Source organism: Rhodamnia argentea, chromosome 2 (assembly GCF_020921035.1).
Source record: "Rhodamnia argentea isolate NSW1041297 chromosome 2, ASM2092103v1, whole genome shotgun sequence".
Lineage (NCBI taxonomy): Eukaryota > Viridiplantae > Streptophyta > Magnoliopsida > Myrtales > Myrtaceae > Rhodamnia > Rhodamnia argentea.
This window is the reverse complement of record NC_063151.1, coordinates 25,812,983-25,884,123: the sequence shown is the minus strand read 5'-3', so window position 1 is coordinate 25,884,123 and position 71,141 is coordinate 25,812,983. Positions and strand designations below refer to the sequence as shown.

The window sequence follows — 71,141 nt, the reverse complement described above, 5'->3', positions numbered from 1 at the left end:
CGAAAGCGGCGGAATCCCGGAAGGAACTGTACTGTGCGCGAAGATGAGGTTCGCGTTGGGGAAGAAGACGACGTGCAGGTTTTTTTTAAAAGGAGAGCTGCCAACGGGCAGCGGGCAAAGTGGGTAGTTGCCCAGGAGCCCACGTAGGAGAGTCTACTTTTATTATTTAAAAAAAACGAAAAAAAAGTTGCGAAAAAGAAAAAGACAAATGTCAAACGTGGGTCCAAAAAAAAAAAGAAAAAAAAGGAAAGCTGCCAACTGGCAGCGGGCAACGGGGGTAGTTGCCCGGGAGCCCACGTGGGAGAGTCTTCTTTTATTATTATTTTTTTAAAAAAAGCAAAAAAAAAATAAAAAATAGTGAAAAATAAAAAGGCAACTATTAGATGTGGGTTTTGAACTCAAAACCTCTTTCAAAGCCTTAGATCACTCGACAATCTTAACTTCAATTGTTTTAAAGTCAGGACATAAATATTCTTATTGAAGAAGAGGCTAATTTCGACCAAAAATAAAATAAAATAAAAATAAAGATCTTGCAAATTGGGGCACGTGAGTGGCACACGCTTGATGGTGAAACACCCGTTTTGCCCCTCCATTCTAGAAATTCTGTCTTTTGGCCCCTTCTGCACGGTGATTTGCCAATTTTTCCCTTGGAAGTGTGCATTACCCTTTTGGCCCCTGATTTGCTCCAGAATTTGCTGTTTTACCCGTATATGCAATATTATGAATATTTTGCGTGAAATTAAATGTGCTTGCTATTTATATCTTGTATTCTGCAACTTGCAGAAATTCTAAGTTTTGAGCAGTTTGTTTTCACGCCTATCTCTATCTCAGATGATGATGTTTACAAAGTTCTTTATGGCAATCCAACTCTCTCCAAAGCAAATAAGCCCCACATTGAACACAGTCATTTCTCTCTAAAATGTATTGTCCTGCATAAAGTAGTCATAAACTGCTTTAGACCCAAAGGCTCTTTAAAAACTAATGTATCTAGATTCGAAGCCAAAATCATTTGGGCCATATTGAATGGCAAATCTCTCTCTCTCTCTTCCTCATATCATATTCTTTCCTATGTTCAGAATAGTAAGGAATAATAAGGGTCTACTATCTTATGGCTCCCTGATCACCAAAATCTTCGAATACCTGAAGATAGACATACTTGAGAGGCTCACAACTTTGCAACTCCCTCAAGGTATTACTAGTGAATCAATGATGACCAAGATGGGTCTTAAGTTTGTAGATGGAAAATGGAGAGACATAAAGAAGAATGTGGTGTTAGTTGATTTCCCTCGATAGCAACAGAAACATAAAAGCCTTCATCTGTAGAGGTACTACCTATAAAAGCGTCATCTGCTGCAGAGTTTGCTGAACCTTCACCAGCTCAATCTTCTGTATCCATAAGGAAAAGGAGGATGAAGATGCTTACTCACAAGTCCACAAGACCTAGACTGAGCAGAAGACTTGCTCAGAGGTTGCTTGATAGGATCCTCAATGAGTCTGAAATGGATATTTCTGAGGGATACTTAGCAGGAAGTTCAGATGAAGAGCAAAACAACTATGGTGAGTTCAAATGGAATATCATGAGTAGAAGGTGGCTGTTGCAACAGCTGAATTAGAAAAACTGGCGATGGAGCATCAAGAAATAGAGGACGTCATACAGACTATTGTGAAAACAGCTGTTGAGGATGATATTGTGGCTCAAATGGAGCAGCAAGAGAAAGAAAGAGAGGAGATAGAAAAAGAAGAAGAAGAAAGTACACAGGACGTGAAAATTGAGATAGTGGATATTCAAGCTGTCAAAGGTGAAGACAAGGAAACAAGAGAACAATCTCAGTTCCTAGAGCCTACTCAGATGGAAGCTCAGATAGAGGAACATACTGTAAATATTGATATTGTTGTTACTAGAGGGGGGTGAATGGGTGTTTTCAAAAGATTTTGAAAATTAATGCAGAAATATAAACGAGTATGCTCAAGGACTTAACCCTCAGATGATGAACACAAGTAAGATATGAGATATTCCCTAAAAGAGCAGTGTGCACAATTCTACTATCACAAAATATAAATAGAGAGATTGAGGGATAGAAAAATTGCATAAAGGGTTTATAGTGGTTTGGTTTTGTTCAAGCGTACACTCACTTCTTCATGCTGGCAGTCAGTCGGTTGGATTCCACTAGTAAATAACTTAAAGGTTACAACTCAGTGATAGCTCATGAGTCGAAAGACTTCCCACCTAGCACTCACACTAGAATGCTCTCATCTAAATATTACAATATTTGGATCATGGGTGTATAAAGAATGTGAAGCTCTCTTGATTTTAGAATTTAGAATTTTGCTCTCTTGTGCGCCCTTTTTTTTTTTTTTTTTTTAAATCTTGAGATGTCCTTTTAGACTTCTCTACCTCAAACTACCCATTGCAAGGCGTCTAAGGATCCCTTTTCAAACTTCTCATTTGAACGAGATTGTATCAAAGAAAGATCTCATAGCCGTTGAGGTTGACAAATGAAAAAATCTCCCGTTGGATCAAATCGCCCATACAATCATAATCATAGGTATCTATAGATAGATTACTTCATATGTGAGTCATACTCGTCTCCCCCAATCTACGTCCTTGATCAATCTTCAAGATTGAGAATCTCTAAGAATGATCCAGCTTGATTTGTTGGCCATTGTGATGATTGAATCTTTTTCAATGAATCTCTTGATATTCTGATCATTGCACATAAAATATTTCTCTCAAAGCTTGAGCTTCATTCCAACATCTAAGCTCTCCGCTCAACGTCTTAGCTTATACAATGTCTAAGTCCCTTAGAACATTTGTTGAGGACCTCAAAAAATCTGGTCACCACATATTTGATATCGAAGCTTGAAAGATTAGGTCAAACGGGGAGTATAAAGTCCATATTGCCAATATTTTCGAAAGATCAGCTGAAGTTGGCCACATTTGATGGAAAAAGGCTAACGGGAGGATTTCTCTCTTATCGAGAACAGTACACTGCTGTGTCAATGTAAAGTAGAAAGTTGTCGGCGCGGAATAGCAGGTCAGCACCTACTTTGGGAAAATCGTGTTTTACATTGAGAAAGCTGCTTCAGCGTAAGGACAAGCTATCCTATTGAACTCTAATGGCTCTTTTGCTTCTCCATGGATGCTTAAATGGCTATTTTGCTGAGGCCTATTAAAGGAAGAGGTCGCGAAGGCCAAAAGACAAAGAAGACAAGAAAAACTAATTGTTCTTCCAAGTGTTGCTGTAGAATTTATTCTAGTTGAGAAGCTTAAGTGTAAAAGATTTTGTGATCATCTGATGGCATTGTAATCATGCAAAACAAGTGTACATTCCCGAGTAGTGAGGTTGTATCAAGACGGTGTGATCTATTGTGTGAAAGATCAGCTCAAGCATTGCTTATAACTTATGAGGTAGTTTACTAATGCATTCCAGCTTGTGTTGTGGTTGTTAGTTGTGTGGAGTGGACTTAGGCTTATTATATAAGCTGCACCACTATATATCCGGTGTGTCAATCTTTTCTATTACATATATCTGCCTGCACATACTCGATATCTGTTTAGCGAAATATTTGCTCACCCGATCTTTTTCATATCACCTTTAGTTTTTCGCTTTGAACGAAAAAGTTTCAAAACAACCTATTCACCTCCCTCTAGATTGCATTGTTAGCCCTAATACTAATTCCTCATCATCTTTATCTTCAAAATCTGAAACATCAGAATCAGTATTATATTTCAAAGAAATAGATTTTTTTACCTTTCGAATGAGCTTCTTCATTGATCATTTTGTGCTAATAAGATTGGAGTTTTCCAATGAGTTCATCCATGGATAGTGGTATGATCCTCTGAGTCTCTCGAATGGATGTCTTAATATTGTCCCCGTGACATCCTGTAATCCGGCTCATTTTGAAGCCTTGAATAAGTGAAAAGTCTCATCGAGGTATTTCAGTCTAATCTCACTCGGAATTGATCCCTCTCGAGCAGACTAACCAAATGGATATTGCTAGCTAGGAAAATTAAATACGTGGACCGAAGAACTTGATCCTGGACCGACTCTTTGGTCATGGAAATTGTCGAGGGAATATTTTGGACCAATCTAGGCCGATTATAGAATAATTAAGGAACGATTTGGGTAATACCCTACGCTTGGATCACGGGTGATTCCGTTGGACCTCGTGTGGGTTCCAAACGTCCCTAAATTATTTTCTAACGATCGTGACCATTGGGACTAGTGATTGACCCTCGCAATTGAATGACAACCAAGGTCGCCATGGCTCGAGAAATTCTTAAACGTGATTTTAATCACGGGTCGATACGCGCAACTCCTAAAAGCCGCCCGTTAGTTTGAGATACGCTGAAAATTCTATTGATCGAAATTGATCGCGAATCAAGCTTCGGAATTTGACGTCAAACCTTCAAGGGTTTCAATAAATAAATTTTGGACGTTTCCTCATCCAGTGTACAATTCCTTCGCGGTTTGCCCCAAAAAGGTTCAGGAAAAATAGATTTGGACCGGATATGAGAAAAAACCCATTTGCCCTTGAATAATACCCCATTTTTCACTTGGATCGAAGGGTATTTTGGTCATTTTTCCCTTTGGCCGAGATTGACTAGTCTTGGTGGGGGGAAAATTGTTTTTTTTATCCCTCTTGACTTTGTGGACCCAAATAATTATTTTAACCTATATTAATTATTATTTTGGCCCTCTTCTTCTTCATTATCCAAGAACACACACTCTCTCTAGCTCACTTTTCTCTCTCTCTCCCTCACTTGGCTGAATTCACTCTCTCTCACCCTCCATTGCCAAAAATTCTTCAAGCTTCCACCGGAGTCGCTTTGGGTTGCTTGGAGTTGTTAGATCTTCGTCGAGTCGCCGGCCGTGCAAGGACCGTCGGAATCGCCGCTTGATTCATGCTTTTCTCAACCGTTCAACGGAGGTTTTTGCTAGTTTTTGAGGTATGATTATTTCTAAACCTAAATTAGGCGGTTAGGTTGCTAATAGACCTTGTATTTGCAAAATTTTGATGAAGAAATATTTGGAATTGAGCTTGGAAGGGTGCTGGTCGAAAATTTGCAGAATGGAGGAGAGAGAAACATGTTCTTGAGGTGAATAGTGAAGTCAAGAGGATAATTGTTTGGTCAAAGTTTGACCATGGTTACTTTATGTCTAACTATAGTTACTTTATGTTATTAATTAATCATGGTTATGTTAGTATTTGACTCTAGTTAATTTTTAAACCACGGTTAGATTATATTTTAACTATAGTTAATTTTATGTGACACAATGTTGTTATGCCATGGTGCTAATTAAATATGGCATTACTATAGCTTAATACTATAGTTGTAAATTAATTATACGTTAGAAAATTATTATTGTTCGGCCTTGATAAATTCCCACGTTAGTATAATTTTAATTGCACGTTATTCATATATTGCTACGTTAGCATAAAATGGTCGCATGGCGTGGATTGGATACTATGGTAATATTAATTAATCGGGTGATCCCGAATTATTAATTCTCTAACGTGAGTGAATCATGTGATCCCGAACTATTCTGAGAAAATGTGAAGGCCGTATTCAATCAAGTTGTCTAAGGCCAAAGTGAGCCGTATTCGTCTGATTGTCCGAGATCGAGAAAGTATGAAAGTCATGTTCAATTAAGTCGTCCGAGACCAAATTGAGTCGTGTTCGACTAATTGTCCGAGACTTGATCCGGTCGTGTTCCTATGTGTCCGAGACCGAGATTTGTGGATTGTATTCCTTTGTGTTTGAGACCCTGAAATATATAAGTAGAGCCGTGTTCTATAAAGGTCCGAGGCTCATTGTTATGGATTTGTATGATGTCCGTGGAGTAACGTGGAATATTCTGGAGTAACGTGGAATATTTTTGGGGTAACGTGGAATATTCTGGAGTAACTTGGAATATTTCTAGAGTAATGAGAAATATTTTGGAGTAACGTGAAATATTTTGGAGTAACGTGGAATATTCTGGAGTAGCGTGGCATATTTTTGGAGTAATGTGGATATTTATATTATGGTCTCGAAGCGTTAAACACGGGCCCCGAGCACGTAGAATATTTTATTGTCGGACGGGAGTAACGTAGAATATTGGAGAAGGTGTGAGAATTTTCGGAGAAAGAATGGAATTAGTCTGGATTTTAATTGTGAATTTTTGGGTAAGAAAGAGGGATTGTCAGAAATTTTTCAATGAAAATGTGTCCGGAGGCACTAACGACCTAATCTAGAGTTAGAGATTTTCCTACTGAGATTTTATCTCACCCCGTCGTGGGCTTGTTGTTTATTTCAGACCCTCCGCCTCAGCCATGAGTGTTCCGACCCCGAAGTTCGGTATTCCCCAGGACATGTGTTGACGCCTAAATTTTGACTAATCTATTTTTTGCATAAAAATTATAAAAAATCATCTCATATATTTATTTTTAGCGTACATTGCATTGGCATATAATTGGGCAAGCAGAACACTTAATTTAGCATGCGTCTAGACTAGGCACGGGATGGAAAAATATACCGAGAAGATTTGAAACTTCAGGGACTGTATTGCAAATACTTAAAACTTCGGGGACTGTATTGCAAATACTTGAAACTTCAGGGACTGCATTGCAAATACCAAGAGAAGATGAAGAAGGGAAGATGATGAAGGGAAGATGATGAAGGGAAGGTGATGAAGAGAAGATAAAGAAGAGAAGATAATGAAAGGAAGATGGTGAAGGGAAGATGAAGAAGAGAAGATGAATATGATGAAGGGAAGGTGATGAAGAGAAGATGATGAAGAGAAGATGAAGAAGGGAAGATGATGGAGAAATTTGGCTATAAAAGGGGGGAGAGTTCTTGAGAATTGAAGAGGGGAGTGAAAGAGAATTGAGAGAGTTTTAGAGTGGAAGAGAATTGAGAGAATTTGTGAGAGAAATTCTTTAGAGAGGAAAAAGAGAGTTCTTGAGAAAAGTTGGAAGAGAAAATTTGAGAGTGAAGAAAAGAGTTTTAGTCGAGCATCATCTTTGACGAGTCCCGACACGTACTTCGCCTCTCGCCATCCAACAACGCCGCTGCTTGCCTTTTTCGACGATAGCCACGTTCTTCCAACTCCGAGATCTTGAAGGAAGCCATAACGTGTACGTGAGTAAGATTTTGTGTAATAGAAGGTAACCCTTTCCATCTCGATCTACAAAAATGTAATCGTTTGGTGTGAACATTTGTTTGTTTATTTTAGACATGTTACGTGTCTCAAAATTTAGCATCATTACATGTTAATTTATTTTTATAAATACTCGTGATTGGCTGTGTTTTCTTTCTTTCTAAATCACCCATGGTGTATATCGTACAAAGTTCAATGTTTTACATCCCCATAAAAAAGAAGAAAAAACCAAAAAAATTGCATCTTTGAATTTCAAGTAAAATCCATCAAAATTGCCAAATCAAATATTTTTTCATGAAAATGGTACCGAAAGGGCGTTAGAGTAATCTAGCGTAACCAAATCCCCGAATTCAAAATCTCTGGTTCACGGAAATAAGATAGTTTTCTCCCGCTATTTTATTTAGGTTTCTAATCAACCTACCGAAAATGATTAGTGGCGACTCCAAATTCAAAATATATTGCATGTTAATCATTTGAACCTTAAGTTGCGATTTGGTATGGACTTGGGAGAGTCCGAGTTAGGTTAGTTAATTAATTAACCTGATAATCCATTAGCCCGAAAATTAACTTGTTTATTTTTTAGGTCGTGACAGCTTGGCGACTCCGCTGGGGACTAAAGAGGACTTAGGCCAGAATAATTTCATGAAAAATAAAATCACTTGATCCGGCAATCTTTTTTGAATTTTAATCCTTAGGTGTTAAATGGTTTTGCAGGAAAGGGAGTTATAAGGGGAGGAGTCTCGGGCTAATCTTTGTTTTGTAGGCTTGGTGATGAGAATTTTAATTTTTGAACTATCGGAGTGCTGATTGCTTTTAAAATGTCGTGCATGCCTCTATATAATTGCACTACACCACCTTGACTTGTGACCGAACCCGGGTCACCCGATAGTTTCGGGATGGTATTTATGTGGTTCTTTAACCTTGGCGGTAAGGCTTCGCTAAAGGTTATCCCGCTTGGATCCCGAATTCTTCAAAAAAATGGCTCGAGAGTTATTCTCATGCACGTAAGGCTATGATGCATGAGAGTTGCTCTTGTCGACCGAACCAAGCCGAGATGATTGGACCCGACTAGTCGTGACTATGTATACGAGGCAGCAACTAGTCATGATGAACGTACGCGAGGCTGCGACATGTCGTTCTGTCTTTCATTTCATTTTGCTAAAAGAACTAAAATCTGAATCCACACTTCATGTGCATGTCTTTGTGATTGACATTTTCTTCCTACGAGCGGTAATTTCTTGTCTCTTATGCCTTGTTATCTCATTTTTATTCTGGGCTGGTCCATGGTTTAGGTTGATTTAATTGGCACGTGATCTATATACGAATGGGTCGCAACGATATCCGTTTCGTGCCTACTCCGAAGCTAGAGCTCAAGAAGCTATGGGGTAAGTTGAAGTCGGATGGCCAGCAGTACGTGCTCAAGCGTATCGGGTTCATGTTGCCAATTCTTGAGATTGATGTTCAAAGCGGGATCATGCAAGCACTTGCTCATTTTTGGTGCCCCGAGACGACCACGTTTGTGTTCGGAGGTAAGTTTGAGCTCACACCTACTCTGGAAGAATACAGTATTGCCATTGGAAAATCAATTGAGTTGGATGTGGTTGAACCACCTATTCGGGTAGATCCGGTGGTAGTGCTTGCTGAATTTTTGGGTTCGACTAAAAAGAAATTGAAAAAGTGCTTTGAAGGGTAACTGCACGGGCATGCCCTTTATCTTTCCTCATTGAATGTTTTGAAAATAACTCCGACCTCATGAGATCTAAGATTTTTATCTTAACCTTTTTCGGACTTATCATTTTTCCATTCCGTCAGAACGCTATAGATCCCGTGATAGCATGGACGGTAAAACAAGTTTGTGGTGGGGTCAATTTCGTAAACACCATCCTTGCTGAAACTTTCATTTCACTAACATGTTTCGCTCATTCCAAAAAAGAAAACGAGAAAGAAAAAGATAAGATTTTTCGAGCCCCAATTGAGCTTTTACAAATCTGGTTTTTCTCACACCTTTCTCAATTCGGGGAAAACATGATCGTATTTGAAATGGGTATGACTAACAACCCTATTTTAAGATTTAAACAAATACAGGATCGAACTAAGAACTTGCACTATACGCAGTGGGTCCATTTATTCGAGAATCCAAATCCTAAGATTTTCCTTTGGCAAGCTGTATGGTTTCGAGTGGTAGAAGCTCGATTGTGCCATGGCGACCAGAAACCCGTGCCTTTGATGGGCATTTATGGAGCAACCAGCTATCAGCCTCTTCGGGTTACACGACAATTTCGGGTTCCGCAGGATATCCCGCCTTCACTTGGGCCCAACGAATTCCAAGTTCAATTTGAGAAGGACGAGAACTACAGAGCGTAACCGAGACGTCATTCCGAGGCTTGGCAGGAGTGTTCTAATCGGAAGCTGATTTGGCCCATAGAGGAGCTCACCGGAAAAATGAGGAGTCACTTTGCCACAACTCAAGATATTCAGTTTCATGCCATCCCCGCTGAGATACTCCCGAAGATCCCGATCGTGACAATGCAGCATACCCGTCAAGCTCAACTCAAAGCCAGCGAAGAGAAGGCGATGAAGGCCCAAGAAAAGGCAGATGCTTTGGCAAAGGAGAATGCACGATTGCGGCGCGCCTTGAAGGCCCATTCGTCTATAGATCACGTGGCCTCTAAAAAAGAAAAAAACCGTTTGATTTCTTGGTTTGCTTAAATTGAGTCATGTATTTACTTTCATAGGTTGATTGTTTAGGAATCTCATCGTCCTATTTCCAATTTCACACTTTGCTTATGTAGTTTTTACAATTTCATCAGTTGTCCTCAATTCTGATTTGGCTTGTTCCTGTTGTACGATTTTTACTAAATTCTATGATCGAGTTTTGAGTAAGTGCCAAACACGAAAGTTGTAGACCTATGTTTCAACTAATGTCTTACAAAATTTCAGAATTAAATTCATAATTTAAGATGGCCCTTCGTTTTTTCAACAACATGCGGTTATAACAGTTTTCTGAACGTGATTTTTTGGAAAGACACATTAAACTGCTTTGATCCGTGCATTTCTAGTCCGATTGGCCAACATAAAAGTTGTTCATCATCTTCTCAACTATGAGCTCGTAAAATTTGGACATGTTTTGATCAACGTGCAAATTGATACGGATTTTTTCGTAAAAGCGGACAAACTGAAAATTACATGTTTCAATCCTTTGGTTATAATCACTTTGTTCGTTTGAGTCTAGAGGGATGCCATGGACCGGCTCGATATTCTTGCTCTCTGTACTCATTTTGCGTTTGTTACTACGTACAGGTAATTTATCACGGATCCTCCACATATTACTCGATCGATCGCGAGGAAGATGGCCGACATCAACGCCACCGTCGGTGCTGCCCTAGACGAGAAACTTGGCTCCTTGACCGAGCGCTTCGAAGGGATGATGTCCCGAAAGATGGAAGAAATGATGGCTGCCTTCGCCGCCAAACTTCAATCATCCACCACCAGCCCACCGCTAACCATTCCTGCTCCAATTCCTCCTATGGACAACTCCGGTAAAGCCCCGGAAACCGCTCCCTATCAGACAATGCCGCTAGAAGACGTGATCTTCACAGGCGTGAGCTCGAGCACGCCGCCCGTAGTCCCAATCCCCCAAGCCAGCCCCGTGGCCCCCGGGTTGAATGGTGATACGGCCAAGCGGTTGGCCCAAATGGAACAGAGGATCCGAGAGGTCGAGGGGACTCACAACATACCCCGATTGACTTGTCTCGTCTTTTCAAAGGTCACAAGTGCGAGAAGTTCAAAATGCCCGACTTCGAGAAGTATGATGGGACTTCTAACCCGGTTCAAGACGTCCGGATGTACCAGGCAAGAATGAATAAGCACGCGACCAACGGCCCCCCGATGGTCCGGGACTTTCCAGGCTAGTTTAAAAGAAGCTGCCATGAGGTGGTATACGGACTACGAGATCTATCGGATGGATGATTGGGAGAAGGCAGCTAATGCCTTCATCAAACATTTCAGCTTTAACTTGGACGTGCTCACCACCGTAGAAGATCTTGAACAGCCTTGAGATGAAGAAAGGAGAAACAATCAAGCGTATGCCACCAGGTGGAGGAATGTGGCATCTCGGCTAAAACCGGGTCCCTCCGGAAAGGGAGCTCATGAAGTTGTTTGTTTCCACTCGCCGCGAATTATGAAAACCCGACTGCGGGATCCGTCATACGTCATTCAGCCATCTCATTGCAATGGCTGAAGAAATCGAGAACGGTATGAAGAAAGGTTGGTACGATGATGTCACCACAACGACTAAGAGGTTTGCGGTAAGGAAAGACAAGGAGCCGGCCCCACAGGTCAACATGACCTACAGCCAAAAACCCACGACCCGGACGCCAGCCGTACAGATTCCAAATCAGCAGCAGGCCAATTTCGGCGTGCAACGACAAAGAGGGAATCAACGGCCCCCTCGGCGGTTTACCCCTCTACCAGGAACCCCGTCGCAAGTACTCGCGGTTCTCCGTAAGAGAGGTTTACCGACTTCCGAGCCTCTACGACTCGGTAACACGAGCTCGCCAAGATATGATCCATCAAAGAAATGTGATTACCACTGCGGGGAGCTTGGACATGACACCGACAACTGTTTCGTGTTAAAGCATCGGATCCAAGATCTTCTTGATTCTAAGGCATTCTCGTTCCAAGGCAACAAACCGCCGAATGTCCAGAATAATCCTTTGCCGGATCATTCAAGTAAAGTTAATGCTGTATTCGGGCTGGGAATTAGACAGGTTGGTGCTATTAAGGTGGAAGTAGCTGATATTCTCAATGCTCTGATCAGGGCAGGATATTATGAGGTCGGTGAACCGATATCACTCGATCGCTTGAAGGAAAAGGTCTCCACTCTCACGAAGAATGGATTCATAGTCCGGGCAAGTCAAACCGGGACAGTGGCCACTATATCCCGATTGTCATTGATCGGGATCGGGAGCTTGCAGCTTTGACCCAACCCGGACTTTTCAAGAGTCTCAGGTGGAAGATGCTAAAGTGACTAACTTGATCAAGAATGACCCGCAGTTAGCAGACATGCCCGCCTTGGAAGATGTAGTGGATGATGAATTTGGAATAGTCATTGCCTCGCCTCAGCCTTTTCCGTACGCTAATGACAAGGCGGTTCCTTGGTCCTACGATCTTGCCCCGATAACAAGATCGGGACGCGCTTATAGTGATGACCAACCGACTAAACAAGTCACCGAGAAAGATGCTAAGGAATTCTTGGCTGTAATCAAGGCAAGTGAGTACAGCGTTGTCGACCGACCGCATGGAAGTCACCGGCTCGGTATCCCTACTCGAACTTCTACAATCATCCGAGAAGCATCGGGAGTCCTTGATGAAGGTACTCGGCGAAATTCACGTACCCGAGAATGTTGAACAGGACAAACTAGAGAACTTTGTGGGGACGATCCTTCTAAAGGATCAGGTTGCATTCGCTGACGATGAGATTCCTCTTGAAGGGCGAGGTCATAACAAAGCTTTGCACATAACAATCAAACATAAGCAAACTCACGTAGCTCGGGTACTTATTGACAACGGGTCGGCACTAAATATTTGCCCATTAGCCACATTGAATCGTCTTGGAATCGACCTGGCCAGGTTGCAGACGGCCAAGACTTCCGTCCGCTCATTCGATGGCGTAAAGAAGGATGTGCTGGCGCAGATCAACTTGGAGATTCAGATCGGGCCTTCTTTGTTTGACATTCTCTTCCAGGTATTAGACATTCCTTCGGCCTTTAACCTTCTCTTAGGCCGACCTTGGATTCATAATGCCGGAGCTGTCCCATCAAGCCTTCATCAGAAAATTAAGTTCGTGGTCGAACGTGGTTGGTATTGTCCATGGGGAGGAAGATCACCAGATTTTCAATGAGACGGCCATCCCTTACATCGAGCCGACTCATGTTGAAGAAGATTCCTACCACGCTTTTGAGATAGTACACACCATCCATGCATCACCGGAAAGTCCTTTACCAGTTCCCGAAATATCAGCCACTTCTCTTATGGTGGCTACGATAATGGTTGGCAACGACTTCAAACCCGGTATGGGTTTAGGTCGGCATGGCCAAGGGATTCGCGCCCAATTGAACCCAAAGGCCAATCTCATACAGCTGGTGCGGGGATGTCGAGGACGTGGACATAAAAGAGGCGTAATGGGTCGCGGTAAGCGTGCATGCGATCCTTTACCCCCACCTCTATATACCACTTTCCGATCACTGGAGTGGTTGGAGGTTACGATAATTTGACCCAATTCGAAGAAGACTTGGGGATTGTGTTCCCGACACACCGAAGGACCGAGATATTCCAGCTTGAGCCAATAGGGTCTCAAGAGGATGAAGGGGTCTTCGATATCGCTGGTTGTTTTGACGATGTAACCATTGCTGCTATATCCGAAGACGGAGCGCATGAAGAGGAACCTTACCCAGCACCTAAACCTTCCAAATCATTCGTCAATGCCATATGTGATGATCCACTGGAGGGTTTAGATTCGAGTAACATCTTTATGTTTATGCAATCCCTAGCGTGGGACCTTTTCTGTTTCCTTTAGGTTTTGGATCACATTGGGATTTCTATTACGTGTTGCACTCTTGAATTTTTTCCTAGAAGATGTAATTTCATATCAATAAAATTGCACTATTTTTCGAATCTTGTTGAAGTATCCCAAACCAACCCGATGACGATAACCAACGACCAACAAGTTTGTCATCATGGTAAGAACCGAGGGTTGGGCTTCTTCAAGAATTCATGTCCCACGGTTTTGAAAAAAAAAAAATAATAACAAAAAATAAATAAATAAAGTTCTTCAAAAAAAAAAAAAAAAAAACACCGCAATTAAACCTTGTTTGTTTTTCCGATTTTGTTACTTTATGTTTCGGGGGATACATGAGGAGGGAAATCTAGTGGATTCGAAGTATACGACCTAGATGAGTGCAATCCGATTATGAGGAAATTCGTCGGGATTTCGAACGACATGAGGAGATCAAGCCCTTGACCGGTGAACAAACCGTCTCGGTCAACCTAGGCGATGCAGAAAACCCTAAAGAAGTTAAGATCGGGGCAAACCTTTCCAAAGAGATAACCGATCGCTTGACTAAGCTCCCGAAGGATTACCAGGATATTTTCGCCTGGTCCTATGCAGATATGCCCGGTCTTGATCGTTCCATTGTCGAACATTGTTTGCCGATAGATCCTTCGGCTAAGCCAGTGGTGCAAAAGTCAAGGAGGGCCGGACTGCACTGGTCCGAAGATCAAAGAGGAGGTCATGAAGTCGCTTGACGTCGGATTCCTTGAGACTACGTAATATTCCGATTGGGTTGCCAATATAGTCCCAGTCATGAAGAAGGATGGGCGTATTCGGGTCTGTGTCGATTATCGAGATTTGAATAAGGCCAGTCCCAAAGATGATTTTCCCCTCCCGCATATCGACGTACTTGTTGACGATCGCAGGATTTGAATTGTTTTCATTCATGGATGGTTTCTCCGGTACAATCGATTCCGATGAATGTCAATGACAAGTTGAAAACCACTTTCACCACACCATGGGGAATGTTTCATTACCGGGTGATGCCGTTCGGTCTCGTAAATGCTGGAGCTACTTACCAACGAGCCATGGTTGCCCTTTTCCACGACATGATGCATAATGAGATTGAGGTTTACGTTGATGACATGATAGCAAAAACAAGGCATGGAGAAGATCATGTCGAAACGCTCAAGAAATTGTTTGATAGACTCCGAAAGTACAAGTTACGCCTCAACCCCGCCAAGTGTGTCTTTGGGACCAGCTCGGGCAAGCTGCTCGGATTCGTGGTAAGCAATAAGGGTATTGAAGTCGACCCTTCTAAAGTCAAGGCTATTCGTGAGCTTAAGCCGCCGACGACGGTTAAAGAAGTTCGAAGTCCGATGGGCAAAGCTAAACTATATTGCTCGATTCATCTCTCGCTTATCGAAACCGCTAAGCCATTCCTCAAGCTGTTAAAGAAGAATGCGCTAATCCAATGGGATAGCGAATGTGAAGAAGCTTTTGGGAAACTCGAAGCAAGATCTCATGAGTCCACCCGTGCTTATTCCTCCAACACCGGGCAACCTTTAATCCTCTACCTCACAATCCTTAGTGAGTCTTTGGGTGCTATGTTAGCACAAGAGAGGTAGGAGGATGGAAAAGAACGAGCCATTTATTATCCGAGCAAGAAATTCACCGCTTCGTAAATGAAGTACACCGAAGCGAGAAAACATGTGCGGCGTTAGTCCGGGTACTTGCACAAGCTTCGGCAATATACCTTGCATTACCAGGTACTTCGGTGACAGAGTGCGATCCTATCAAATACTTGCTTAATCAACCCGCCTTGATTGGTAGACTTGCCAAATGGCGCATCCTCATCTCCGAATTTGATGTTCAATATTTGTCCCAAAAGTCAATCAAGGGACGGGGTATAGCGGATGTCCTAGCTGAAAATCCGGGGCGAGATGATGATGCCTATTATTCCGAGGATCGGATCATGTCGGTGGAAGATTACATCTGACTATGTATTTTGACGGAGCTGTCAATTTATCGGGATCGTGCACGGGCGCGGTTCTGATATCTCCAGGTGGTCAGCATTATCCTGTGGCCGCAAAATTGGTATTCCCTTGCACAAATAATATAGCGGAATATGAGGCATGCATCCTCGGTCTGCAGGCTGCGATTGAAATGGGGATAGCCCGACTCAAGGTGTTTGGAGATTCCGCTCCGATTATCCTTCGATCGTTGGAAAGTGGAAGACGAGAGATGCTAAATTGCTACCCTACCATGAGTATTTGGATAAACCGGTGGAGGAATTTGAGGATATCTCATTTGAGTATCCGTCCAGGACTCATAATCGATTCGCTGATGCATTGGCTACCTTGTCTTCAATGTTACAAATCACCAATGGACTTGAGGTTGACCCACCGAAAATCGAGGTATTAAAAAAGCCGGCATATTGTATAGCCGTGATCGATGAACCCGATAGTAAGCCGTGGTACCATGACATCAAAACTTATATTCGAAGCGAGCGTTCCCCTCAAGAAAGTACCGTATCTCGACCAAAAGTACATAAGGAAGATGGCTTCAAGTTCTTCTTAAACGGAGAAAATTTATACAAGCGATCATTTGATTCCGTCCCCGCTAAGATGCGTTGATTCAACCGGCGCGATTCGTCGATGATGGAAGTGCATGAAGGGATCTCGTGGTCCACACATGAATGGCCACATGTTAGCTAAGAAGGTCATGAGGTTGGGTTATTATTGGCTCACGCTCGAAAGAGATTGTATTCAAGCATGTCCGGAGTTGTCACAAATGTCGATTCATGGTGACAAGATTAATGTCCCTCCGAATGAGTTGCATCGATTATCCGAACCATGGCCGTTTTCTATGTGGGGCATTGATGTTATTGGCCCTATCAATCCTAAAGCATCCAATGGGCATCGATTCATCTTGGTAGCAATTGACTATTTCTCTAAATGGATCGAAGCCGCATCCTATTTAGCGGTCACAAAGACGAAATATCGTGAAATTTATCCGTCGAGATATCATCGCTCGATATGGTTCACCCGAAGCCATAATCACCGACAATGGCTCAAACTTGAACAACAAGCTAATGGACGAATTGTTCAAGGAATTCAAGATCAAGCATCTGAACTCTTCCCCATATCGTCCTCGATGAATGGAGCAAGAGAAGCCGCCAATAAGAATATTAAGAAAATCTTAGCAAAGACGGCTGAAAATTATCGCGATTGGCATGAGAGGTTGCCATTTGCGCTTATGGCATATCGGACCTCGATCCGGACATCTACGGGAGCAACCCCGTATTCTCTAGTATATGGAATGGAGGCTGTTCTACCAATTGAAGTGGAAATTCCTTCGTTACGTATATTGTCTCAAGCTAAGTTGATCGAAGCCGAATGGATCCAGCAGAGGACGGCCCAATTGAATCTAATCGACGAAAAGAGACTTAAGGCTGTATGTCATGGCCGGTGTTATCAGCAGAGGGTTGCTAAATCATTCAACAAAAAAGTTCGGCCTCGATATTTTCGGATCAATGACCTGGTCTTGCGAAAATTGTTGCCAATAGTCCCACTCCCGGAAGGGAAGTTTGCTCCAAACTATGGTGGTCCATATATAGTAAAGAAGGTGCTCCCTGGTGGTGCTTTGATTCCGGCCGAGATGGATGGTCGTGTATTTACCAACCCGGTGAATTCTGACTCAGTAAAGAAATATTATACTTGATTTACTCTGATGTTTTCATAATCGAGTTATAATATTTATACGGATTCACAAGTTGTTCACATTTGGGCATTCGTTTGTTTCATCGCTACCAATTTTTGCTGAGAGATCGTTTCGAATGGGGGTCTCTCTGGCCCAATTGAATCAGCCATCAGTAGCGTGAGATTTACATATTCACGAGTAAAAGGGGTTATCTTGCGAAAAAATATGATGACCAAGATGAAATCAGTAAAAACTTGCATTCGTTTCATCCATCAGAAAGCCTTACAAATAGATCATCGGGGTGGGAACGTAAAGCCAAACCGAGCCCTAATGAGCATCACAAAGGAGCTTAACCGGTCCTCCATACAATTGATGCTCCGCCTACACCGATCGCTTCGAGAATCAAGATCTCGCCACTTAAAAAGGAGGAGCTCACATTTCTCTTTAAGCTCGGCTACCTTGTCCTCGTGATACTCGACAGCAGATTCCAAGTCATGGATCGACATTCTCCCGCGGGCTATATCCAGGGTCGATCGTCCATCCTTTCTTCCAGCCATGTGCATTGGAATTTCAAAACAATATTGAGCGGATCACGCTCAAAGATGGTCCGAGACATGGCCAAACGTTCCACCAAGTTTCTCCTCTCACGAACCAGCAAGGAGACTTGATCATTACCGTAGTCAAGGGCCTTCTTATAATTGTCGGCTACAAGACCGGCCAACACCAAGTTATCTGTCCGATCCTGATAGCGTGCCCTCACAAGATAGGCCAAAGTAACATCTTGATGAGCGTGATTGTAAGCCTCCAGGAAGTTAGTGAAGAGGGTAGGGAAGATCCTATATTCCTCTTCTAACTTGGTACCTTGAATAGAAGTAATGTCCATATCCCTAAACATAAGACGAATTTCGGTTTCGACCTCCGGATGGTTGGCTATATAAGAGTAGCCCTGGCCTAGGAGATTATAAAGTTTCTCCCATTTGGCCAAAACCTCAGCCGAGAAGACGTGTGCAGGGAGGGAGGCCATTGTTGTTGAAGCAACCGAAAAAGAATGGATGCGAAAGAGTGCTTAGAAGGTTGGAGATGAAGATATGAAAGCGATAATCGTCTCGGCGTTAAATCCTAATTTAAAGGGCAGGAAAAGTCATAGCAATAATTATTGTGGGGGCCGAGTTAATTATCCGGGTGAAACTACAGACGTTTCGTCCGTGAATCACGGATCTACCATCTCGAGGCTCACGAATTCGAAAAAGTTGCGAAACGACTTAAAGGTTCCGCCATATTAAAAGAGGGACAAGCATACTGCAGAAAAGATTTGAGGGTCCCACCATGTTAGAAGGAAATGAAGAAGACAGAGAGCGGGAAACACGAAATCTTGGGAGAAGCACTCGGCTTAGTGGTTTTCATCCACGTTAAAAGGGAGGCTACGGAACATGCATGTTTACTCGAAGAATTTGGAGAGAGTAAGCATACAACGGAGAGTAGAGTGAACAAAAGGCAAGTAAGAAGTATTTCAATCCAACATGTTTGGAGGCTACCAAGCACTTACTTGGAGGCAACCAACCTAGACATCCCCGAGAATGAACTCGCTGAATTTCGAGGCCGGATCCAGCGCAAAAGCCGTAAAACCCAACTCCCTTGGCGGTGAAGTTCAAGATCTCGATAACAGCACCAACAATAGCAGCAGCAGCAGCCGTAGTCAACCCCAGAAAAGAAAACATCAAATCAAAGAGCTCGAAGCTGCCTTTAAGGAGTGCCCTTACGTGAACGGGAAACGAAAAAATGAGTTGAGCCGGAAGCTAGGAATGGAGCCCTTGAAGGTCAGGTTTTGGTTTCAAAACAAGCGGGCCCGAGTGAAGGTTCGAAGTGAAAGTCATGAACTTGCGTCTCTAAAGGAAGAAAATGAAGAGCTTCGAGCAGAGATCAAGAGGTATAGGGATGCTCTTAACATCGCTATTTGCCATGTCTGCAGCAACCCCATCACCTTTGGTGGCATGTTCCTTGATGAGCCACATCCGAGCATTGAAAATGCTCATTTATCGATTCATCCTCCCGAGCAAGTTCTCGCACAATCGGATTTCGTTGGGGATACATCCCAGAAAGTCGGCCTTGCGGAGGCGTAACCGATGCCCTTCGAGGGAAGTGACATGCATCACTACAATTGGAGTTTCCCTGATGTCACGATCGGCCAATTCAACACCGATGAAACTCCGAATCAGTAGCCTACATAAAGCTTGAGTTTTTATTATGGGCTTTCAAAATATCACTCTTTTGAGCATTACTAGCTAGCCCTTATGAATTCTCAAGAGAAGTAGAGACATGCGTGAATGAATGTACTGTTTGTTACAAAGTCCCCATGTGAGACATTCTTCCTTTTACGCCTAGAGTTAATCAAGGGGCAAAGAACACGTTACTATCCGCAAATATCTTCATGCTTAAATGCGTGAATTCTTTGTCGATTTGACGAACGCCGAAAGGAAAAGCATTAAAAGCCTTCACATAGATAGATGCAAAAAGATTTGAGAAAAAAAAATAGCTGCCTCGTTATTAGAGAAAGCAAAAAGATTCGAGGAAATAAGCGCCTCGGGAGGAAGTGAAAAGATTTGAGGAGGGAAATAACCGCTTCGTTCGTAGGGGGAACCGAAAAGATCCGAGGAAGGAAATAACCGCCTCGTTCATAGAGAAAGCGAAAAGATTTGATGGCTCCTACATATCAGAAAAGGAAAAAGATGACAGATTGAGTGAGAGGCAAGAGTTATTACGAAATAGATCCAAGGCACTAAGACCGGAAAGGAGAGAAAAAGTTGTCCTCTTTCGTAGAAAAAGCGAGAACCTATATGCGAGACTAACAGATCAGAAAAAATTTATAAATGACCACCAGAACTCGTCACGAAAGACCACCATCACTTTTGTGATTTTCGGACGGATTGTTTTGCAAGTCTCGAGAACATCTAAAGCTCGGCTCTCCGGTCGAAACAGACCATTTTTGATCTACATATGGAAGGTTTTAAAAGAAAAACACGTTCATTCCAAAGCGGAAGTATGGGAACCTTCCTATCCCGAAGATCTCGCGAGTCATGGTCATTGATGGCAACCCCGTTTCCCTCTCAATCCTCGTTGCTATGCTTTGAGAAGTTGCATGTACGGGGTTTTTGCTAATGCGAAAGCAACGGATGCCTTACAAGTACCGAGGCAAGACAAATATGATTTTGACATCGTCGTCACAGCCGTCGTAGGGATCGACATGGACGGTTTCAGTCTCTTAAAGATCATTGATTCCGAGTTGGACATACAGGTCATCGTAGTATCAGCAAGTAATGATCAGCAGTTCATAACGAGGGCCATATCGCATGGTGCTCGAGACGTCCTGCCGAAGCCGGTCTGCGTTCAAGTGCTCCAAAACATTTGGCAGCATGCTGTAAGGAAGCAATTACTTGTACAAAAAAACCACGACCAAGCTGACGACGACGATTTTGTCCAAAAGAAAAGGCCCCTTTGGTCCGCCAAGCTTCATTCTATATTCATTGAGGCGGTTCGACAGCTAGGAATCAATTCAGCACGACCACTGGCTGTACATAAAATGATGAATATAGACGGACTCACCATGCAAAGTGTCACAAATCACCTTCAAAGGGTTAGAGATAAGGCGAGGAAGCACGATGCAGCTTGGGACCAAGGCGACCGGACCAGAGTTGGCTGGAAGATCAATTCCGGGAAAATCTACAGAGCAAAAGGTACCCGGCCACTTCCCAATCAAGAATACAGGTCATACCAACCTTCCGCTGGTGGTTCTAGTAGCGGACTAGTTGATCATCCCTACAAGTTCCCGAGCAACGACGGAGGCTCAAGCTTAAGGAGTCAGACCGCTCACAAGAATCTGTCACCGGTGTTAGCAAGTAACAATGCCCAATTCGAGTATCAATTGCTCGAAAAATCAGAAGATTACTTTGATGATGAGCTTGCTACCTTGATGAGCCTGTTTGGAAATGAAGGACCTCCGAGTTGTGATCCGAAGCAAGTTATTATGGGTCTTCAAACAACGACTGTTGGTGTTTAGTCCAAGACGAGAATCGCTTGATCGTTGAAGTGGCCAGCAAGAGAGGTGGAACTAATCTCGCATGAATATTCCTTTAATTCCATGTATAGTTCCCCTACGTGGGATATTTTTTACTTTCTAACTGTCTAGAATTTGCCTAGAGTTAAAGGACGAATTTTCTCCTCTCTTGTCAAATGCGTAAGTTCCTTACTAAGCTAGGCCTATAGCAAATCAATTTGTGGACGACGCCTCCGAACGCCCGTAAAGAGAGATTCCGAATAGCCTTACTTGGGAGAATACGAGTAAAAGGCCAAGCGGGCTCAAAGATGGGTAACTCCGTATCGTCCCAATTGGCTCTCGATCATTTCAAACTCTAAATTATGCTTATTTTATTCTCGACGGGGGATTGCCAACTGTTTTGAGAACAATATAGCAAAAAGCGAACCAACCGTGGACGCCAACATCACCACAGCCTAGTGGTTGGGGGAATGACAGTGGTCCGAGGCGTTCCGGGTTCGATCCCGGGATTTGGCATCAATGTACAAAGACTAATAAAAAAACTTTTTTTTGCTTGGCGGTCTAGTATCGGTTGAAGTTTTGGCCCGGATGGTTACGTAACCTGGAGAAATAACATCCCGGACATACAATCCGATCCGGATGAGTTGATCTTTTCAATTCAAAGTTCACAAGAAATTCGTACAAGGGTAAAGCGGTATCGTTTCAACTCGTTTAGAACATGAGAACGTACATTGACGCTTTCCCTTTTGATTTTTACGGGGGTCACCGCCTTTCCGGATAGGGAAGTATCCATTCTCCCTGAAAAATTAATAAGAAATTCCTGGAGCCTTTGACAATCTCATGTCTCGAACCAGATAATGAAGTTTTGCAACTCATTTGCATGAGCAAGGGCAACTCCTAATCCACGCCCCTAAGAAGTTTCTTATGTGCTTGCGAATTCTGTCCACCAAGATAAAAAGTTGCTGCATTTTTTATGCTAAAAAACACTCATACATTGCATAGTTTGCGCATGACTGTTCCTCATGTTTAATTTACCAACTCTGAATAAGGAACATGAACTACATAAGATACATCGAATGTATGGAATGGGGCAGGGCGGGATGATGAAAGGCAATCCTTTCCCAAACACGTCCTATTTTTTCAGGAGAGTTGAACAGTGGCTAAGTTCCGCATTTCACAAGGTAAAAGGTTTTCTCGCAAAAGGTACGATAGCCGAAATGACAGAGGCATTCGGTTCTCTATCCCAAACACTACAGGTGATCCATTGATTACCCCTTTTGAGCGGTGGTTTCATTTCTTTACCTCTGTCAAGAACCACCCCACATCGGGGTCCAGACGAGTTAATTCCAGCAGCAACACGAGGTAAATGGTTAGAAATTTTCTTGCTCGGACTAACATTAATCTTCGGGTGTTTCTTTGCATTTATACTCGAATTTTAATTCAAGTGCCTTAGGATGATGAAGAGCATTCATTTCTCTATCCTATACACTTCATTCTTTGCATAGCCCACTTGAGCCTGCAAATTCATTTTTTAAACCCCCGTTGGTGATTATTTGCTCATTCCAAAGACGAAGATAGCATTTTCCCAAGGATTAGAATTGGAGATGGTCGGGTCAACAGAGAATTCCCGAATGGACTCATTTCTTGTATGCTAGATTTTTTATGTTTACATAATTTTTCTTTGTAAATGTTTATGTTTGTTGTAATTCCTGGTTCAAAATCATGGGATTGTAAAAAAAAAGGAGAGGCAAACTCAACTTAAAGGAGAAGGGCCCGCTCTCGAAAAAAAAAAAAAAAAAAAAAAAAAAAGCAAAATAAAGAGATGTCGAAGAGCTCTCAAAGAAAAAGGAAAAGAAATCTCTTCTCGAAAAAAAGAAGAAAAAAAAAAAAAATGAGAGTCGGGAGTAAGAAAAGCAAAGGCCGATCTCATATGAAAATTTCGAGCATAGGAAAAGCAAAGTCCCTACCAAAAGTAAGGCCAATGCACATTCATTTGTAAAGTACTTCTGAATTTTGAATGTACATTTTTGCATGTTAAGTTGTAAATTCCATGTATATGTTTGCATTGTGTCTCTTGCAAATCCTTGACAGACACTTGTTGTGAAGAAGACTCCCCAAGAAATCGGTTTGTAAAGTGCAATTTTCAATAGAAAATTACCATCCCTCATTCAATGATGGAATTCTTTCAAGACATTTCCGGAAGACCATGATCGGTGACTAGTCGGCGACGATCACCAACGTCAAGCCCCTTCTCATTTAATTTATGAGCCAAAACGAGCCTTTTCGTTCCTCGGTCCCCAATCCTAGCCTACGTTATAACCATCCAAAGTCTCTTCCGATTAGGGCACTTGAGTTAACGTAGAGTTAAATAATTTTAAGCATCACTCGAAGAAGTTCGAGCAAGATTATTTCTCTCTCATTTTTGCAGGATTCTTGACTTGTAAATCCGGAGCAAATGATGAAGAAATTCATTTCAAAGCAACCTTGACTCAACTAGAGTCCCCTTTGTAAACCTTTGACCTAGCCCTCATTACGGTCCTAATCAAGACCTCCCGGATCGGCTCGGTCGTATCAATTGCGAGATTACTTGGATCCTTATCGAATGCGATGATGGAAAGATTGAGTGATTTCTCTTGAATCCTGCAGACAGGATAAATAGCTTTTCTCGAGAGTGAGAGAAAGCCCTTTCGGACCGAAGTCCCCCATTCAACTCACATTCGAGGTATTCGTCATGTGAGAACCTCCCTGGACAAAATTGGTAATGCAAACTTGACGGAATGGTTATGCATGAACCATAGTATGAGTGATTGCATTATACTCATTGTTGAATATGTTTGTGTGTGTTACCTCGACATTCTATGATACGTAATACATTCCCGATGTTCGAGTTCCCTCCCAAGGTCTCGAAATTCATCCAAGGATTATTGAATGAGCAAGTTTTGCTGGCAAATGCCTACCGTGTACGATACGACAATCTGTTTCGTTCCTTGATTAATCGTTTGGAGAACCCGGGTAAGTTTTCCGAACCCCTTTTCAAATTAACAACTCTTCGATGATAGTTGTTATGATTCAATTCGGCAATATGCCCCTTTTGTACTTATCGATTCCATTCAATGGTGCTCCTATCAAACATTGTTCAATTCGGGCAGTATGCCTCTTCCGTCGAGTCGTGAAGACATATGCATTGGCGATCTTGACATCTTATCAAATCATAACGACGTAGCTCTTATGATTTCGGTCTCGAATCACGAAGACGTATGCACCGGTGATCTTGACCTTTAGTCGGCTCATAATGACATAGCTCTTATGATTTTCGGCTCCTTTATCAAATCATGAAGACATAAGCACCCATGGTTTTGATCCAAACCAAATCATAATGACGTAGCTCTTATGATTTTGATTCCCTTTTGTCGAATCGTGAAGACATATGTACCGGCGATTTCGACATTTAATCAACTCACAACGACGTAGCTCTTGTGAACTTGATTTCACTTCTTTCGACTCACAACGACGTAGCTCTTGTGATCTCAAACGACACACATATCTTGCGCTGTCTTGCATTAGGGAGAAGTCTCGATAACGGATAAGGCACCGATACCTTAAAATCCTTGCATCCGCAAAAAGAAGCTTGGAAATTAAGAGAACCATTAGCTTACGAGAAATTTGGTAAAACAGGTATTCTTGTATGCGATCCATGTGCAGGTTTCTCTAACATGAAAAATGAGAAGTTTTGACACATATTATTTACGATCTTGCATATCATGCATCACTTCATTACATAAAAAATGGGATTAAAACTCCCGCCAAAAAGTTCATCCATAATTTGCACCTTGTCAAAATTTAGGATTCAATTTTGTCTTTGAGCGGAACCTCTACGAGCCTCCACTCAAAGAGGGGCAGCTGTTGACGCCTAAATTTTGACTAATCTATTTTTTGCATAAAAATTATAAAAAATCATCTCATATATTTATTTTTAGCGTACATTGCATTGGCATATAATTGGGCAAGCAGAACACTTAATTTAGCATGCGTCTAGACTAGGCACGGGATGGAAAAATATACCGAGAAGATTTGAAACTTCAGGGACTGTATTGCAAATACTTAAAACTTCGGGGACTGTATTGCAAATACTTGAAACTTCGAGGACTGCATTGCAAATACCAAGAGAAGATGAAGAAGGGAAGATGATGAAGGGAAGATGATGAAGGGAAGGTGATGAAGAGAAGATAAAGAAGAGAAGATAATGAAAGGAAGATGGTGAAGGGAAGATGAAGAAGAGAAGATGAATATGATGAAGGGAAGGTGATGAAGAGAAGATGAAGAAGGGAAGATGATGGAGAAATTTGGCTATAAAAGGGGGGAGAGTTCTTGAGAATTGAAGAGGGGAGTGAAAGAGAATTGAGAGAGTTTTAGAGTGGAAGAGAATTGAGAGAATTTGTGAGAGAAATTCTTTAGAGAGGAAAAAGAGAGTTCTTGAGAAAAGTTGGAAGAGAAAATTTGAGAGTGAAGAAAAGAGTTTTAGTCGAGCATCATCTTTGACGAGTCCCGACACGTACTTCGCCTCTCGCCATCCAACAACGCCGCTGCTTGCCTTTTTCGACGATAGCCACGTTCTTCCAACTCCGAGATCTTGAAGGAAGCCATAACGTGTACGTGAGTAAGATTTTGTGTAATAGAAGGTAACCCTTTCCATCTCGATCTACAAAAATGTAAGACCCTCCGCCTCAGCCATGAGTGTTCCGACCCCGAAGTTCGGTATTCCCCAGGACATGGATACGCAAGTGACAGAGTATCCTATCGGGGAGAATCAAGTTTATTAGAGGTACAGTACCACGGTTTGGGTAGACACCGGAGAGCTCTATTGGAAGCCCTAGACATACGTGGCATGGACAAATCGCCACGGAGACCTAACCGTGGGACCATTAAGTGGTTTCGAAGTTCCCTTTAATGGAGTTGGGGAGTACGATCTTGTGAATGCTGCACCTCCGGATGGAGAAGTGGTGAATCCCGATGCTTAACCTGAAGTTTTGGCGCCCGACCCTATAACTACGGTACCTGCAGAAGAAGATGGCGAAGTTGTGGAGCCTTCGGATGCCGAGCAGCCTCCAGAGTTGGATGAGGCCGAGCCGGCAGCCCGATACGAGTTTGTGCTGGATAGTGAGGATGAGGATTAGGGTAGTTGGCCTCATAGTTTTTGTAGCGTGTTATATTTTGGTTGTGTAGCGGGCTTCGACCACGTGCCTTTTTGTTATAGGTGGTCACGGGCTTGTACAGTGGTCCCCGAAGCCCTAGGTTTGATGATTTGTAACACTATGTATATATGTACATATGTGTGTTTTTACCATCCTAAGTTATCGTAGTGTTATTGGTTTTATGTACGGAGATTTTGTTGCTTCCGCAAAATTTTATTTTGTTGGCCTTTGGATCTCGGAGAACCTGTACACGCCGTGGTCGGGTGGGATGTCAACGGCTCGTAGGGTTCGGGTCGTGACGGTCCCAATCCTCTGTGAGACCTCTCAGAAGTTTGTTGACCCTCATTGGTCCCGACAATGATTGCCTATGGTAGGCGAGACCATTCACTATTTTCGCGAATCTGTCAAACATTCTTTCATGATTTTGTTGGGCTTCATTTTGAATGCCTCATACTGGTCGAGAAGAATATCGATCTTTGTCTTCTTAACCCCGTCCCTTCCCTCATATGTTACGTGAACTTTGTCCCAAATTACTTTTGAAGAAGTATAATCTGCAATACGCTTATATTCCGTAGGAGACAATGCACTATAAAAAGAGTACATAGCTTTGGCATCAAGCGCATCTCTCTTTGCTAATTCAATTGTAGATAGCATTGCAGTGGGAGTAGTGTTGTTGTTGTCCTTTGCATTGGAATTTGCATCGGCTGTTGTATTACAACGAGATCAACGCCTCTTTGAACAACATCCCAAATCTGCGGATCTTGGCATCTAATGAATGCCTTTAATTTATTTTACCAGTCACTTTAATCTGTCCCATCAAGGTAGGGTGACCTGTTGTTGCTTCCTCCTTTGATCCAGGTTAGAACAAAATTGCTAGCCATGTAGATTCTTAGCTCAAAAGTAATAACACTTCAATGTAAATGTGAGCACCAAGTTCTGATATCAATTATTGTGGCTAGCGGTGTCACATAATGGTGGGTGAATAGGTTTTTTCAAAAGATTTTGAAAATCAATGTGGAAATATAAACGAGTATGCTTAAAACATAGCCATCGGATGATGAACAGAAGTAAAATCTGAGAAATTCTCAGAATGAGCAGCGTGCATAGTTCTATTATCACAAAATATAAACAGAAAAATTAAGGGATAGAGAAATTGCACAAAAGGTTTATAGTGGTTCGGCTTTGTTTAAGCCTAATCCACTTCTTCACGCTGGTAGTCAATCGACTGGATTTCACTAATAAATAGTCCAGAGGTTACAACTAGTGATAGCTTTTGAGTCAAAAGACTTCCAACCTAATACTCACACTAGAATGCTCTCCTTTAAGCATTACAATATTTGGATTAAGTGTGTATAAAGAATGTGAAGCTCTCTTGATCTTGGAATTTAGAATTCTGCTCTCTTGTGCGCCCTTTTTTTCTTCGACCTTGAGATGTCCTTTTTTACATTCCTCCATCTCCAACTACCCGTTGCAAGGCTTCTAAAGATCGCTCTTCAAACTTCTCGTTTGAACGAGATTGTATCAAAGAAAGATCTTGTAGCCGTTGAGGTCGACAAAGGAAAGAATCTTTGTTGGATTAAATCACCTATACAATCATGATTCTGGGTTTCCATAGATAGAGTACTTTATTATGTAAGTCATCATCGTCTCCCCTAATCCAGGTCCTTGATTGATCTTCAAGATTGAGAATCTCTAAGAACGATTGAGCTTGATTTTTTAGCCGCTGTGATGATTAAATCATTTTAATGAGTCTATTGATATTCTGATCATCGCACATGAAATACTACTATCAGAACTTGAGCTTCATTCTAATGTTTGAGCTCCCTGCTCAATATCTAAGCTCCCCGCTCAACGTTTGAGCTCCATACAACGTCTGAATTTCTCAGAACATCGTCTGAGCTTTTTCTACCAGATTCGATCCTACGTACTCTGTTAGGATAATCTACAAAACAAGTATTTCAATCAGATATTAGAGACTATGGACTGTTCTGTCAACTTCAAAATCAATTTAGAGTTTTTCTCAACGGATATTCCAAAGCTTAATCTGCAAAATAAAACTTCGATGGAAACTGAGGAAGATGCTCATAAGGAAGCACAATATGAGGGGGAGCATACTAGAAATGAAAGTCCACATAAAATGGACATTGACGCTACTGGCATAGTAGATGAAACTCCAAACAAGACTGCTTTAGATCTTCCACTGCAGGATACTCCACTTTCATCAATTGAGAAACAAGCTAAGACTTGGGGGGAGTCATCTAATGTTGGTGTTCAAATGGAAGATGAAATGAGTGAAGCATCAAAATCTGAGCTACTACGGGATATCCTATACAGACAAGGTTAACTGACGAACCTGATCAAGGATATGTGGACCTGAGTTCATGTGGAGATAGATGAGATGAAGGACGTAATAGCTTTTGAGCTTCAGAAGTTGAAGAGAGACATGTCTTCCAATAATAGTTTGGTCTTCATTGAGATGGAGCACACAGACAAGAAGATGGACAACTTTAGAGCTGCCATTGATCTGAAGCTGGAACAGTTATCCAAGTTTGCTCTGGTCTAACTTCCTTTAGATTTTGTGCCTTCAACTTCAACTCAAGCCCCATCAACTTCTATTCCAGCCCCAAATCCTCCCAATTAAAACTCTTTTCATTCATTTAAATTTATCATATTTGAGTCTGTTTTGAACGTTGAATATTTTTGAGTTTGAAAGTTGTTTTTGCACAAGTTTTTGCTCTAATTGAACCTTCTTAAAGCTTTTATTGAATATATTTATTTTGGTTTGATCTATGCTTTTGTGCTAATGACCAAAGGGGGAGGGGGGAGGGGGAGGGGAATGCTCATATTTCTCATAAGAAATTATGATTTGGATAAATAGGTTCCGTAAGTTAAGTTCTGAAACGAACAATTATTATAGGTTCTCATAGGAACAAGTTCTGAGAATGATTCATTAATAAGACGTTCTAAGTATACAAGTTCTAAAAGTTACATGCTTATAGTTTATGTTGTGAAGCTATACATTACTAGGTTCTGAACCTATTTTGGCATACAATTCTCTAAAATCTTTACTCTGATGCAAGCCATACAAGTTCTACAGATCAAGAATGAACCAAATGCTCTAAACGAAAGAAACTTGTTCATATTTTGATACAAGTCTTACATGTTCTGATATAGGCTTTACAGGTTGTAAAGTTTATATGAACTCAATATTGTGAACCTACTTGCATTCAATTGACAAATTTTCAGATGCTCTTATACAGGTTCTACAAGTTTTGAAGGCGTAACACAATCATATTCTAAGAACGAATTCAAACAATGAATTCATCGTTATCCCAGAACTTACTTTTACTAAAGTACTATATGATATATTATTGACTAGCAAAATTTCATTGAGTAGCAAATCATTATGTTACTCACAATCTTTTACAACAATTGGTATACTCGTATGCATAGTTTTGTCATCATAAAAGAATAGGGAGATTATTGAGAAAAACCCCTAATTGATTTTAAAGTTCACAAACCAATCTATGATATCTAATATCTGAGTTAATTCAATGAAATGCTATTTTGCAGATTGTTCTAATGTGGTACATGGGATTGAATTTGGCAAGAAAGGCTCATGCGATGCTCCGAGGGGCTCAAACGCTGTATAGAGCTCGGACATTGAGCGGGGAGCTCAGATGTTCAAATGAAGCTCAAGCTATGAGAGAGTATTTTATGTGCGATGAACAAATCATAAAGAGACATATTCATGATTTACATCATTACAACGACTAGCAAATCAAGCTGGATTGTTCTTGAAGACCTCTCAATCCTAAAGATCAATGAAGGACGTAGATTAAGGGCGACAAGGATGACTCACCTAATGAAGGACTCTATTTATGAAAGCACAAGATCAGAATTGTATGGATGATTTGATCTAATGGGAGATTCTTTCCATTATTTACCTCAACGGCTACGAGATCCTTTGTATACAATCTTGTTGAAATGGAAAGTTTGAAGAGTGATTTTCTGGAGATCTTGCAATGGGAAGTTGGAGATAGAGAAATATAAATGGAGACCTCAAGGTTGAAGAGAATATGAGACAAGAGAGCAGAATTCTAAATTTCAAGATCAAGAGAGATCCACATTCTTTACGTACATTTGATCCAAAACTGTAATACTTTGAGGAGAACATTTGAGTGCAAGAGTATTAGGCAGGAAGTCTATTCATCGAGTTGTAACCTCCGAGCTATTTACTAGTGGAATTCAGCCGATTGGCTACCAGCATGAATAAGTGAACGTACGCTTAAACTAAAGCTGAACCACTATAAACTCTCTTTATAATTTCTCTATCCCTTAATCTCTCTGTTTATATTATGCGATAGTACAATTGTGTACGCTGCTGCTTCCGAGTGGATATCTCAAACCTTACTGGCATTCATTGTCTAAGTGCCAAACTCTGAGCTTATTTGTTTATATTTCCCATTTATTTCTATATTTCCTTGAAATCACCTATTTAATCCCTCTAGGTGATAACGCTAGTACTAACATTTCTTCCCATTAAACTTCTCAATTTCAAATTTCGCTTCAGACATAATTGTAATAATAGAATTTTCAAAAAGTGAGCAGATAAGCAAAATCCCCAAATTAACTCTAGAAACTCTAACCGTGGCTCTAATACTAAATTTTGTGACAATAATTTGGAAACGCTAACGGATTTTGCAAATATGTCAATACGAATTCACCAGAGAAATAAACGAGGAACAATAAAGGACACCAGATATTTACATGATTCGATTTGAATGTTGGTACCTACATTAACGGGAAGAGCCAATAATACAATCCACTATAATCGGAGAATCGAAGTTACAATTGCCTATATGCTCGAGTGTTTCGCACACCTAAATTAAACCTAAAGTAAACTCATAAGTAATATTTCACAATCTCTTACAGAGAACTCACTCAAAAAACTCACCGAAAAAATTGATGCTCTTCTTGTTTGCTCTACCTACGAATAAAGACAAGAACATCTATATGTTCTTTCTTTTGTCCTTCCATGCGTTGGCTCTCGGATTCAAGAAGCTCAAAAATAAAAGCTCTGCCTTTTATTTCTTTCTTCGTGCAACTTCATGGAGTCAAAGGAGTTGACTGACCCCTCACGAGGCAATGCGAAAACGTCCAGCGTGCCAAACAAACGTGAACTCTATCGTGGGCAACAAATATCTTGGATATTATCTCCAAGAGACAAACGTTCACGCGAACATATTTCTGGCCTTCAAGAAAAAAATTCTGATTCAAAATAAGAAAGTAATCCATAATTTCTTTTCTTCATAATTAGATTCCATTTAACAAATAGATCTATATCCTCCAATCGGATTGGGTTCCATAAATTGTTCAAACTCAAGACAAAAATTTAACAATAACCATGTTGAATCCTCAACATATGGACATATGGGAACGCTTATTCGGACAATATGATGTATTTGAAAAGTTGTGCAACGGCATAGGCTAATCAAATTTCATTGTAAAAGCAGAAGAAGCCAATATTCTGACATGACAAACTTGCGAGAGTCCTCATAACATGATTATTCCATTAAGGAAAATAGAAACGACAGACCATTTGAAGCAACATTGCCAAATTACACACCAACACACAATTACATAAATAACAAGGGGCTTATTGAGCTTATAATTAATCAGATGATCGGGGTTTCGATTCCGCAATAAGCCTTGACTGTGTACTCATGCTTGCGACCCTCGTCAGAGGCGTAGAAATGGATCATCCCCACGTTGTCGAATGGCTTATACTTGAGAGGGTGGTTCTCGTCGATGAGCTCTTGAGGCACCTGAACCATGCCGCTAAGGAACGAGAACAAGCCCAGAGTGTACCGGGTGGTGCTTGCCTTCATGGCCACTCGATGATCACATGAACGTATCCTGTCATTGCTCCAACCCTGGTCGAAAGCCGATACACAGGGAACTAGAGTCATTGCTAATGTTCAAAAACATGCATTGAATCAATTAGATGATTAGGTAGTGAAGGGTCGAGCAATTTACCATGCTCGCATCACCCGCCATGACAACGAAAGCATTCGGAGGGAGGTCGAACCCGATCCACTCGCCTTCCTTGGTCTTGATTTCCAAGCCGTTGATGCGGTTTTGGTGAAGTATAGACAAGAAGGTCTTATCGGTGTGGCGGGGTATGGCATTGTCACCCTGGTCGCTAGTCTCGGGCGCCCTATACTTCAAGAACCGAAGGAGATAGCTAGTGGAAGCGACATGAGAATCGTAGTGCTTCTCCACGCCGTAGTTCTCAAAGATCATCCTCACCACCATATGATCTAGCTCAGCCACTTTCATTGAGTAAGAGTACGCAACCTCGCTTATTGCATAACAAATCAAATTATTAGTTAAGCAGATCATAAAGCACGCGACTTGGGAGGAAAAAATTTGTGTAAAAACGAAGCCAATCGATGGTTAGCAAGATACCAGAAGTGGTCGTTCCCATCGGGCCACATGAGCTTGGTGAACCTGCCCACTTCTTCCAGATCCGTAACGTTGTCGATTCCCAAGCCTTCGTGGAGGGGAATGAGGGAGACTTGGCCGACATAGCCGTGGTAAGGCTTGTCGCTGACATTCTGGCTCTTGATCTCCGTGGGGAGGCTGAACAACTCATCGGTGGCCTTGAAGATTGAGCCGTCGAGCTCCGGAGGAACGCCGTCGTACAAAGCTACGAAACAACCGAACTCTTGAAGGCCATGGCACACTTGTTTCATCGCCAAAGCCCATGAGCTTGTCCCTTGTTTCAAGTCCTTGTTGTTGAAGTCGATGACCGGAACAACGGGGGAAATAAGAGAACCCATTGATGGTGAAGGTGTGTTAAGAGACTTTGCCCTTTGACAGATGTGATCTATATGTTGGTGCTTCTCCTTGTTTGTTCCATCTATATGTACTTTTATATGGCGCGCGAACGGGTTTCATCTCTTTTCTCTTTCTATTTTACATAAAGCCGTGTTACCTCATTTCTGAAAATATAGCTGCTCATATCGCTGGTGATTAGATAGCTCATCTCTAAAAGGAAAACGTTTCATGGCATGTGCATAGGAAGCGGGGCAATTGCCAAAATTTTAAAAAAATTATTGGACGTATGCTAATACAATCTTAAACTTTTCGATTTGGCTAATTTAATCCTAAGTTTTTTGAATTTGCTAATTTATTCCTTTTGCTGAATTTGGCTAGAAACTGTTAGGTCGTTCTAAGTGGCACGATAAGCACCGACGTAGATAAATTTTGTAACTTTTTAAAATTTATTCTGAATTTTAATTGAAAAAAATTATTTTCTTTTTTTCCATTGTGGTCGACAAGGGCTACCTCACTCACAATTGGCGAGGACTTGCAGGAAATTGCCTAGTGTCCGGCTATGGAAAAACTAGAAAAATATTAAAGATATAAATACTCAGAAAAATTTATCAAAAATTGTCTACATCAGCGCCGGCTATGTCATGTAAGACGTCCAACGTCTAAGTTGGCGATATCTAGTCAAAATTGATCGGAATGATTACATTGTCAAAATGTTTAGAATTAAATTAGCTAAATTAAAAAGTTCGGGATTGAATTGATTTTCACACAACAAGTTTAGGACCTTTTTGGGTAATTTTCCCATTGAAAACATATTGTGAGATTTGTCATATTTTGTATTTCTCTATTCGTATTTTTCCTATGAAGTGTTTGGACATATATTAAACGGAATATGCTCACTTGATGAGGCTCAAGGAGCCAAAAGAAATATAGTTTCTTAAGAACTATTACAAGTGGTACCAGTTCTTGTTCTTTTCACGAGGTGCTAAACATTCTTAAATTTAATCAGCACCGCTCCGTTTTGTTGATCCGATCAATTATTAAAATCTGCTAGCACCTTCAAAGCCCTCGTCAGCATGTCATGCGAGAGAACTTCGAGTACGACCCTAGGAAAATGAAGCGTTATAAATCATTGAAGTAGTAATCAGAATCAACTCCTGATCTGATCGATGGGTCTTGGTTCTATATAGAAGGCAAGTATTGATACAGACCAAGCTAGGGGACCAAACCATTTGGGTGTCGAGATCTCGAGGTGGTCCAAATATGTGGTGAAACATCGACTCTGTAGAAGGGAAATCCAATCTTAAACAACATTATTATGTGAGCATTTGTCTTACGATACATGATATCGATTTCTCTTTCTCTCTCCCTTCAATTGTACGGGCTTTAAGGATATATCAAATGGTGTTTTTGCTATTCAACTATCGACATGAATGTTAATTTCCCGTTTGCAACCTTGTCAATGAAATGGGGTTATCCAATTAGGGGACCGAGATGCAGAGTATACGACACATTATATTGATCTCAAATTGATTATGTTATGTTCATGGTCCATGAAGACAACGTATGACGTTTTTGTTTTAATGTCGCTTGTTACCCATAGGATTGGTCGGTTTCAATGCCAGCTCCTTAAGAAAGCAAGATCTTCCTTATCCCATCATCGCACTAAAGTCAATTATACGATGGGCAGGATTGTCGCAACTCGAGAAATCCATTATGATTTGCATGTGATTGGTCGGATTTCATGAGATAAATTGACTCGCTTTACTTCCCTTAAATCGAAGGATCGATACTCTAATAGCTGCTTAAGAGGGTTCAGAGGATTAATTACCCTTGAAGATTGTGCAACGTACATATCTTGGTTTGGTGTTTAGCAGACATAACAAGAAAGTTAGGAATTAACCACATTGAATGGTTTATGTGAAATTCAGATTATGTTTTTGGAGCTTATAGGTGCTATTTTTATGCGTATTATCATCTGAGTCAATCATAGTTATCGAAAATTTAGAATTAGGACCGTTATCATAAAAACAAAATAGATATACATGATTGACTCGGTGATACCACGTCAATGTGACACGCGACATTACATGTTTTCTGTTCAATACATCTTAAAAAAAGATTTTCGTTGAAACTGTGGGTGCCTCTGCACGTCCTCTAGTGGTGAAACACCTTAGGACAGCTAAGTTTACTCAGATTCCTCCATAAATACTAGTTGTAAAAAAGACTAAACAAGAATAGCGGAGTGACCCAACATGCATGCTTACCCAGCCACTATTGACGAAGGGCGAAGGCGGCGGCTCAAGCACGACCCAATCTCCGTCTTTGGCCCTCATCTTCAACCCTCTCGCGTCCATAATAATCTAGCTATGTACAAATTGTCACATCACCTTTACAGGGTCTTCGCGACATAACAATGCGACGGCCTATCCCTCGTGTTCCGAGACTTAATCCCGTACGGGAGAGTTCAAACAAATCTATCATGTTGGAAGATATCGTGTTGTGAAGACTCACTGAAACTTTGTCGTATTCCGTGACGAGCCGCCCGTGCTCTTCGAGCGCGGCGCCGACGTCATCGCACACGGAATGAGCCAAGTGCTTGAATCAGGTTTCGAGTCGTCGGGGGGTTAATCTATAACGCGAATTCGGTGCACGGTTTGAGGATCAGTAGATATGCACAATCTCCTCCCTGAAGTGACCATTTGTAGCCTTAAGTTATGTGAAACTATTACGGAGTTAATACACTTCCCGTACCTATGAAGGCAATTTGTAACTTGAGTCACAATTTCATAAACAATCATCTCTAAATAGTTCGCTCGTTGAGGAAGCCCAAATCCTTACACACTCCATACTTAAACTCTCTTTATTTTCTTTTAATACAGAGTTCGCTTCTCCTTCTGCGCATGACCGTGGAGAGTGGATTTCAGACTCCGCAGTAGGCTTTGGTCATGGTATGCTTGGCTCTGTCACGGATGTCGACGGAGTCGTAGAAACGAAGCAGGCCCACATGATCGAACGGCTTATATTGCATCGGATGCTCATCGTCGATAAGCTCTTCCGGAGTCTCTATCAGTCCACCCCGGAAAGAGAACAATCCAAGCGCATACCTTGCTTCGTTCCCTTTCATCACTACTCTGTGATAAGCAGGCTTTACTCGGTTATTGCTCCATGCCTGTCCAAGCAAAACATTCCACTTGTTGTTCGTTCAAACTTTTACCATCGTTAAACAAAACAGCTTTTGTAAGAATATATCTCAATATTTGATCTTTTGTCAAGAGTCTCCCTCACAAACAGACCTTAAATTGGAAGTTGTCTATTATTACCGTAAGATGATTAAACTTCCTTGATCTGTCTAATTTTGCAAAATGCTAGAAAGGGTAACAACCATTACCATGCATGCATCACCAGCCAAGACCACGAACGAAGAAGGTGAGGGCTCAAACCCTACCCACTCTCCGTCCTTGTTTCTCAGCTCCAGTCCTCTCACATGGTTCTGATGGAGTATGGAGATGAAGCTCTTGTCCGTGTGAGTCACGAATGCCAAGTTGGCCTCGTCGTTCTCGGGCCTCCGGTAACTCAGAAACCTCAGCAGATAAGTGGTGGCCCCGACGTGAGACTCGCAATGCTTTTCCACTCCGTAGCTCTCGAACAACATCCTCACCACCGTCTGCTCCAACTCTGAGACCGTCTTCGCATAAAGGTGAGCATTTTCGCTGATCAAGTATCGCAGTACAGAGAATTAGCTCACTACATAAACCGTTGCTTGATGATTGAGGATGGTTGCTAAGAGAATTAATGATGAAGATGATGAATTTTGCAAAGATCGTGATCGGATTAGCGCTTCAGTAGTAGGAAAGCTAAATGTTAACAGAAACATGGAGTCTAATTTGTTTTCTCGTACCAGAAACGATCGTTGCCGGATGGCCACATGAGATTGGCGAACTTCTGGCACTCTCTCAAATCTGTGGCGCGGTCGATCCCCAAGCCTTCGTGAAGAGGGATCGCGGCTATCTTCCCGACGTAGCCGAATGCAGGCTTAGCACTCGTGTTCTGGATTTTGGTTTCGTACGGAAGCTCGAACAGCTCTATAAGGTCGGACAAGATCGTGCCTCGAAGATGTAGCGACAGCTTGTCGTACTTCGCGACGAACCAGCCCTGCTCCTCGAGTGTGAGGCGGATGTGGTTGCACGTGGCAACCCAAGAACTCGAATGAGGTTTCGAGTTCTCCAAGGTTAAATCAATGGTGGGAGTTGGTATTGTTTGAGAACCCATGAGTTCTAGGCTTCCGATCTCGCTCTAAATCTCCTGAATTGAACTTTGGGCTATGTATGGTTTCACTTGATAAGTTGAATTTGATGGTTCAACTGGTTATTGTGCAAATATATATTCCATGGTCTAATGGTTCTCTCCCAAGGGTACCCGACTCATGGATTCTCATCCACAGTAGAACGGAAGAAGTAGGTGATTGGGTACGAGTAGACCCGTCAAACAATCGGTTCAGATCGGGTCGGGCAATAGATAGACTGATCCAAATAGACTTATTTAACCTTGTACAAGATTACCGAATATCCTAAGGTCTTGACTCAATGCTTTACCTCACAAAGAAGATATACTTTGTTTTTGCTATTAATATAAATTGTATATAGTTTGAAACTTTGTAATGTTTGGATGAAATTCGAGCGACGGTCGTATTTCCATACATTATCTGGGAAAAGATATTTCCAATGGAGGTTTCGTGGTCCTGCAAACTGGCGATATTTTCAAATTCGATGATGACCTAGCTAATTACGTGCATGGACATGTCTTGTCACAAAACAACTTGCGAAAAGAAAATACGATGGTTGACGTACGTGATGTGCCGTCCCTTTAAATATGTCGATAAAGAAAAAAAATATTATATAATCCATACGGTCCGACTCACATGTTAATCATGAAGCCTTCACGATGAGATTCACATAATTAATGGACCATGTAGTAACATCTCAACGATGAGATACGAGGTAAATATCCAATTGGACGCAAGTATTGTAAAAATTCCAAAATTTCACGTCAAAAAAGGCCACATAAATATGAGTTAGATCGTTACGAAAATATAAATTGAAAATGATTAAAAAAATACGAGAAAAACTTGAAAAAAATAATCGAAGCATAATCGTAATTTTTAAAAATGCTTGAAACAGACATGATCTTGCACATCGGTAGTCACTCCTTTATGGAGATATATGTACTAATCTCACAATTCTCACAAAAACACCCTATGCATGTATCTTATTTATTCCACATTCCCATTGTCTTGGAGATAAGCTAATCAAGCACGGAACCCTCTTTTTGGAGTATGAACAAAGATCTTCCAACCAAAAGATAATCAACCAATTTCACTTCTTCAAGACACGAACGAATTTGATCATTCGTGACCGGCAATTATACACAACTAATCTGCTTCATTGGGTCTTTCACTTCCTTAATCGGTCCTTTTTGACACCCCTACTACATATATTGTGGAAAAGAAAAGCCATTAGATATTACTGTTATGGTACGAGGAGGAGCTACTTGATGCACATAAAGGATTGCTCTCCAAGTATCGCCTTCTTCAATTTATGAATCTGCTTTATAGGAACTATAGTAGTTTTCACGTTGATACAGGCTTTGGCCCATGGGCTGACTATCGGGGCTCACTGATATTGAGCTTGATCCTGCCCAATTGGAGGGTGAATCAAGATGTGTCGGTTTAGCACATTACTAAGGGCTTGCATGACAACATCCTGATCTGAAAAAGTGGTTATGTTTAAAATGACTTTTTTTGATTCTATTTCCTGAATGAGTTTAGAGAATCAGAAGGCGTTTGATAATTGCTCAAAATTTTTATTCTTCGAACAGAAACGCATTTGATAACCGCATAAAATTTCTGTTCCCTAGAATAATTGCTCTTCTTAATTTTTTTTTCATTTAAGTCAAATAATTACGTAGTTACTGTGCGAAATTTCATCATACATTTGAAATTAATTGAAGATTAATTCATATTGATTCTCTTCCATAACATATTGCATATTGAAATGTAACAATAAATATCAATAGCCATCATGAGTCACTTTCGCCATTTATTGTGGGGTTTCATCGAACTCCTTTGAGCGAGCGGACAACCGACACAAGCGACACCTTCGTTTCTACAAGGAAAATGCAATGCCCTACTTTATATTGTGTGCATTTTTTGTTCTAGAAAATCAAGCCTCGATCTTAAATCATCGAAAACTTAAGAACGAGAGCTTGCTAAGTATTCACAATGGTTATTTTTGTCTTTTTCCAATGTTTTTAAAAACTAGACTAAGTCTAAAGTACATAAACCTAGGAAAATCACAACTAACGAAATCAAGTGTGCAATCAAGGAATCATGAAATTGATAAATCACATCATAAAACACTAATGAAGCCCTAAGGGCTTAGAAAAATGTGGTTCGAATTTAATTGCAAAGGTATTTAAAATTTTTCAAAAAAAAGAACAAAATCTATAAAATCTAGGGAATCAGTGCCCAAATTTCCGAAATGAGATCAAACTAGCCTATTCTAAGCTTCTTCTATTTTTAGGGATTTTCTGAAAATTTTGCTTATTTTTTTAGGAATATTTTCAAATATTTTCAATTTTTATGTAATATTTTATTATCTTATATATTTTCTTTGAAAATGAGACCTCCCGTTGTTTTAGGTCGAGGAAAAATTGAGAGAACTGAAAAAGAAAAATGAGAGATGTGGGACTTCATTCTCTTTTGTCATTCTCAAAAGTGATTCTTTTTTTTAGAACTAACTTTTTTTTTGTTCTTGTTTTTGCTTCAAAACTGTTTCTAGGAATAGAATCAAAATCAAAATCAAAATCATTTATGTTACCAAACAGGATTCTCATCTTTTTATACTCCGTGAAATAGAATCAGAGAACCAGAATGGTTACCATGCAGGCCCTAAATGACGATTTAGGTTCTCATTCCCTTTTGGAATTTGATTAGATCTTCCGAGTTTCTGCTTCTTCTTTTTACCACAATGCTTTTGATTAGCATTTCAATTGGTGGATACACGTGAGAGATGAGCGTTTCGGGAAGCATTTCTAAATGATTATGTACTAGTGTGTACCTTTATCTTTTTTGCTGCACGCATTTGATATCTTGACATTAATTTCTTTTGAATTTTCTGAGAAACTCAAGTGCTCATCGTATTTCATACCGAATAGGTTTAGTCCGGTGTTGGAAGTAGAAGTGATCATTAGGCCGGGCTAAAGGTCGAACCTAGTGTGTTGTCCAAGCTTGTCCATACCACAAAATTGACAAGGGAGTTTTCAGGGCCGAGCCGGGTCCAAAGATGTGCATTTCGATTTTCTCGTAGGTGAGATCTTTGCCCAAGCTTGTCCAAGCCTGCTTAGGCGTGAGGATACGATGATCACGCCATCACCCGTTACTTACCCGTGCTTTGAAGAAATCCTAAACCGACACCTTGGATGTCTCATTTTTCTAAATCATATCGGAGTACGAAAAAAGTATGTGTAATTATCAACCTATCGATGTTTATAGTGCAAAAAGCTTGTGTGTTTAAGATTGGTACCAAGAGTGCATGTTTACCGAGATTTGAAAAAAAAAATGAAAAAGAAGGAAAGTAAAAGAGGGGAACAAAAGGGGAGAAAAAAAGGGGCCCATACATCATCTTGTCCAAAAGATCCACTGGTTACCACAACTCATGCTTCATACTTAAATATGGTACGATACACGCTTCATTCTTAACAATGGTACAATACAAAGTTCTTTCTGGCCAAGCAATACAAAGATACATGCTGCAAGATCATGAACTTGGCTGAAATTTTATTCGATAGCCATGTTGTGCCCCAATAGCTTCACAATAGGCTTTAGACTCCACAATAGGCTTTGATGAGGCAATGACCCTTCGTGCGATCCTGGCTCCTGTCGTAGAAACGAAGGAAATCAACATGATTGAATGATGTGAACTGTTGAGGGTGGTCTTTGTCTATGAGCTCCTTGGGTATCTCTATTGTTCCTGTATTATAGGAGAAGACGCCGAGCGAGTACCTCACCAACCCTTCTTCTCTCACGTTGATCCGATGGAAACAAGCTTTGATCCTTCCATTGCTCCATCCCTGACAACCCATAGACATTTGAATAGATCAGATAAAGTATAGTGTCGGTCTCTGCTAATGGTATTGTTTTTTATATAGGCCAATCCTGCTTAGCCAGCCATCTGAGAAGTGAAGAATAATATAATGGGTTACCTCCTATCAGAATTTAAGTATAATTTCCTGTCATGTACCTCACTTCAAAGATGCATCTATGCCACCTAACTTTGTGCCATTTGACCCTGCTTCTGTTCTTCATCTAAAGCGCATTATATTTCAGGCACATGGCCAGCGAGGCTTGACTAGTTCGGGGAGAATAACAGATAAGCTAACTCACCACGCATGGATCGCCGGCCATGACCATGAAAGACGAAGGCGAGGGCTCGAAGGTGACCCATTCTCCATCCTTTGTCATCACCTCCAAGCCCTTCACATTGTTCTGATACAGAATGGACAGGAAGGTCTTGTCCGTGTGGGCGACCGAGTTGATGTTAACCTCGTCTTCGCCGGGTTTCTTGTACTTCAAGATGCGCAGGAGGTATGTGGTGGACTCGGTGTGAGAGTTGCAGTAGCCCCCCACGCCATAGCCTTCGAACACCATCCTCGTCACCGTTTTCTCCAATTTAGCTATCTCCCTCGTGTAGGAATGAGCAGTTTTGCTACCACAAACCGGAAAAACATTTACTAATAAGATCAATGTAACAAAAACCGACTTACTTAGCAAAGACTCAGAATCCCAACTGCATTGTAAAAATCTTGAAGCTGTCACTACAACTTCTTAAGGACATGTATTATTCCGTGCCCCAAATACTTTTTTTTTTTTTTCGCCTTTGCTTTGGTGGTAATAGGAGAGGAGGATGTACCAGAAGCGAGCATTCCCAGATGGCCACATGAGAGCTGTGAACGTCTCACAAGCTTCGAGTTTCTCAGCACCATCAAGGTTCAGACCTTCAAGCAAAGGAGTTCCTGGATAGTGGGGTATGTAACCCTTTGAGTAGGCGCTATCTGGGTTCCGAACCTTGGTCTCGTGAGGGAGATCAAAGAGCTCCTTTGCGGCGCAAAAGATCGGGTCGCGAAGCTCCGGAGGGAAACCCTCATACTCGGCTACGAAGCACCCGTGATGTTCCAGAGCCCGCACGATTTCATCGCAAGCTCTCATCCAAGACTTGGTCCCGGGTTCCACACTTTCCTCTGTGAAGACTATGACGGGAACTTTGGACGCCATTTTTGCTTTCTAGCTCCTCTGTCCACCCGGTTTATTATTTGAGGGGGTGTCGCGACCGAAAGTTCAACAATCTTAAGTTAATGGATTATTATTTTAATTATTTAACTAACCAAACTCTTACTCTCCAAGCCCATACCAAATTGTAATTTAAGTTTTATTTCGCGAAAAACTATTCAATTGGAGCCGCTACTAATCATTTGCGGTAGGTCGATTAGAAACCTACGGACTACTTTATTCCTACGAACTAGAGAAATGAGTCCGCAAACTTGGTTAGATTAATTTGAAAAAATTAATGTCCTTTCGATACCAATTTCATGAAAAATCCTTTTCGATTAATTGATGTGAATTGAATAATTAATTTGGAAAAATATGACATGGAAAACCATATGATATACAAAAAATGATTTGATTTTTTTTTTTTTTGTATTTTCTCGGCAAAATAAAACAACCAAAAGTTTGAACAAAGATAAACAAAAATGCCCATAATATATCTTTTAATTTCGAATTTTCTGATAAACTCACTCATTCTCAAAGATCCGGGCTAGAGCAGAATTTTATCCGCTACATTTCGAAGATTCGAGCTAGTATGACAATAGATGTATAGAATAACATCATCCATTTTCTCAAAAGGTAGAACACGAAAATTCTATACTAAATTATAATCACATTTCATAAGATCAAGGCCGAGGAAATATAATTTATTTTTCGAAGGATCTAGGCACAATGGAGCATATATTATGATCATGTTTGTTTATAAACAACTCAATATGCAAGAGATAAGTATCCGAATTAAAGTTTATCTATGATAGATTAGATATTATCCAATTCAAGTATTCTCATAGATTAGACAAATTCTGAATCGATGATCATTATCCACAACATAGAAAAATCATCAGAAAATCATAGGATAATGTCACTTAACCAATCAAGGATTAAAATTCAAGGCAAGGATATCCACCATCATGTAATTTGGCCACCAAGAGAGAGAGAGTATGCCGAAAATCAATTTTATTTCATTAAAAATCCTTATTCTTTGCAATTAATTCAATTTGATCTTAGAAAAATGCCAAACAAGTTTTAACTTTGAGAGACAATAATTTTTCCAATCAAATTACATCAATTCTCAAGAACATTCAAGCAATTTCATGATCGAATCGAAATTACTTAAAAGATCAGAATTTTTATGCAACAATACCCAATTTTCGGTTCTTAACAAGAATTAGCAAAAAAGGTTTAACTTTTCACTTTTAATTGCAATTCAACATGTATTCATCAAGGTATTAAAACATCGACATGTATTCATCAAGGTATTAAAACACATACGCAAGTTATCAAGCTAACCGGCATAAATTGCAATAAAAAAGTTGAGAAATTTTACCTTTTCCAAGCTAAAATTCTTCACACAATTTTCGCTTAAAACAGTCCCCCTTTGAGCTTATTTGAGGTCGAATCAAACTCCGAATCAGGATTCTAGCACCAAGTAACACAAAAGTTAGCCATCAAATATCAATTGAAAACGGGGCTAAACCAATATCGAATAGGGCTAAATCATAGCTAAACAGCGCTGGACAGCAGGGGGTGTCGGCCAGCGATGGTGGTGGTCTCGAGCATGCAACGACTGCAACTATGGGTGCTTGTGGTGACGGTGGCTTACGGATCAGCAGCTTCATTGGATCTCGCGTCGGTATGGTAGAAATTTTGCTAGTGTTGCTCACAGTGAGGGCCGTATTGTTGGTTTTGCCTTCGAGTTTGCAATCATCAATGGAGAAGTACTGGAGCCGTGACGATCATGGATGGGCAGCCAACGTGAAGAACAGCCAATAAGCTTGACCCAGAATTCCCTCTAGCGGTCTCTCCTTGCAACGTGCACAGAGAAAGGCACCAAGAAAAGACCTCTTTCTTACCCACACCCCCCCCCTCTCTCTCTCTACTTGGATCTCTCCCTCTATGAACTGTGGCCGTCTTTTCAACGTGTGAGAACAAGTGTTTATATAGAGCTAGGTTGAGAAACCCTAGAATAAAAGGCTTAATTGTTCTGCAAGTTTCTAATTAATAAATTAATTTTTCACTTGACATTTTAATTACAATTTTCAGCCCCAAATGATGATCATGGACTTTGGCCGAATCTCGTGCTCTTGTGGGCTCTCTTGTGCATCCTGAGCCTAATCGGGCTCTAATTAATTAAATGGATAATTAAATAAAGTCTCGCATAATTAAATGGGTAAAATGGGCTGATTTTAATTTGAGTTTAGGTCCAAACTCTCATGAGAATTCAGCACACCTATACTCAAGCCTTGGATGAATTTTCCTAATCAAGTAATGGGCTTGTCTCAATTCTCAGGCTCAATTAAGGCTTCTTTCAAATAATGGACATTAAATTGAAAGCCTTAATAACTAAAGTGATCACGAATAAACCAAATCGAGCTTGAAAGTAAGTCCAATTGCCCACTATAAAATTCCTTAGTTGAAAATTTTAGACTAAGTGTGGTCTAGTCGCTATGTCAAATGACCTCAATTGCTTCATCTCTAGCTTGAATGCATGACTGACGTAAAATAAATATGCAATGCATGAGAAAATTATTTTTGTGAGAACTACAATTAATTTTCATTTTATACTTAAATGAATGATTTACTGAAAATCAAAATTTAGGTGTCGATAGAAGGATAATGGTTCGCGATTTTTTTGTAGAGGAGCTGATGCTGATGAAGTGTTTTTGTTTTCTAGATGACATTTTTTTCTATTGCATCTTTATATTCGAGGCTTCAAATTGTCTTGTAATGGCGAGTGTGTGAGCAAACCACAAATATTGCCGGCGTAGTCCGACTCTTAGCCAGGTGTCCGTGCATGGTAAAAAAGAACATTCGCATCGGCCACCAAAACCATCGAACGAATCTCTGAAAACAAAAACTGCCAAGTGAATCCAAACACAAACATGGCAACTTTTTTCTAGATTCTACGATGTAGCCGTACCTCTGAAAGAACCCTATATGTCGCCAAAAGACATCGACAAAATTATGTTTTTCATAAGCATGAATATCATTATCTTGTGATGGTCGCATCTCATCATGTCATGGAGGTGGTGAACCATTTACGCAATTACTTGGCTGTGTTGGTGAGGCAAAGACCCATACCTTGTTTGTCATATGCACTGTTGAATCCGGGTGAATTGAATATGGATATGATCTGAGGTTGGTTTGTTTGCGTGAATTTTTTTTTTCTAAAATTAATTTTATGAACTTTCACGTGTTTGGTTTGCTGAAAATGATCATTTAAAGGAAATCGATTTACAGTTAAAGAAACAATGCATTTTTAAATTTAGAGAAAAATGAATTCCCTAACCTCAAAAGGGAAATACTTTTCTAAAAAATGATTTTTTAAAAAGTAATTTCATTTATTATAAAACTTTTCCTGGAAACAAACACACTCTAAATTGACTCGTTTAACCCGTATTGACATTTTTTTTCATACGCAGTACAAATTTAACAACTCATAATTGACCAAATTTGACCCATATCCAATTCAACTCAGGCTCTAATTCTTAGCAATTTTTCCCTCTCAAATATGGAAAATAGTAAACCAAAAGAATAAACTAACCGATTATAAACAAAGTAAACACGAAAAAAATTATCAAGTAAGAAATTACTAATAATATGCCAAAGTAAAATCGAGCAAAATTTATCAAGTTCACGAAAGATTCTAATTTGAATTCAAAGAACATTGCGGAAAAATTGCAAAAAAAAAAAAAAAAAAAATTAAACCTGTTGCAATTGTGTCAATTCAATTCTAAATATAATTTTTTGTCAATTTAGTCATTCCGACCAACTTTGGACGAAATCCGTTAGCGTGAACGCCATCTAGCGCTAACAAGGACGCCGATATTAACATGGCCAATTTTTAATAATATTTTAATATTTTCCAATTTTTTTAATTTTTTTTTTTTGTTTTTTTTCCATTCCCTTCTTTTTCCTCCAGCCTGTCGCCAGATCGACAATTGGCCGCAGGCCAAAGCCGACGAGCGCGAGGCCGGTTTCATCGAATCTAGGCAAGGCTAATCTCCCCATTATTGGACAAGGTCGCCTCGCAACGTTAAGGGTGAGGCTCGGCCTCGCCTAGATCTAGCAAGGCTGAGCCTCACCATCCCAGCAATGGTGGTGAGGCTTGGCCCGAGCGAGGCCGACCTCGCCCTCGCCGACTTTGTCCTCTAGCTGGTTTCTGATCCGGCAATTGGTAGGAGGAAGAATGGGGGAAGGAAAAAAAACAAGAAAAAAGAAAATAATATAAAAATGGGCCACGTCATTGTCGACATCCACGTCAATGCCGATTGGTCAAAGTTGGCCGGAATGATTGAATTAGCATAAATGCAAAAGATTTAGGACGTTTTTGATAATTTTCGTGAAAAACGCTACAAGCCAAAGTGAAAACAATTGAACCACGTTCTAAACTTTTTCTAGCAATGGAATCATTCATCAATTCGCCTCTAGAATCAACCGACGAAGTTGGCTCATATACAAGCCAAACATGCTCCGTCGATAGGTTCTTTTCCAAATGAACAGGTGAGTAATCAACCAATGAAGCTCAGAAAGCGATCAGTCACTGCTGCGACTAAGCTAAACACTTGCATCTCGGAGCTCACGCACCATAATTTCAATTTCTTCAGATTCTCTGGAACCGAAACCAGTTCAATGGACCCGTTTTGCCACCTCTACTTGAATGGATAAGATTATATATTTTTAAAATCTTCATGAACAACTTAAGTCCGTTGACAAAAAAAAATATCTCCAAATAAATATGACGTTTGTACACGTTAATTAAAGGAAAGAAAGAGCTTCTGTAAATGCAAATGCCATTCACATAGTGATTGATGACGAGACTCGTTACTTAAGAGATTAGTCACTTGTTTTAGCGGTAAAAGGTCCATAAACCCGTTTTGATGTATGGATAATAACGTATTACCAGGTTATCAAACCACCCCACCCCAAGGTGGATAAAACTAATTTTTCAAATACTAATTCCTTCCGTGGGTTTAACATACTTTTAGATTCAGACCGATGCACGATGTTGCCTCCGACTGAAATGGGCAACTCAAGTCGAAAAGTTGACTTTCCTTAGAGAAAAGGACATCGAACAGTCTCAAGCAGTTGGAGCAAGCAATGCTCGACACGATCCGGGTGCATGACCCGATATTAACATTTGGATACATTATGTTATCAACAACCATCTGCCCTCGAAATGACGGGAAGAGATTGAGACCTACTACTCCGCGCCCCTTTTCTGGAGATATATGTACTAATCTCACAATTTTGACGAAAAACATCCAATGCATATGCCTTACTTATCCCACCTTCCTATTGTCTTGGTGATAAGCTAGCACAGAGCCCTCTTTTGGAGTATGAGCAAAGTTTTTCCAATCACAAGAGAATCAACAACTTCGCTTTTTCAAAATACGAATGAATTCGATCATTCGAAATTATAGGTGGCAAAATGGGTCTAGAACTCATTTGTTGGTCTAAGTCATAAATGGGTTGCATCAAGTTTTAAAAACCAACTTAAGTGAGATAACAACTTGATGAGTTTTAAACGGGTTACCTAATCACAAATACCGCCTCGTCTCGGACCATCGCAAAAAAAACTATAACCGAAATCCTTTTTATTTGGCATTAACTTTGAACCATGCGCATCTAAAATACCTTTGACTAAGGCTCTATTTGTTTCACGGAAAATATTTTTCCAGAAAACATTTTTCCCATTTTCCAGTGTTTGAGGGGCAGAAAATGAGTGATCAATGGAAAATATTTTCCGGCCAACAAAAAAACCTTCTAAAACTAAGGAAAATGATTTTCTCATTTTAAGAAGATGAAAACATTTTCCTCATATTTTCTTCCTCCTTTCTTTCACCCTTCTTTTCTTTAAAATTATTGTTTTTCATTATTCAATTATCTTTTAATATTTCATTTTTTATTTTTTAAATCTTTTTATTTTTCTCTTTTCTCCTTCTTCCTCCTATCTCCTTCCTCTGCCCACTTCCTCCGTCGATGACGAACCTCATTGACGGCAGCCGACTAGCGAGGCGAGCTCGAGGCTCGGCGATGCAACCCTCGGAGTCCTCGGCCTCGAGGGAGGCCAAGCTCACCGGATTTAGTTTGACCGGGCTTGGCCTCAAGCAAGCGAGGTAGGCGAGTCTTGGCCTCGCTCGAGGTAGGCGAGACAAGCCTCGATGTCGCCCTAGGTGGGCCAGGTGAGCATCGGCGTTGCCCTAGGATGGCCGGGTGAGTGTCGGCGTTGCCTCGCTAGATCCAACGAAGCTCGGCCTTGCTTGAGGTTGTCAAGGCTCGGACCGAGCTCGCCGACCTTGGCCTTTGGCTGGTCACCGGTCACCGTCGTGGCCGGTGACCAGATGAGAGAAATTACAGAAATTAAAAAAAAAAAAAGAAGAAAAAGAAAATTAAAAAAGCAATTAAAAAATAAAATAACTAAAAATAAAAAATGTTTTTTTAGTCAAATAAATAAATAATTATTAAAAAATTGAATTATATAATAATTTTTTTAGGAAAATTAGTTTCTTGACAAATGACGGAAATCATTTTCCAATTCATTTTTAAGTATTAGCCAAACATTGGAAAATATCGTCATTTTCTTGAAAAATGACTTTCCGAAAAAATATTTTCCAAAAACAATATATTTTTTATGAAACAAAGCGAGCCTAAGATCAATGCGGTTTATCTTAAGTAAGTCACAAATACGTGATTTTATAATTTTCTTATTTTTGTATTTCTATTCTATTTTTTCTAATTTTTTTCTATGAAATCTAGCGAAGGTTGCCGGCCACAAGGCAAGGGCTGTGAACCCTCACCGACAGTAGGCAAGGTTCGCAGCCCTTGTCCAAATGGCCACTAGGCAAGAGCTTCACAGCCATTGTCTATGACCGACGAGAATCGCTCGTCAAATTTGTCCACAGTGTTTAAGCAATATAATTTTTTTAAAATTTTATAAAAATAAGTTTTCCCATATTGTATTAAATATGGAAGTGTTTTAGTAATATGGATCGGGTTGGGTATGGGTCGAGAAATTTGCATTGCCTAAATAGATCATAAACAGATTATATGGTCAATTTAGGTTGGACCATTTATAACTTGACCCGACTTATCGATTTGACTGGTCTATTCATGACCTACGATCTATTTCGATGGTTTTTTTACTACGAAGGCGATTCTTTTTGACACCCTTGATATGTATATTGTGGAAAAGAGAAACATTATAGATTACTGTCGTGGTACGAGGAGGAACTACTTGATGCACCCAAAGGATTGCTCTCCAAGTATCACCTTCTTCAATTTAAACTTTAGATGCCACTTTCAGGTCCTGAAATAGATCCCCATGAATCTGCTTCATAGGGACTAGAAATTTTCATGTGGACACAGGCTCTGGCCCATGGGCTGACTTTCGGGGCTCACTGATATTGAGCTTGATCCGGCCCATTGGAGGGTGAGTCAAGAGGTGTCGGTTCGGCACATTACGAAAGGGCGATCTTCCTCGTTCTCTTTTTTGGAATTTGATTAGATCTTCTGAATCTTTGTTTTGTTGACAACACTGCTTTTCATTAGCATTCCGATGGCAATGGGTACGCTTTAGAGATGAGCTTTTCGGGAAGCAATTCTAAAATACTATCTAGTAGTGTGTGTGTGTGTGTTTTTTTTTTTTAAAGAAATATCCTCATTTCATATAAAAAAGAGATATTACTTTAAAATAAAAATGAAAATCTTACAAAATAAGTAAATCTATTTGGTACAGCCTGCAAAAACTTGCTCATTCTTCAAGGACGAACTTGTCATGGCATCAATCACAATTGGCTGCCAATCTCCGAATTTCGCATCATCGTCGTTAATGAGCACAAATCGAGAAATCCCTCTCTAGCGATTACGGCTTTGCCAAAAGGCGGTGCGCAACCAGGTCCGGCGTCCCCAGCACTATCACCGTACAAAAACAAGACCAACACAAATATGTTGAGAAAGTACAAAAAACGTATTGTAAATCCCACATCTATATCTAGATCAAGATAGAAGAGCATCAACATCTAGTTTTAACTCTAGATAGGGAGAGAATAACTACAAAAGGATACCCGTTGATCACAAAATCACTTTCGGATAAGCTTATTGATAGAAAAAAAAAGTTCCGAAAACTTGTGGAGCCCTCGACAATTCGAAGCAAGCACTCGGAGCCGGAACGAACAGATACGGAGAGAGAGTAGATTCTTTTAAGGCACATGCACTTCAATCTTCAGGACTCACTTTCTTAGAGGTTATCGATCGCTCATTCACGAAATTAATGAAGAAATCTAAAAACCAGAATGATGGAGAGCTCTAATGGAATATGGGTGGGTTTGATTCAACATTTGAAATGAATTTTAGGAAAATGCAAATGCCTTCAATCTAAAGGGGTTTAGGAAAATACTAATTGCATTTGATAAAATCTCATTTGAAAATGGGCTTTGGTAAAAATAACATTCCAAAAGGGCTTCGAATGCAATTGTTTAATTTTTTATTAAAAAATTACCCATATGAAGAATGTAAATAATAAAAAAGGGGCAAAATCGAAAATATAGGAAATTGATGAGGTTAGTTGTGGAATAAAAAAAAAATTCTTAACATTTGGTCAAATACTAAAAGCCCAATACTGGTCCCTGTCAACATTGGGTTTTCAGCTTTCCCAAAATCAACAGTTGGTAAAATGCTAGCTTAAAGCTGAACCAAATGCTTCAGTATTTTTTTAATAGGCTTTGGGAGCTGAAAGCCCTTTGGGAATGCTAAACCAAATCCACCGTATATAGGTGAAGGGGAGGGAGGGAGAGAAGGAAAAAGAACCATGTCTCACTCCCTTGGGAACGCAGCTACCTTTATCTTTTTTGCAGCACGCATTTGATATATTGACATTAATTTCTCTTCGATTTACTGAGGAACTCAAGTACCCGTCGTATTTCATTCTCAACTACCCAATTCTAATATTTTTCATCTCAGATAGGTTCGATCCCTCGTTCCAAGTAGAAGTGATCGTCAGGCGGGCTGAAGGTCAGGCCTAATGGGTTGCCCAAGCCCACCATATAACAACTTTGGAAGGGGGTCTTCGGGCCGAACCTGTGGCAAAGATCATCAGGCCAGCACCCGTTAATCACATCTACTTGGAACGAATTCCAAACCTACGCTTTGGTGTCTCAATTTTTTTTGTAATTATATTCAAGGTTTTAGTAAGTGCGAACTGTTTGTGTGTTTTAAGATTGGTAACAAGAGTGCATCCATACCGAGATTTGGAAAAAGGGAAATGGAAAGTATCCACTAGTTACCACAACTCATGCTTCATATTTAAATATTGTACAAATACATGCTTCATACTTAAATATGGTACTAGAAAGTTCTTTCTGGCCAAGCATAATACATAGCTACATGCTACAAGATCATGAGCTTGGCTGAAATTTTATTCGATAACCATGCTGTGCCCCAATAGCTGCACAATAGGCTTTAAACTCCACAATAGGCTTTGATGAGGCACTGACCCTTGGTGCGATCCTGGCTCTTGTCGTAGAAACGAAGGAAATCAAGATGATTGAATGATTTGAACTGTTGAGGGTGGTCTTGGTCTATGAGCTCCTTGGGTATATCTATTGTCCCTGTATTATACGAGAAGACGCCGAGCGAGTACCTCAACGGCCCGTCTTCTCTCACGTTGATCCGATGGTAACACGCTTTAATTCTTCCGTTGCTCCATCCCTGACAACCCATATGACAGTTAGTGTTGGCCAGCCATCTAACCAGTAAGGTAAATAGTGGGTTACCTACCGTCAGAATTTAAGTATGGTTTCGAGTCTTGTACCCTTACTTCAAAGATGGATCTATACTACCTAACTATGTTCCATTTGACCCTGCTTCTGTTCTTAATCTAAAGCGCGTTATATCTCAGGCACATAGTCAGCGGGCCTCGACTAGTTCGGGGAGAATAATAGATAACCGACTCACCACGCATGCATCGCCGGCCATGACCATGAAAGATGAAGGCGAGGATTCGAAGGTGACCCACTCTCCATCCTTCGTCATCACCTCCAAGCCCCTCACGTTGTTCTGATACAGTATGGACAGGAAGGTCTTGTCCGTGTGGGCGACCGGGTTGATGTTAACCTCGTCTTCGCCGGGTTTCTTGTACTTCAAGATGCGCAGGAGGTATGTCATGGACTCGTCGTGAGAGTCGAAGTACTCCCCCACGCCATGGCCTTCGAACACCATCCTCGTCACCACTTTCTCCAACGTAGATATCTCCCTCGCGTAGGAATGAGCAGTTTTGCTACAGCAAACCGGAAAAATGTTTACTCATAAGATCGACGCACAAAAATCGACTTACTTAGCAAAGACTTGGAATCCCAACTGCATCGTCGTAAATGTGAAGCTTTCATTGCAACTTAAAGACATCTGGAGAGACAAAATTGTATTATCCCGTGCCCCAAAAACGCTTTTTTTTTTGCTTTGATGGTAAGAGGGGAGAAAATGGTGTACCAAAAGCGAGTATTCCCAGATGGCCACATGAGAGCTGTGAACTTCTCACAAGCTTCGAGTTTCTCAGCACCATCAAGGTTCAGACCTTCAAGCAAAGGAGTTCCAGGATAGTGGGCTATGTAACCCTTTGAGTAGGCGCTATCGGGGTTCCGAACCTTGGTCTCGTGAGGGAGATCGAAGAGCTCCTTCGCGGCGCCAAAGATTGGGTCGGTCAGCTCCGGAGGGAAATCCTCGTACTTGGCTACGAAGCACCCGTGATTTTCGAGAGCCCGCACTGTCTCATCGCAAGCTCTCATCCAAGACTTAGTGCCGGGTTCCATACTCTCCTCTGAGAAAACTATAACGGGAACTTTGGACGCCATTTCGACTTTCTAGCTCCTCTGTCCACGCCAAACTTGATGGGGGTTAATGATTCGATACCCCTTTTTATAGCCGAGCTGATAAAGTGTTGTCATGTATTAAACAATATTTTGCTACCACCGGCTGTCCTACGTTTTATAGGATCGAATGAATTGTGTCTTTCGCGAATCTAACACGGAAGGTTTACCGACCATGCAAGAGTAGAGATTGGTGTAGGAGTTATTTAGTGCTAAGTAGGTCGGCCTTGCTTCCTATTTTCCTGGGAACTACTCTGCGTTATCCCTTACTTCCATTAGCATAGCAACGAGTGGAGGGCGCCGAAGAACATGGAAAAAAAAAATAAAGAGAAAAAAGAAAAGAAAATTAAAAAAAAAAAATTGTCCATGCTAGGTCATGTAAAACGACCGTTATCCACTTCATCGATTTCTTGCCAATTTGACTAAATTGGCAAATTGTTAAAATGTTTATGACTAAATTGGTCAAATTAAAATGTTCAGGACTGAATTAGGATAAGTGTAATAGGATTATGACTTTTTTGAAAAAAAATTCGGTTATCAATCGATGCCACTCCATATAATTTTAATAAAATCAATTTTCAAATGCTGATTTCGTTCGTGGGGTTGTCATATTTTTAAACATCAAAATCGAATGCATGATGTTGCCAATGAATGAATTAGCCAAACTTTCGGGAGTTGACTCTTTTTTATTAGAAGGGAACAACGAACAATTTTTAAGAAGTTGGAGGAAGCAATGCTAGGCGTGATTCGCGGGCATGGCGCGATATCGATATTGACATTTGAATTGATCCCTCTTTGGGTGAAGGCCGGCAACATAATATGTGAAAAAGAAGTTGGGATTGCCCGGAACATATGATTTCGAAAAGACTCGAATGGCTACTCCTGTTATCCTAGACAGCAAATTTGCTTTTTTGCATAATTTTTTGGAGGCATTCAAGTGTCTTTCACTCGAGAGTTATGTGAGCAAACCCGACAAGTAATGCCGGCGGAAAAATCTTAGCGAAGTGTCCGTGCCTGGTCACCGAAGTCATCTGCGTCGGTCACCGAAACCCTGGAATAGAACGCATCCCCGAAAATAAAAGCTAAAAGTGAATTCAAACGCATCCATAGAATAGTAACTCTTAATGGACAAAGAGAAAATATTAGGTGCAACAACTGTGACGGCACGCCACAGTTGGCGTCACAGTTGCACAAGCCCATTAAAAAATCGACACGTGACATGTCCGTCGGAAACCACTTTCTTTCTCACTCCCCCACGGTCACAGCCTCACTCTCATCTGCTTCGCCTTCATCATCCTCTCCTTCGAACCTTCGTCTCAGCGGTGGAGATCGGGAAGCGAGTCTGCACAAGACTTGTCGGAAAAATATTAGATAAAGCGAAAAATAATAATTATTAGTAATCTATTGAAAAATATGAGGAAAGTAAGATGAGGCGTGCGAATACTTTTCTTAAGGATAATTTCGTCCCTCGAAGTACAAAACTCAATGCGTAAGGCTTCTAGCAACTATTCTCTCAAGATACAACATACTTTACTCTATGCTCCGCACTGAATATTAAGAGAAACATGAATAACGTTATATGTATAACCCATCGAAAAACAGAAAATAATGAAGGCAAAAAATTTCTTTTTCAATCGAAGGCTCTTAAAAGATTTTGGTTTGAAGTTTATATTCAAACAAAAGAAATATCCGTTATGAAATTATCATAAAGCCGTTGTAAAATAATTGGCAGTTTATGAAGAAATAATTCAGATGTTACAAAGCAGTTAAACGGTTGTTATAAAGCCGTTAGAAAATTATTATATGACCGTTAAAAAGCCATTATACGGCTGTTGCAAAACCGTTACATAATGATGGCTCTCATGGTTGTCATAACTACTATTAAAATTTTTATCAAATATTTCAAAACTGCTAAAATATCCAACAATCTTCCCCATATTTCAAAAAGTTTTGAAAAGTAAAAATAGAATAATGTTGAGTTATTGGAGTGTAATGCATTGGAATTGGTGCTTGTTATGCTATGAACCAATCCTAGAAAGAATGAAATATAATTCACGAAATCATTGGTGAAGCTTGAAACTTCTATGAACCCATAATTTATTTTTGTGAATTATTATTTTCACCAATCACGTTACCCTCCCACAAGGTTTGTTGTTCATTGCAGTTTTGTGCTAATAGGTCATGCGCATGCTTGGTTTATTCATAATGCCCTAGAGATTTTCGCCAAAAATTCTCAAAAGTGCAGCCCCAATTCATACTTATATAGGTGATTCCATCAATTGTATTCTGCAGCTTTATACACCACTAACAATAGCTATGAAATTCATTAAGAGCTTAGCTCGACCTCTTTTTCCTTGCAGTCTTGCACTATTTTCACCTTTTGAGGGATAATAATTATTAATAAGTGCATGATTAGATCAACACGTGACTTGTTATTATCTATATGAACCTAACTCATGGGATCGCCAATCACATAGGTTAATCTCGTAAGTTGAATTACCATTATTGTTGATTTTCTTCAACTACCTTAAGTCTCATTCTTCTCAATGAATAGTTAGAGGATTGGCCAAAATTACTCTTGACTTTATGTAATCAATTGACATAATTCCATCTTTAAGTAGCTAATTTGTCACAACATGCCTCTATCGGATATGTCTCTTTTAAGTATTGAGAGTTTCATTAATTGCAATGACTATTGTCACTTTTGCAATGGCTATTGCCACAAGGCAATCACAATGCATAGCTACGTATGGTATCGGTTTCATTCACTTTCTCAAGAATTTGACTAGTTCTCAAATCATCAAGATAAATATTTCCATCCTCTTCTCCTATTAGAGTGTAGGAGGATAAAGAATTGTATTTTTACGTATATACTTTGTAGCATTTGAGTCTACCACCCATTTTTTTGCATGGCCACAATATTGGCATGGAAAATGATCGCAACAATTATGTCATCGGATCATCTGCTTCAACTAAGTCGACTTTTGGTTTAGCACAATTTTCATTTCCCCCGCAATTTTGTTTAATTCCCAAGTTATAGCACCTCCACAGAAAGTGAACACATATCCATTAGTGGATTTTATCTCATCTAAATCCGAAATCCAATTACATCACTGTATCATTTTATTCCAGTGGGAAGCGCGCTGTAGAAAATGCCATAGTTTATATTCACATGGCTGCACAATTACAACTTTGAAATCCATAATTCACAATCGCAACAAAAAGCAAGATTACACCACATGACAATTGGAAGGGCGCCAAGGATAGCGGACTAATTAACCTCAACATAACACTTCTACCTTGGCATGTCATACAAAAACAGAGAAGTGATAACCCAATTACATTGATATTTAGAAATAATGTCATTCAGCTCAATAGCACATTTGTTCTAAAGAGAACCTTAGAGGGCACGAACCTTTAAATTCAAGTACCAACAACTCTGAACATGCATGACTGTTATGGATTTGTGACCAAAGCATCTGATCATCAATAAAAAAAGATTTTAAGACCAGCTCATAAAGCTAATATCCGCTATTAAAATAGGACCGATTCCTATTACCTTATAATGAATAAATAGCATCCGAGGAAAATTCATTGAGCACTGAGACTCAACAATATGCAAATTTCTAAAGTCTAACGTGGGAAAAAGCTATTCAATTTCAGTGACGTAAACTTAGACTCGATCAAGCACACGTATACCAGTATCACCTTGAAACAAGATCAGTCTAAACTGAACTCAACTATCATCGCATGTAGTTATTTATGGCACTATATCTTTTTAGCAATTATCCAAAGCTAATGTGTACAAACATACCGATCAAGAAAAAAACAGACTACTCTAAGATGCCAAATCAACTTAAGGGAAAACATAAATCATGTAATTCCAAATTGACAAAAAATCTTGTTATTTCCTTTGACTCCAACATGGACACATCACAAGAAAGCCAAAATTTGCATCAACTTTATCGACTAATTATAAATAATAACCAGGAGATTAACATATGACGATTTCCTATCTGTTCACTTAATAGTTAACGTGAAAGAGAGCGACGACTTAACACAATAGTTTTTTGTTTTTGCTTTCAGTGAACTGATCCAATAGACAACAATGAAAGAAAACAAAGCACAGAGAGGGAGTCCTACCTTTGATCTCAAAATCACTAAGACATGTGCGTGGAAGATAGAGCATTCTCACGCCTTCATGCACTTGTTAGATGTACACATTGACATGAAGCAAGTACCAACACGTGCGAGCATAAGCACAGGCACAAGCCCGCACCGGACTCCCAAGTAAGCTTGACAAAGTCACACAACCAAACACCAACACAAGCTCATGTGTACACTCACTTAAGCATATCAGCATGGACATCACCAAGCTACTGATCCCATAAATATTGATAAAAAATAAAAGAGATTAGTTAGATACCTTTCCGTTTCTTTTCCAATTTTCCTATTCTCTCTTTCTAAGCAGCCACAAAGAATCACAACCTTATTTAAAGATTCCTCTAAATAGGTACTGGAAAAGGTAAGCATTCTCTATAAGGAGAATAGAACCCCAGATTCATTGAATATGTTTGATTCCTTTAGTCAAATTCGAAGAGAACACACACAATAGGAATTCCCCAGAAACTTGCTCACAAAATAATAATCACAAACTTGAGAGAAGAAACACCCACAAATGTCCAACTTCCTCTCGAAAAGACAAACATATAGGTATCAAAGTTTCGAAGAATAATTTTTCATGACACTCAAAAATCTTACTGAAATGCCCAAAAGATCTTTTGTGCTGGTGCTCCGTAATGTCACATGACAATCCGCCAACGAGTATGCGATACTCGTCCTTCACTATCTCCGAGTCCTCGTTCGATTCCAATAGCGGCAGTTCCTAATTGGAAATTCACAAGACAATTATCCTTGAGAGTTTGTTGGAAAAATATTAGGTAATGTGAAAAATAAGAATTGTTGGAAATCTGTTGAAAAGTAAGATCAACTGTCTGAAGCATGCGAGCACTATCCTTAAGAATGATTCCACTCCTTGGAGTACGAAACTCGATGCGTAAAGCTTCTATTGGCTATTCTCCCAAGATACAATAGACTTTTTTCTATACTTTGCACTGAATATTGGAAGAAACCAAAATAATGTTAAGTGTATAACCTAGTGAAGAAGAGAAAAGAAAGAAGGGAAAAATTCTCTTTTTCAATTGAAGACTCTTAAAGGATTGTAGTTTGAAGTTTGTATTCAAACGAAAGATAGAGCTGTTATGAAACCGTTATTAAGCCGTCATAAAATGATGGAGGGTTTATGAAGAAATAATTCAGACGTTACAAAGCCATTAGAAAGCCTTACACCCCCAACTTCGATGCCTACTTCCTCGCCTACCTCAATGCCACCCACACCCGCGACCTCATCTCCTACCTCCTTTGTAGCCCCACCTTCACCCTTAACCTCTAGTCCTGCTGCCGCCACCTTCGCTAAGTTTGAGTTGGCTTACAACGATCTCAACTCTGAGACCTTCTCAGACATCGTCGGGTACCAACAAACGCAATAGAGGCAATAGCGTGGACGAGAGAGAGCATAGCTAGGTTGGTCGTCGTAAAGAGAGAGAGAGAGAGAGAGAGAGAGAGAGAGAGAGAGAGAGATTTTTGAAAATTTGTGAGACATACCACGTGTTGATTTTTCAATAGGATTGTGCAACTGTAACATAGCGTCACAGTTGCACCTAATTTTTTCTCATAGATTATAAGATATAGTTGTCCCTCTAAAAGAACGGACTAACCCTTTTTCATATGTAAGTAGCGCATAGTAACACTTCTGGAAATGAATTTTTGCTCCGGAAGTGCTTCTAGAGCAGAAATCCGTTTGGTAATGCAACTTATGAAGCAAAAATCTATTTGTTGACACCTAAATTTTGATTTTTAGAAAAATCATTCGTATAAGCATAAAATGAGAGTTATTCATAATTCTCACAAAAAATAAATTTTCATGCATTGCATATTTAATTTTCATCGGTCAAGTGTACGTCATGTCAACTAGGGCCAGAGATGAGTCAATTGAGCATGATTCCAATAGACGACCGAGTTAAAATCGACTCGAAAGTCACTAGAGAGGGTGCAGAATTTTTTTATTATAATTTTGGACTCAAAATAGCCTGTTTGAGCTCTTAAAATTGCAAAAAGGCCTTAATTAATTACCCATTTTATTAGTTAAGGTTCAAGTGAGTCCGGAATCACAAAACGAGCCCATAAAACATTGAAAAGTAGCCCATTTCGCCCCCCTTATTCATTTGGCCGAAAATTTGAAGGAATGCAAACCAAGTGAGACTCCTCAAAGTGCAGATTTTTTTAATCCAATGGTTAAAAAACTCAATCAAAGTCCTACTAGGACTCCCAATCTAACGGTCAACGTTCAATCCTATCTCCACTAGGTTTAGAATACTTGAGCTCTCTATAAATAGAACCCTAAACCTAGGTGAACGGGGGGAGGCATTCATTATACACATACGGCACATTGAGAGAGGGGAATTGGAGAACGCACGGAGAGAACACACGAGAGAGAGATCGTGGTTCGGTTTCCTTCAACCTTGCCGTTTCTCTATCGACGAGATAGTCCCTGTGGAGTTTCTTGTTCATATCCACGCATCACCATCGCCGACAACGTTCTACGGAGGATTAGTGAGGTGAGACCTTGGAGGGACAAATCAACCTTTTGAAGACCAACCCGTGTCCTCCCTTGTGTTCACGCCTCCTGGACCTTCGTGTCTTTGATGTTGGGTGCCCATTGAAGGACCATCCATACAAGGCCAGCTCAAATGAAGAAGATTTTCTTTTTAGAGAGTTCTTAACTCTCCAACGTGTTTTCGGTAGCCCCATCCTTGTCTCGTTAGCCACCGAAGGCTTCACCTTCGGCGCAAGTGTGAAAACGAAAGCGCCCATCTCATGGTCCAGATTTCATAAAAGGCTACTATACCGAGGAGCAAGGCCTTCATCAAAGTTGCTCGTTCGTGAAGGTTTTTTGAGAGCAAAACAAGGTAACTTCGCTACACTTTTTTTGGGTTGAATTGACGTTGATAAACATGCTATTTTACTGCTGTGTCTCTGCTGTTTCTGCACTGTTTGCATGTTTTTTTTTAATCCAAATCAAGCTGTTTTCGTGTTATTTGTGCTACTAACAAATGCAGAATTTTTCACGAGCTTAAAGGTGAGACTTTGGACTATTGTTGTTGCTGTTTTGCATGAATTAGTCGCTGTTTGTTTTCCGTTCTTCGACGTGAACACTGAAAATTTTTACGGGAGAATTCAAGGAGCAAGTTTTGCATATCAAAACCCTAATTTTTATCATAAATTTTGAAAAACGGGTTTAATTGGACTCATTGGACATGTTTTCAGAATAAAAAATCCTAAATCTAAATTAGGGAATTTTATTCCCTAATAGGCAACATCTATGTTAAGTTGGATAAACTTGTCCGTCGCCGTTCGGATACGACCCTCCAACTTAGTAAAGATGAGAATTTAGTTAATCTGATCTATCGCCGTTTAGATCCGATTTGCTATCTTCAAAAAGCCGAATTTAGATTTAGGAATATCTTTTTTTTGAAAAAAAATGCAAGAGGATGGGGTTTGATTCGTTTTGACTTATCTGGATTGCTATCTTGAATTATCCGATTGGATTGATATTCTGCAATTGATTGAGATCTTGTTTGATTTAAATTTCCCGATAAACTTTAAAAAAAATCCTAAAAATTAGTGAGATATGGTTTCTTATAAACCATGTCTGATTAAATCTTTAGGAAGATAAAGTTTCCTAAAAACTTTATCTCATTAAGTTTATTTTCAAAATTTAAATCAAGAGAATCAAATCAGAATATTCTTAATCTAGCCGAAAATTCAAAGAAAAGGAACGAAAATGTTCATTGTCATCTTGTGTGATTTCATGCATATCTCATCTTATTTACGAAAAAATTGCAAAAAAAATCTCTCATTGCATATCTACATGTTTTTTTTTACATATCTCACGTTCCATACATATCTATGTTTGCATTATTTCATTTACCTAGCCAAATTCACTTCATATATTTTCGAGTATCCCATCTTGCATTCTACATTTTCAAAATCACTTGCATATCTTTGAATTATCTTTAGTTTCATGCATATTATATTGCCAAAATAAAAAAAAATCTGCTCACTTCATATCTTGCGTATCTTGCCGTATCTCATGTCATTCATGCATATTTTTGCATCATCTCATATTAACATGTCATGTTTTGAATATCATTGCATCATTTACCATATTTTTTGAAATTTGCACATCCATACATCATATTTCCGAAAATCACATGTTGCATTTTCATATAGGATAGGCGCAAATTCATGTCGTGTATATCATGATTATTCACATGCATACGTTCACTTGTTGTGCCTTTATTTTATTTTATTTTATTTTTTTAGATTTTGTCTCATAATTTTACATCATATTTTAATATGTCGTAGTCATTCACATGTTTGCATAATTATATATCATAGCTTGCTGTGTCATCATGTTGTACTCTCTTTGCCACTACACCAAGCCATTCGCATGTCATGTAGAACTATGTCAGGATTCATTCATTTAGGCTAGCCACTTTAATCCGCATGCTAAAGTCATATATTTTAGAATTTGCATACTATCTACATCAAGCATATAGTTTTTGCATGTCACATGGTCTTCGCATATTTAGTTTACTTTAATTGCGTAATTGATTGCTATTCATGCACATCCATGTCACGAAGTAGTTAAAGTGGATTGCCTTATGTTTCGTATCACATTTTATGCATGTCATTTTGCATACCATAATTAATTAGTTAATATATTTGCACATAGGGTAACTAGACTCCTAAAGTTGCATGTTTTGTATGTCATCCTGTCATTTATATAGTTTCATGTTATTTCATTCGTGCCTGCATCCATTCTAAAAAATGAAAACTCCAAAAATAACTTCACCCTTCGAACTTTAAAGCAAACTCAATCAAGTTGTCAAATCTAGGATTTTCATGGATTTAAGGTACCGAAAGGGCATTAGCTTTAATTAGGTAATGTAACCAAGTCCCCGAATCCTCGGTCTACGGTTCGTAGGAATAAAAATAGTTCTCCCGCTATTTTCATTTAGGTTTCTAATCAACCTACCCAAAATGATTAGTGGCGACTCCGAATCCCGAATCATTCTAATCAACTAAAGTTGCGATTTGGTAGGGCTTGGGAGAGTCCGTATTAGGTTAGTTATCAAAATTAACCTGATAATCCATTACCCTAAAAATTTTATTTTTTAGGTCACGACACTATTTGCCTATACAACATTATATTTTTACTTCTGAAGCAAATTTCTACTTTGAAGTTGTTTTTGAGCCAACTTCAGAAGTTTAAAAAAGTTATTTTTCTTTCAAAAGTAGAAATCTATCAACATCAATATCATTCTCATTTCAGTCTCTTTTCATTTTCAATGTCTTTTTCTCTCAACCACACCTCTACCCTTACCAACCTCTGCCGACCGTCGCCGCCCACCGCCTACCATGCCTACCACCACCCGCTGCCCCCCACTAGCGTCGATTGCCTTCGCCAAGTTGCCTTCTCTAGCTGTCAAAGTAAAAAATAAATCATAATTTTTTATTTTTAAAAAGACCATAGTTTTAATATAAAAATTTATTTTTAAAGAAATTTAAAAAAATTAAAAATAAAGTAAAAAAATTTCAGCTGTGGAAAATAATTTTTCATGGAAGATTTTGTGTTAATAATGTTCTAGAAGTATAAATTTTCAACCATTATCAAAAGCTTTTCTATGATCAGAAATTAACTTCTGTAGTAGAAGAAGAAACATTAACTTTTGGCCGGAAGTTGATTTCTAAAGCAGAAGCGTTGCCATGTGCGCCCTTAGCAACTTATACCCTATTCGACTCGAGCCAAATCCAATCTAATCCGAGCTCCACTTCTTAGCAATTGTTTCCTCTTGATAGAAAATGGTTTTGCTAGCATAACAGTCTTTAGGTGATCATGAGAATAATAATATGTTGTGCCACAATAGCTATGGCATACAAATTTTTGAAGGAGTGAATCCCACAATAATTTTTTTAATTAATTATTATCTATTTTTTGGCTCAAAACATGATATTATTCTTACAATCACCCAATGACTTTTGCATAATCAATTCTCATGTTGGAAATAGCATACTGGAAGAATAAACCAACCGATTATAAACAAAATAAAAGGGAAAAAATTATCAAGTTATAAACTATTAATAATATGCCAGAGTAAAATCGTACGAAGTATATCAAGTTCATGAAAGAATCCGATTTGAATTCGAAGAAAGTCACTACAGACCAAAGTGTCTTTTTTTTTTGTCAAAACTAAAGACCAAAGTATAAATTGCAAACAAACGAACCACAATCGAAACTTTTTGTAGCAGTGGGATCATTCATCGATTCATCCCTAGAATCAACCGTTGGGCCTCATGGACAAACGAAACAAGCTCCGTCAATCGCATCCCGTCCAACTTAAGTAGAAGCTCCCGTAAATACACATGCCATACACATAGTAATCACGGGGAATTAGCACTGCTTTATTTAATTGCATCGAATGATTGACGACGACACTCATTATCTAAGAAATTAGTCGCTTGCGTTTAGCGATAAGAGAAATCGATAAACTAGTTTTGATGCATAACAGTTGCATTAATAGGTTATCGACCAGTGCCACTCCATAATTAATAAAATCAATTGTCAAATACTGCTTCGTCCGTGGGGTTATCCTACTTTTTAAAAAATCAAAATCAATGCATGACGTTTGCCTGGGAATTAATTAGCTAAACTTTCGAGAGTTGACTTTTTCTTCTAGAAGGGAGCCTCGAACAAATTCAAAAAATTGGTGCAAGCAATGCTAGACAAGATTCGCGGGCATGACGCAATATTTTATTTTGAATACAAAGGGAAGTTTGAAATGCTGAGCCGCAAAATTCTGTTTTGTTCGTCATGATCCTGGTGGCCTGCTCTAATTGGTCCCTCTTTGGGTCTAGGCCGGCGACTAAAGAAACCAGATTTCCTTAAACATACGACTCTAATGTCAACCCCTTTTAAGAATATTAAAAATACTGAGAAAATTGTCCAAAAAGTCTTAAATTTATTACACGGCAGCCAATTCAGTTATTAACTTTTCAATTGTGCCAATTTAGTTCTAAATCTTCCGACAATTTGTCAACTTAGTTGCAAACCTTTCAGTTAAGCCAATTTAGTCTTATACATTTTGTTAATTTGCCAATTTAGTCTTCTGACTATTTTCCAATATAGGCCTTCCGCCCAATTATTGAGATTATAGGTTTAGAACTAAATTGCAAAGTTTCAAAAGGTTTAGGACTAAACCGACGTAATTGAAAGTTTTAGAACTGAATTGACAGCCGTACAATAAATTTGTGGCTTTTTGGTTGATTATTCTGAAAAAGAGTCGGGAAGATACTCTAAGATTTCTATTTACTAATGCACCTTTACCTTTTCGCACCGCGCATTTGATATCTTGACATCGATTTCTTTTGGATTTCCTGATTATTTTTTATCACAACCAAGAGGAACTCAAGCACCCGTCATATTTCATTCCTCTTTTCTCTTCTGTTTTTAAAACCTAGTCCATTTTTTTCATTTTTTTTTCTTTTCAATCCATTTCCTTTTGTAATTTTATAACTACTTTTAATATTTCATACCAACACTTGTTCGAAATAGAAGTGATCATTAGGTGGGCTTGATTGAGGACGGGTCTGAAGGTCAGATATAATGTGTTGCCTAAATCCACCCATACTAAAAAAAAAAAAAAAAGGAAATTTTCTGTTTAGGGAAGGTTAGGCCCAAGCAAAACATGCACGTTCCGAGCTATCTCAAGTGAAATTCCTCGCCAAGCCCGCCCAGCTCAGTTCGAGGGTAGGGCGATTAAGGGGAAAATTGTAAAAAAAACTTGTAAACCTTCCGTACTTTTGTCAATTCAGTCATAAACCTTTTAAGTTGACCAATTCAATACTAAACATTTTCATATTTTGCTGATTCAGTCCTATTGGCAGATAATTGCTGACGTGAATGCTGGCCGTTCCATATGGCACCCGTGGTGCTAACATGGAAAGTATTTAACCTTTTTCTCATATTTTTTTCAATTTTTTTTTTTAATTTTCTAATCTTTTTTCTGTCTTTTTTTTTCTGGGTTTAGAGGTTGGCAGCGGTCGCTAGTTCCTAGCGAAAGGTTTAGAACTTTTTTGACAATTTTCATGTAGCCACCACCCATTAATAACCTTTACTTGGACGGAATTCTAAACTGGCACTCCGTGCCTCATATGTAATTTTTTTTTTTTAAGTTTTAGAAAACAATTAAAGAGGTTTATGCGTAGTGACCTACTTATCAATATTCAGATTGTAACGGAAAAATACGGGTTTGAGATTGATGACAAGTAAAAGAGCATGCTCTATGAGATTATACAGAAGGAAAAAAACAAAAAAGGATAAAGTAAACCATCCTGTCCAAAAGATCCACCACTTGCAACAGCTCTCTTCATACTTGATGAAGTACGATCCGAAGAAGTTCTTTCTTAGCCAAGCAATACAAAAGATACACGCTTCAAGATCATGAAGTAGGCTGAAATGTAATTTCAAGGACCAGTGCGTTTGGTTAGACTCCACAATAGACTTTGATCTGGCTCTGAAGCTTGGTGTGGCCATCGATCTTGTGATAGAAACGAAGGAAATCGAGATGACTGAATGATTTGAACTGTTGAGGGTGGTCTTGGTCAATAAGCTCCTTGGGTATCTCTATTTTCCCTGTGTTATACGAGAAGAAGCCGACCGAGTACCTCACCAACCGCTCTTCTTGCACATCGACTTTATGGTAACACGCTTTGATCCTTCCGTTGCTCCATCCCTAATAATCAATACATATCGTGTAAGAGCAAATGCTTCGAATAAGTCAGATAATGTTTAGGTGTTGGTGTTTACTAGTTATACTGTTCTTTCTTTATCCGGGTTCTGCTTAGCCCTCTAAGATGTAAAGAGAATTACGTAACTTTGTGCCGCTTGACCTTGCTTCTATGCTTAATCTTAGAGGCCATTACGCTTCAGGCACACAATTAGTAAGGCATTGTGGCCCGACTCGTGCAGAGAAAAGATAGATAAGCGACTCACCATGCATGCATCGCCGGCCATGACCATGAAGGACGAAGGCGAGGGCTCGAAGGTGACCCATTCTCCATCCTTTGTCATCACCTCCAAGCCCCTCACATTGTTCTGATGCAGTATGGACAGGAAGGTCTTGTCCGTGTGGGCAATCTGATATGCGTTACCCCCGTCTTCGCCGGGTTTCTTGTACTTCAAGAAGCGCAGGACGTATGCGGTGGACTCGGTGTGGGAGTCACAGTATTTCCCCGCACCGTAGCCTTCGAATACCATTCTTGTCACCAGTTTCTCCAATTTAGCGATCGCGCTTGCGTAGGAATAAGCAGCTTTGCTACAGCGAAACGGAATATTATTCACTAATAGAGTGATTCTTACGATCGATTTATTAGCAAATATTCGATATAGCTACTGCATCGTCATAAATGTGAAGCTTTCGTTGCGATTCGATTGAAGCATTTGGAGAGGCAAAATTTTAGCGTTCAATGCCCAAAATACGGATTCCTTTCTGTCGTGGTAGTCTTCAATACGTGTTGGTAAGTGTCAAAAACTGACGGTAGAAAAAGTGACTTGGCATTTTTTTCCAAGTAATTTACTGGTAACTTGCCAACCCTATACTGAAATAACCAACTTTTTTATAGTTTGCAAATTGGCTATTTTTCACTCACTTACCAACTTTTATTTACATAGACTTATGAGGTTTTGAATTTACTAGATCGTATATGAATTACTTGTTAGTAACTAACTCAAATGAGAGTTCATAATTAAGAATTGGTTAATAACTTAATCGGAGAAAAATTGATAATATTTAAAGTAAAGTTGTTAATTTCATATAAGAGTCGATAAGTTTAAGGAATAGGTAAGAAAGGTAAAAAAAAGTTGGTACAACATAAGAAAGAAAATTGGAATTGAAAGAAGACATAAACTTGCAAAGTAATGCAAATAAGAGTTGGTAATACATAACTATAGTAACTTAGACTTGAATTTATAAGGGCAAATTAAAAAAAAAAATCAAGTGAACATAGTAAATTATATGATAGTTGGTAACTCGATAATATATGATAAATTTATAGGAGAAAAGTAGGCGAGTCACACTTATTTAGCTTATTAATTTTCAGTTATGCGCGTAAACGACACAGATAGTCCATCTACAAACAAAATCTTTTGACAAAAAAAAAAAAACCCCTACGATCGTGGGAATAAAGACCGGCTTTACTGAGTTCATTAAACATTCCGAGAGTAAAACCCAAAGGAAAATAGGGGGAAAAAAGAGTGTACCAGAAGCGAGCATTCCCAGATGGCCACATGAGAGCTGTGAATTTCTCACAAGCATCAAGTTTCTCAGCACCATCAAAGTTCAGACCTTCAAGTAAAGGAGTTCCAGGATAGTGGGGTATGTAACCCTTTGAGTAGGAGCTATCAGGGCTCCGAACCTTGGTCTCGTGAGGGAGATCAAAGAGCTCCTTCGCGACCCCAAAGATAGGGTCGCGAAGCTCTGGACGGAAACCCTCGTACTCGGCTATGAAGCAGCCGTGATGTTCGAGAGCCTGCACGATCTCATCACAAGCTCTCATCCAAGACTTGGTCCTGGGTCCCGTACTTTCCTCTGAGAAAACTATCACGGGAACTTTGGACGCCATTTCTACTTTCTGTCTCCCCTGGCCGGCCGGTATATTTGAGGGGGGTAATGGTTCGCGATCCTTTTGTAGAGGAGCTGATGAATTGGTGTTGTTTCCTAGATAACATTTTTCTATTGCATCTTTATATCCGAGGCATGCGAGTGTCTTTTAATCGCGAGTGTGTGAGCAAACCCAACAAATAATGCCGGCGCATTAGCCTTAGCGAAGTAGCCAAGAACATTCGCATCGGCCACCGAAGCCATCGAACGGATCTCCGAAAACAAAAACTCCAAGGGAATCCAAACACTGAAGGGATTTATCGGAACCGAATCAGACGATCACACAGAGAATCAAGAAAAATTGGAATGACGCACGAGATTACTCAGGTTCACCCCAAGATTAGGGCTACGTCCTGCAAAGAGATTTCACTATATTTTTCGGTTTACAGCCAATTCAATTAATACAATAATAAAACCGAGCAAAATATATATGCCCCAAAAACGGGCTAAAAAATCTAAAACCTCTTAATTCCAACCATACGGGTCAGCTTAAATAAAAGCTCAAACCCGTAGAGATTTCGGGGGCGCTGCCCCCGAACCCCTGTATCTCGCGCGCATGGGTCACATATCATTGGGTAACACTTCAATTTCCCTAAGCTCACGTGGGCATACCCATTGTGAGAAACAAGGGTCCTCGAAGTATTCGCCAACTCCAACAAACACATCCTAACAACTCTTTCTTGTGTGTTGTCCAACGGCATGAAGAATTATGTCTCAAGTCCACGAAAGAATCCGATTTGAATTTGAAGAAAGTCGCTACGGACCAAAGTATAAAGTACAAACAAAAGAACTACAATCTAGACTTTTTCCAGCGGTGGAATCATTCATCGATTCATCCCTAGAATCAACCAACCATGTTGGCTCAAGTACAAACTGAACAAGCTCCATAGAATGCATCCCGTCCAAATGAACAAATGAGTAATCAACCAATGACGCTTGGAAAGCGACCGATCACTGCTTCGACTAAGCTAAACACTCGCATCGCATCGCAGAGTTCACAGCACGATGCATTCAATTTCTTCGAATTCTCCGGAACCGAAACCGTGTCACTGATTCGAATCCATTTAGACGTGCTTTTAGTTGATCTTTATTTCTTACAACTCATTTTAACACATTCCTAAAATGGGAGCATCCCGTTTTAAATCCCTCACAACAAATATGTGTGAAAAAAATGGGTCAATAATGTATTGGGAGTGAGCAGCAGAAATCCGATACCTTCACCCAAAGAGATCGCCTACAGAAAGTCCAAGTCCGAGCCCGTCAATATACATGGTTGGATACACTTTCACTAAAAGCTTAAGCCAATGAGATACGTGACAATTAAGATATATTAATTGCTATATACAAAATTTCACACATGCATCCTAACAATATCCCCCTCACGCGTGAGCTCCATTATTAAGTCCACTCCCCCTTAATTTATGTATCTTTATTCACCAACATATCTCAACTTGAATCTCCATCAATATGACGACCCGATTTTTCCACCAGCTTAAGTTACAAGTGGAATAGTGTGCTCATCGAGCTCGACTCTATAAGTAAACGAGCTTTGAGAGGATTATTATTATGTTTAGCACAGTGAAATATTTGAGATTAATATTATGTTTTGGGGCGCTATGTATTTAATTTAGACCCCGTAGAGCTAAATATGTGAAATTGGGACAGATTGGGAGAATATAAAACTTGTCAAGGGCGGATAACAAGTGGCGCATGGGAGTTGACACGTGGCACGCCACCCTCGCCATGTGTCCTCCATGCAAGAGCTCATCTCCATTATAAATAGCCCCTTTCTCTCTCACTTCTCTCATTTTTCAAGAAACCCCAAGATGATCTCAAGAGCTCTTCCTCCTCCCCTTTTCTTGTTCGGCCGGCCCGCACTCCCGCTTCCTCCCAACGCCAAGTCTCTTGCTCTCAATCTCGCCCGCTCATGGTCTCTATCTCCCTCTCAATCTCTTGTGCTCTCGCTTGTGAGGAAGAAGGCGAGCTCGGTTTGGAGTGGCGTCGGCTTCGTGGTGGTGTTTGTGCGTAGAACTAAGGCAAGTAGAATTTCTCACGCATCGCCTTTTGATTCGTTGATTGTCTTTGCATGTAGCGTTTCTGATTTATATAGGTATCCTTGAGTGTTGGATTTGCTGAATTTGTGGTTGGATCGTCGACTTTGGTGATGGATGATGGACGATTACGCGTAGGTTCAGTGTTGTCGTCGTTGGTGCTTGATGTGTCTCGGATGGTTTACATGTTGGGACTGATGGAGGAATAGAACTCCTAAGGCATCGGGTTCTTTGAATTCGTCGGTGAATCATCGTGAAGAGCGACGTACGTTGGAAAATCGTGCAAGGCAAATTGGTTAGTAATGGGTGCGAGACGCCCTAAAGCTACTTGTATGCTCAGAATGCTAATTAAAGGAGGTGCGGTTGGTGTTGAGAAGGCAAAATTGATGGTCAACTGGGTAAGACGGTCGGTGAACTGTGTATGAGATCACGTGAGAAAGTCGGTGGTGGTCTCCATGGGTGCGTGGACTATGTCGGACGATTTGCTTGTTGTGGTTATGACTCGATTGATCTATGTTAATGT

The 71,141-nt window shown here is 40.0% G+C and overlaps 5 protein-coding genes across 5 annotated transcripts; all 5 read right to left on the bottom strand.

Annotated features, from left to right (window-relative positions):
- Nucleotides 1-32,126: 32,126 nt before the first annotated feature.
- On the bottom strand, nt 32,127-33,543 carry LOC115737605 (2-oxoglutarate-dependent dioxygenase AOP3-like). The gene is made up of 3 exons (XM_030669801.2): nt 33,112-33,543; nt 32,680-33,004; nt 32,127-32,576 (listed from the first exon to the last, which is right to left on the bottom strand). Exons 1-3 carry the CDS (start codon nt 33,483-33,485, stop codon nt 32,319-32,321), a joined length of 957 nt encoding a protein of 318 aa, XP_030525661.1. The 5' UTR covers nt 33,486-33,543; the 3' UTR covers nt 32,127-32,318.
- A 2,669-nt stretch (nt 33,544-36,212) lies between these two features.
- On the bottom strand, nt 36,213-37,827 carry LOC115737477 (deoxypodophyllotoxin synthase-like). The gene is made up of 3 exons (XM_030669603.2): nt 37,382-37,827; nt 36,872-37,193; nt 36,213-36,652 (listed from the first exon to the last, which is right to left on the bottom strand). The coding sequence occupies exons 1-3, from the start codon at nt 37,750-37,752 to the stop codon at nt 36,404-36,406; spliced, it is 942 nt and encodes a 313-aa protein (XP_030525463.1). The 5' UTR covers nt 37,753-37,827; the 3' UTR covers nt 36,213-36,403.
- Nucleotides 37,828-41,156: 3,329 nt separating this feature from the next.
- LOC115737428 (probable 2-oxoglutarate-dependent dioxygenase AOP1) lies at nt 41,157-42,811 on the bottom strand. Its single transcript, XM_048273760.1, has 3 exons — nt 42,450-42,811; nt 41,924-42,245; nt 41,157-41,610 (listed from the first exon to the last, which is right to left on the bottom strand). Exons 1-3 carry the CDS (start codon nt 42,809-42,811, stop codon nt 41,362-41,364), a joined length of 933 nt encoding a protein of 310 aa, XP_048129717.1. The 3' UTR covers nt 41,157-41,361.
- A 9,453-nt stretch (nt 42,812-52,264) lies between these two features.
- LOC115737476 (probable 2-oxoglutarate-dependent dioxygenase AOP1) lies at nt 52,265-53,765 on the bottom strand. The gene is made up of 3 exons (XM_030669602.2): nt 53,348-53,765; nt 52,817-53,138; nt 52,265-52,570 (listed from the first exon to the last, which is right to left on the bottom strand). The coding sequence occupies exons 1-3, from the start codon at nt 53,707-53,709 to the stop codon at nt 52,322-52,324; spliced, it is 933 nt and encodes a 310-aa protein (XP_030525462.1). The 5' UTR covers nt 53,710-53,765; the 3' UTR covers nt 52,265-52,321.
- A 12,627-nt stretch (nt 53,766-66,392) lies between these two features.
- LOC125313749 (probable 2-oxoglutarate-dependent dioxygenase AOP1) lies at nt 66,393-68,533 on the bottom strand. Its single transcript, XM_048273761.1, has 3 exons — nt 68,168-68,533; nt 66,902-67,223; nt 66,393-66,641 (listed from the first exon to the last, which is right to left on the bottom strand). Exons 1-3 carry the CDS (start codon nt 68,527-68,529, stop codon nt 66,393-66,395), a joined length of 933 nt encoding a protein of 310 aa, XP_048129718.1. The 5' UTR covers nt 68,530-68,533.
- Between the last annotated feature and the right edge of the window lie 2,608 nt (nt 68,534-71,141).

What these genes read in the sequence shown, in the direction of transcription:
- LOC115737476 (XM_030669602.2), bottom strand. Translation starts at nt 53,709, where the DNA reads ATGGCGTCCAAAGTTCCCGTTATAGTTTTCTCAGAGGAGAGTATGGAA. An exon ending in TCTGGGAATACTCGCTTTTG is followed by an intron (nt 53,139 to 53,347) that starts GTACACCATTTT and finishes GGTTTGCTGTAG; the next exon opens with CAAAACTGCTCATTCCTACG. An exon ending in TGGCCGGCGATGCATGCGTG is followed by an intron (nt 52,571 to 52,816) that starts GTGAGTCGGTTA and finishes ATGGGTTGTCAG; the next exon opens with GGATGGAGCAACGGAAGAAT.
- LOC115737428 (XM_048273760.1), bottom strand. Translation starts at nt 42,811, where the DNA reads ATGGCGTCCAAAGTTCCCGTCATAGTCTTCACAGAGGAAAGTGTGGAA. An exon ending in TCTGGGAATGCTCGCTTCTG is followed by an intron (nt 42,246 to 42,449) that starts GTACATCCTCCT and finishes GGTTTGTGGTAG; the next exon opens with CAAAACTGCTCATTCCTACA. An exon ending in TGGCCGGCGATCCATGCGTG is followed by an intron (nt 41,611 to 41,923) that starts GTGAGTTAGCTT and finishes ATGGGTTGTCAG; the next exon opens with GGATGGAGCAATGGAAGGAT.
- LOC115737605 (XM_030669801.2), bottom strand. Translation starts at nt 33,485, where the DNA reads ATGGGTTCTCTTATTTCCCCCGTTGTTCCGGTCATCGACTTCAACAAC. An exon ending in GATGGGAACGACCACTTCTG is followed by an intron (nt 33,005 to 33,111) that starts GTATCTTGCTAA and finishes TTATGCAATAAG; the next exon opens with CGAGGTTGCGTACTCTTACT. An exon ending in TGGCGGGTGATGCGAGCATG is followed by an intron (nt 32,577 to 32,679) that starts GTAAATTGCTCG and finishes GCTTTCGACCAG; the next exon opens with GGTTGGAGCAATGACAGGAT.
- LOC115737477 (XM_030669603.2), bottom strand. Translation starts at nt 37,752, where the DNA reads ATGGGTTCTCAAACAATACCAACTCCCACCATTGATTTAACCTTGGAG. An exon ending in TCCGGCAACGATCGTTTCTG is followed by an intron (nt 37,194 to 37,381) that starts GTACGAGAAAAC and finishes ATACTTGATCAG; the next exon opens with CGAAAATGCTCACCTTTATG. An exon ending in TGGCTGGTGATGCATGCATG is followed by an intron (nt 36,653 to 36,871) that starts GTAATGGTTGTT and finishes TTGCTTGGACAG; the next exon opens with GCATGGAGCAATAACCGAGT.
- LOC125313749 (XM_048273761.1), bottom strand. Translation starts at nt 68,529, where the DNA reads ATGGCGTCCAAAGTTCCCGTGATAGTTTTCTCAGAGGAAAGTACGGGA. An exon ending in TCTGGGAATGCTCGCTTCTG is followed by an intron (nt 67,224 to 68,167) that starts GTACACTCTTTT and finishes GTTTCGCTGTAG; the next exon opens with CAAAGCTGCTTATTCCTACG. An exon ending in TGGCCGGCGATGCATGCATG is followed by an intron (nt 66,642 to 66,901) that starts GTGAGTCGCTTA and finishes ATTGATTATTAG; the next exon opens with GGATGGAGCAACGGAAGGAT.